At 40.2% G+C, this 72,089-nt stretch overlaps 1 protein-coding gene across 1 annotated transcript; it reads right to left on the bottom strand.

The window, feature by feature from the left end:
* Positions 1-14,670: 14,670 nt before the first annotated feature.
* PARVA (parvin alpha) lies at positions 14,671-71,616 on the bottom strand. The gene is made up of 13 exons (XM_065755369.1): positions 71,421-71,616; positions 35,665-35,754; positions 35,495-35,565; positions 34,776-34,878; positions 32,445-32,585; positions 30,376-30,491; positions 25,118-25,176; positions 24,036-24,055; positions 22,635-22,696; positions 21,920-21,988; positions 20,191-20,292; positions 19,343-19,415; positions 14,671-15,545 (listed from the first exon to the last, which is right to left on the bottom strand). Exons 1-13 carry the CDS (start codon positions 71,554-71,556, stop codon positions 15,469-15,471), a joined length of 1,119 nt encoding a protein of 372 aa, XP_065611441.1. The 5' UTR covers positions 71,557-71,616; the 3' UTR covers positions 14,671-15,468.
* Positions 71,617-72,089: the final 473 nt, after the last annotated feature.

Below are 72,089 nucleotides of genomic sequence, written 5' to 3'. Positions count from 1 at the left end.
TCCTTACATTCCCACTGTCTGCACTTCATTCCCAAAGCAACAAGTGGTCCTAACTGATGAACTTAGCAATCAAATACTTCACAAAACATTTCACTGATAATCATATATCTGGCTTGTTTACTGTTGCACCCAGAAGCAGATCTAAATAGAATAGTAATATGGGAAGTGATGGTACGATATGAATTATAACAGCAATTAAACACAGAATTCCTTTACTTGTGCAGGTTGTCACTCCTCCTGGGCTAACATGCCCACCAAAAACCTTCAGTTTGAAACACATAATTAGCTTAGGGCTAATGTTCTATGCTTATACACGTTTTTGATTACATCAAAGATTCTCCTTAAATCAAAATGTGTTCACACCTGTATGTTCTCTATCCAGCCTGAGAAGCAGGTCCTGTGGGGTCAGGTAAACCACTCAGAGCCACCACATAGCAGAAGAGTTTAACTTTCATCACAGCAAACAGCCAGGCTGTAGGAAAAAGCAATGCCACCATGGTCTATCCTGTACTGCAGAGAGGCCTCATGCGATCTCCACAGACAACAAGTCACCAGGAGCCTCACTCAGGTATCGCATCTGTCCAAAACTCCATCACACTTCTCCAGATCTCTGGGTATATTTAAAAACAATCTCTTACTGCCTCTCCTTCCCTCCTCACCCATCTCCTCTAACTTCATCTCCTTTTGCACATCATGCCCACAGATGACTTATGGGCAGCTTTTACAAAGGAGTCCACTTTTGGTGTTCTGAATCACCACAGAAAGAATATTCCACTCCCCTCCTCACGCAGTAGTGTGCACTCTTATTTTGTAATGCAAAAGCCCCGAGCCAAATCCATCCCTAATGTAAAGCTGCTGAAGTCAATGAAATGATTCCAAGGATTGGTTTGTCCCTTGGTTTTAATATCCAAAAAGTGCCTCATCCAGCATAAAAGTAGAAACTTAGCACACACTTCAGTGCACTAAGGCAGCTCCGTTCTCACAGCACTGCATTTGCTTTTGAGCAGACTTATTAACCATATCTGAGTTATTTCTAAATCTGGATATTGCAAAGGAAAATCTGGGTATGCAAAGAAAATTAGTTTTACTACTTGAGACTGTCTGCTGAGACAGTTGAGTGTCAGCATATGATAACAGGATGCCTGTCCTCATTTAAAGAGATAGTCAAGCCTCTAATAAAATGTTTGTTTTTAAAGATTTCCTCCAGTAAAATCCATGTAACTACCATGTACCATTGCCATCTAGTGGAAAGGTAAGTAAGAACACAGGTTTCCTTCAATTTAATCGCTCAGACTTGCTATCCAAGATGTTTATTAATCATTATTTTAGATAACTTGGAAAACATCTAGAAAGCATAGCGTAACATCCATACATCTCTTAATTCCCTGCTCTCAGAGAAACTGATAGCTTCCCATCCAGTAAAAAGAAGTGTCAGGTTGCTGTTAGCAATCTAACTGATAAGAGTTTTTCTTTGAAAACTTTGAAAACAGAAAAAAAACTTAGCTTGTCTCCTAATCTTTGATTAAATATAACTATCACTAAAACTAAATAGAAAGATAGCATGTTAGTGGAGCATACGGTCATAAACATGTATTTCACTTGCTGTGACAGGGGAGCTGGCAGCACAGCAGAAACAGAAATAGTTCTATAGTAGTACAGCTTCTCCTTGCCTTGTCTAGAAGAATGAAATTAACACAGCTTTTTGCAATTAAATGCATATGCAAGATTTGGGCGTGCTGGCAGATTAAGCATTAAATTGAGGAGCTTCTACACAAAAACTCTGGTCAGGCTAAAAGACTTATTTCTTGTAGCCATTTGTTTAATGAGCTTACATCTGCTGTAACATTCAAAGAAGTCAGTAGAGCTCAAGTGTTTGACAGCTGCTCTTGGGGAAAAAAAAAAAAACAAACAAAAAAAACCCCAAACCAAGGAGGATGCACTTTGCTCGTCTTCCTCGCAGACTTTAGATAAGAATAAGAATGTTCCACAGATTCCCCTGGAAAGCCTCAAAGGCAAAATACACGGTATCTAGTTTTACTAGATTCTTGATCATTTACAGTTCACCCTAAAACTCCCACACATTTGTTTCTTAATGTCCCTCATGCTCCGTTAAACCTCAGTGCAGCAATGTTCCCATAGGAATGTGGCCACTTGCCAGACTCTCTCATGAACATTTCATTAATCTTCTTGGCTCTCATACAAACTACAAAACATTATTTGTTAGCAATTTAACTGTTTTGCTCCCAAATGTGATCTTTGCTATGGTTTCATTGAAGAAAACTTGGACAATTATATAGTAAATTAAATGGCTTTTTTTGTCGTTTTTTTTTTTTTTAATATTTAGCAAGACACAGTGCCAAAAAAGGTAAGCTGATTTTATCTTGTTTCTGGAATTAATTCTCATGCTATCCTAAATATATAAATCATTCTAAAATGTTAAGATCTAACTTACATTTAGCAAAATACATCTGTAGAGTGTTTTATTTTAATACAGTACACTATAATCTCTGAGTTCTTTACTTACCCAGACCACATAATCTAAGCACTTCAGAGGATAATGTAACAGAAAATATAAAATATTTATATTTTCTGGAAGCCTGGCCTGACCCAGCTCCAGTGATGCTACAAAGAGACTATCACTGCCAATGCAATAAATTCGAAGAATCAGCATGTGGAAGTACACAAGTTACTAAAGAGGAGGAAAACATTTACAGAAAGGTAACTTCAGCCCCTGCAGAGCAAGGAGGGCTTCATTCTAAACACACAGATGCACAGATTTTATTTCACAAAAGGGGACACTTCAGTGTGGTGGTATCAGTGTCTAAAGCTGTCCTCAGGTGTGTGTGGCACTAATAGTATAAAAGCAGATTTTATTACTCAATTTCACGTGGGCTTATGAGAAAAAAAATAGTATTATATGGAAAGACATGCACGTGCAACTCAGCTTCATGAAAGAAGTGCAACATCTTCATTTTCCAACTTCACAGCATATGCAAATAATAACCTTAATAAGTGCCAACTCCAACTCTGTGCATTTGGTTTTTTGTTCTTTTGTTTTCTTTCTTTTTTTTTCTTTTTTGCATATAATCTTAAGTGCAGTTAATTCCTTAAATCCAGTTTTCACATTGCAACAACGTGACAGTTTTCAACAATATCTTCCATGGCACTGCATGCAAAGCAGTATGCATCTGCAACTTAGGGCTGAAGGGAAGAGTACGTAAAGACTACAGCAATTTAAAAGGACAGAATCACAAAATTAAAAGGAGGGAAATGAACAGTAGCACATTTAGACATCTTTCTGTTTTCTCTTCCGACTTCTGCAACAAAAGAAACGAAAATGCTTGGGATGTATCTGATCTCAGGTATTTTTGAGATCTTCCTAGCACTTTTATGGCTTAATACTGTTCTGCCAACAGGCAGAGAAATGCTCTCCGTATCGTGCACTCACTACATTGCAGTCTGTGTGAACAGGTACAGATTGACTAGCCATGAATGTAGCAGCAGCCACAGGCAGTTTGCCTGGTAAGAAGTTGTAATTTTTTTGTTTTTACCTTGGAGTAATCTTTAGTGGAGAAGAAAAAGACCTTGTAAATGTATATGGTAGAATGGTGCATGTTCATTCAAGCCTACCTTTTACATTTACAGCAGCGCAAAAGTGGGTCAGTGTTATAAGTGGGTCCACAAAACACGAGGGGCTGATGATAGAAATAAGAAGCTCTGTCAGCTGTCACATGCAGTAAGACAAAGAAATCTTTCGAAGCTTTTAACGTTTGGAGAAAAGTAACAGGGATGATGTGGTGCTTAAGGTCAGTTGGGAAATAGGTATTTGGTGAGACAATGGCACAATCAGTTGCACAATTTGAATGCTTCAGATGCTGGGTCAGTCAACGACATAACCAGGAGACAGAGTGCCCATAAGATGAGGTAGGTCATAAGAAATGGTCAAATAACAGAGAGTTTGGGAGCAGGTCACTTTTGGAGGGTTAAACTTAGGTACAAAAAATGTGGTGGAAAGGCTCATTTAAAACTGTAAGAGTCAGTCAAGGAGGAAATGGCCAATGGAGGGGTAAGGTACCTAGGAACACATCTGCTGTTTCTTAACAGAGATGAGAGTGCTAACGATGAAGCTCTTCTAGTATTGGATAGCACGTACTCATCAGCAACGTTGAAAGGGTTAAACCCAATCCAGAGACAAGCACACACACATGTAATTTGTCATTTGGAATGAGCATTCTCAATTTAGCTTTCAACCAGTGGCAAATCCTAGTCATAGCAGTGAGATGCCAAATATTAATTTAGGCAAAGCTACACTGCTATACAGCCTTAGAAGCTGTACGATTAAAAGATGTCAATGGAGTATAACTGACTTAATTTCTTATTTTCATTTCATAACTAAAAGCAACTTGAGGGAATCCTGAACACAGAGTCTTGCTCAATCTACAACATAATTGGACTGGCTGACTGAACTAACTGGTTGGCTAAAATTATATTCTGATTAAAACGTAAGACCTTTTTTTCCAAATGGCAAAGCTCTCCTCTGCCTAATTCCCGATCCCCATTTGAGAATTGCAGTGCAAAGAGAAAGAGAGTGCATGGTGTCAGACAGCCTCTGTTGTTCCCCCAAAGTTATAAATAAATTAGGATACACACAGTGCTCTGTACCAGAGAAAGCCAAGATCAAGGCCGGGGTCACAGTCCTCCCTGAAAAGAATTGCAGCATGCAATATAATCCTGCATGCTCTAGCAATATGTAGTCTAAATAGAAATGAACAGGATAGCACTGGATTGCAGGTGGTGAAACTGTACCAGACCCTGGAAATTTTATGTTAATTAAGAAATGCTGATTAATAGAGAACGGTAAGTTTTAATAAGCCAGCAATAAAAGAGCAATTGCATTTAAATAACAGGCGTGTCTTGATTCCCTGCAACAAATCTTGTGATTTTTAATAAGGGGAATTCACCTAATGGAAAATTTTTCCTGACCTAAGCCAGCACAACTTTTCTGTTGGTGTTACTGACTGTGGTTTAACTCCCTGTCTTTGAGGTCTGTCTGGGTAACTGGGCCATCGGTAAAGAGGACTAATAAGCAACGGAAGGTATAGTCTCAATACCAAAACCACGGGGTGAGGTTGTGTCATAGTAGAGGACAGAACAGATGACTGCAGAACCTCCTGGCCTTAAGATTTAAGGCACATGGAACAGCAACACAAGATAGTTGAGCTTATTTCCTGGAAGAGCTCAGAAAGATAATTACAGGTCTGTTAGGAAAGGAATACTACAGGGGCTGGGACTGTGCCACCCCAGCAAGATCATTCTTCTCCTCACATCGAGGTACAACTGGACCAAGTTTCTTCCTCCTTCCAGTAGTATAACCACACATATTCTCCCTAACCACAGAGTGATGGAGAGCCTGGGATCTTTTCTGTTATTGAGCACTTGGGATACCCTGAAGGTTGATGGAGGTTTTCTCATAACTATCTCCCCAAAAGGACACAGACCTAACTTGCCCATAATTCTCTTATCCTAACATTGTGCTCTACATTCTGGTGCATCATACAGTACTTTGCAGATTACATGAAGGAGCTCTGTTCAGCGAGGGAACATTGTAATTGTGAAACAAAAATCCAGACAGTTTTGGTAATCCAACCTCAAAAATTACAGGCATAGAAAATATACCATGGCTAATGAAGAATTAAAAGCAAGGTCTTGTTATCAGCAACGGTATTCCAGAAATTAACATCCAAAACTTTCAGCTGAGAAACATTAATGTTTCTGAAAGGCAGCGTAACTGTTCAAAACATCTGTATGTAAGATTTGCTTACTACCAATTTGGTAACTTCCCATGATGACCAGGAAGTGAAGTACATACTGTAGCAAATTCACTGTCAGACTGTTTTTCTTGCATGGGAGGACAATCTCTCTCCAAGACAGAAAAATCTCTGAATCTGGACAAAGAGCTCTAGCTAAATGAAGCTGAGCCTGATACGTGTCTCACATTTCTTTGCTTTGATGCAAGCCCTAATGTCACCACTTAGTCAATGAGAAGACCAGTTAGGGATTTATCAAGACTAACTGTGGCTGGCAGAGTTAAAGGCATATCTTGATTAACTGCTCTAAGAAACTGGAATTAAACTGTGGGACTGCAGAGAATGAGAAATAGTGGTCTACACACAAGTTTGCATTTCAAAGCCCCTTGAACTATGCCCCTTTCAAAAATCTGACCTTTTCCTTCCAGCTCTTCTCTTCATGCTACCAGTAAAGCCATGGAACCTGCCACAGTAGAAAACTAACTTATTAGTCACAGGACAGTTGGTAGCACACAGAGCATACTTCTGATTAATTTATCAGTCTAGGTTATTTTATGGCCAGCTGGCCCACCCTCATTGTGTTACATGAGCATGTTAAAACTACGCAGTGTTCACACAAAGATACATTTCTCTTCCTTCCTGTCACCCTCTGTTTTAATTCTGAGCTTATTTCTTTAGAGATAGATAGTGGTGTTGTGGGAAAGCTCCAAGTATAGCTATATGCCTTCTTCTCGTTTGCATTAAGAGTCCCTAAAGTGACAGGAAGGAAGTTTACTTTTAAGACTCAATCCTTCATTTCTGTGAGGATCAGAGAGGCAAGGGCAGTTACTTGTGTGTTTTAGGCTTGGTATTGCTTCGTTAAGAGAAAGCTCAACTAGGAGAACTGAAAGGGACTCTAATTGGTTAGAGTCAATCTAACATATGAGAAAGAATTCAATCTTCACATGAGAAAGAATAGAAGTTTCTAGATAGCAGAATTATGAAAATAACAAAGGAGAGGCCATCTAATACTGCACATTTTTGTCTCTTCCATTGAAAATGTAACAATAAACACATTTTCCAGCAAACTGAATCAAGACTAAGACTAACCTCACAGTGTGCTCGAATTCTGCATTTCTTCTTTTTTGCTCTCTTGTAGTTTACAAATTAAGCAAATAAACAAGTTTTGTTAGAATACTTCAACAGTCTGTCAAATAAAGCAGTTCTGTTGGTTATTTATCTGGCCAGAGCATTCATGGGTATCTCTTTCTGTGGCATTATCTCATAAAAAGTACACATGTAAGTGTAGTACAAACCATAAAAATGTATTGTAGAATTCAGCTAATCTGGTATCTTTCGTTTGTAAGGAGGATTTGGGTGGAGGCCAAGTTAATTAAAGCCAGAATAGAAGCGTGTTCTATTCACATGAGTCATATACCTCTGACTCACGATAGAGTCAGAGCAGCTAATGGGTTAATTTGTCCTGATAACACAGGAAAAATGAAGCTAGAGGTTATGACACTGTTTGAACTGAGTGCAGGTTTCAGACAGTAGATGTAGAAGGGTTTTATGCAATTAGGAATAAAGGTCTGAACTAATGATGTTCTCTCTATCAATTCAAGTGCCACTGCAAACAGCTCAAAAAGACCAGGAGGTACAGATGGCTTAGAAATCCAGGACTGACACCTTCAGTACTCTTAAACTGTAACAATATACATTTTAAAGCATTTGAGTTAGTACCGTGTAGAGGAAAGTCAAAATGACACATACAGAGCTCATTTCGCTGGCAATTTCCTCCTAGCTGATGGCCCCTGCAGCCTTCCAATGGGCAACATTATTCTTACAGCAATCTAACTAACCCACACGTTCATTTGCTTCAGTGGCTTGACGCAGAGCACCTAGTATCTTTATTAGAGGCAGTGTGGTAATCTTTTAAACTAATAGTCTTTACAACCCCTCTGTTCCCTTTTTCCCTAGGGACTGGCATTCCACACAACCCTCATTAGTAACTTTCTAACTCCCTGTTTTACACCACAACATAAAAGCACAGATAGAATACCTGATTCTAATCCACACCTATCATGTTCTTCTTTGTAAAGTTCATTTACAGCTTTTCTTCTCTTACATTCCTGCAAGAGTGTGAACCTTTCAAGATGAGGACTGTACCATAGCATGCATTCCCAGAACTGCTAGTGCAACAGATCCTGTAGGTATGGATACAAAACAAACAGCACTAAGAAGCACATCTGAGTTATATTTACCTAAAACTTAGTGCCAAGGTTGAAAGCAGACAGCAGAATACTGTTACTTCACAATTGATTTAGGTATCTGATATTTAAGGGCCTCACAAAAGAAGATATACATTATCTTGCTTTTTCAAGCCTCATGCAGGTGAAACTCTTAATGAATACAAGAGTAGACAAGAAGCATGTACATTTTAATAGGTAACTTACAAAGTGGCTATTAGAGATCATTTGAGGAAAGCAGTTGTTACAGCTAATGGTTCTGTGGCTATAATTATATAGGATTATGCTAAGATGTGAAGAGAAAACAGCTCAGACCTCAGTGTAAATGTGACTGGGGCTTCCCACAGTCATATGAATTTTTATCCATTTCCAGGTCAGATAGACTCAAAGAAGCCATGAGGACTTCTTTTCACATACTTAAGGTTAATTCACTATTTTCCTGAATTAGAGCTACAATCCTCATTACCTTGCAAAGTTCAGTGTGCAAAGGAATATATGTACTCCTTTATTACCTAGATATCGTCACCGAGTAAGAAAAAAGTTATGTAAAAAACACACAATATCAAACAAAAAGTCCTGATCGCAGCAATTTCCCCCACCCCACCCCTTGTATGTAATGTAATAGTCCTCAACTGCTCAACTAATATAACAGTTTTAAATTTGGCATGTGATCCAATGGACTAATCACTCAGAGGCAAAACTACAGTCAGCAGCATTCACTCCTCCCAGCACCAAAAGTCCTAAGCAATGAATGGTGCTGATTACAGCTGAAGACTTCAGAGCTCCAACATGCTGGTTTTGTATTAATTTTCACCAAATTAGAACACTGCAAACATCCAGGGGAGGGAGAAATACTTAAAGGGTATTTTCAGGCTTATACTCCATAAAACTAAACCAAACCAAGCAGAAAACAGTCTGTGCACTTCACCACAACATGAAGATCTCAGATGGGTAACAGAAGATGCTCTTCTTCATTTCCTTCCCCAGCCTGCAAGAAGGGCATGGCCCCAGGAAGATTTTCAGCTCTTCACACAGAACAGAGGCACCTAGGTTGCAACCCTGAAAAATCTGTTCAGACACAGCCTTCCCCAAAGGCATCTAAATTTCACCCTTGATTTTCATTTGAAAATTCCCTAGCATTTATGTCTGCACATGTTCAGAGCTGACCCAGCCTCAATGGGACTGAGTAGTTCTATTTTTAATTTGATGGGAATCCAAAAATGAGATGTAGCACTCCACACAATACTTGCACTCAGAGAAGGACCAAGAAATCTCAACTGACTGGACAGACAAAATGCAACAATGTCTGCTAATTTCACTAAGCATGGCTTGGTGAAGAGGTTGCATTCACCTTCCCAGCTGAGCTCACCTAATGGCTAGAGCACGGGTGGAAAGCAGGGGATGAAGCTATCTGCATTGGTGAGGAAATATAAACCTAATTCAGGCCATGAGGCCGTATATGGTAGGAAAACCTTCTCTTGGGGCTTTTTTGCTCAGAAAGTCTTGGGAAAGGCGAGCAAAAGCATGACCAAAGTACAGCAGTAATTTTCCACTGAAACAAGTAATGTTAATTCTAGTCCCTCTTAAAAATGTTTCAGCATTCTAGCATCCTTTGACAGACTAAAATACAGAAGGCCCACTTCTTCCCCTAAATCCTCCCGTTTGAATGTAAGTATCAATTACGCTCCCCCTTCTACACTTTCTCCCTCTTTCAGTTAAGGTAGAATTGATTTATATACAGAGGTGCATCTTGAAAGCAGACAGCGCATGGCCAGCAGGGTGAAAAAATGCTCATTTCCTTAAATTAATGATGAACTCTTCAAAGGAAGAATAGAAATAACTTCAAGTGGTGCAGAAAGGCACTGGACTCCATGTCTTTCACTTTCTGAGTGAATAGCATTGAAGTAATTGAGGTAGCTAGACTATCTCCTTTTTGTTGTACGACAGTGTTTTGCTCTTCAGGGTGAAACCCATGAAATTCAGTACAAAATTTGGGACAAAAGCTGTCAGGGCAGATGGTGGGGCTTAATACTGTGGATTCAAAGCAGATACATTTCTTCCCAGCTCTGAGTAACAGGGCTGGGATTGAGGAATGGCATTAAAACTCACCCTGTCCTTAGTGTTCCCCGTTGATTAGGCAGGTCATTTTGGTAGCTTCAGCTTTATAAGCAGACTAAAGATCAAACACCTGCTTCTGGATTCATTCCAGTAATTCAGTGGCTAAAAATGTTCATCTGTGGCACTTTACATGCCTATATTTTTGTCTGGTTCCAAGTTCTACACTGAAGCTCCCGCATTAAAGGATCACAACAAAAATACATTTATAAAAAATCAATGTGAAAAGCTTCTTAAATGCAGTTATTTTCTGAAATGCACAAGTTAATTTTGACTACTTTAACATTCCACTAACATTTTGTTAAATTTTAAGTCGACAAAATTACCTTGCAAAATACTGCACTGTAACCAGTTGCAAAATCACAACTAAAAGGCTCAACACAGCAACATCAAAGCAAAGGCACACTTTGCTGTTTTGAGTCAAATATGGCATTTTCCTGACCTGCTGTTGTTGATCAGTTCAAGCATATGGTTACACTGCTGCTTTTGCCAACCCACTTTCAGCTGTCACCAGCCTCCGCAGAAAATAATAATAAACACCGAGTACACCCACAGGGATATAACTGAGAATAGGTTGGATGCATAGAGAGGTCTGGAAGCTATAAGAACACAAAACCATACAGCCTTCTGAATTGTTTTTTCATATATATGTCATATACTTCAGCCCCAAAACAACAGTGTTGATTTTCAGGTGATATTTTATTGTGCATGATAACAAAGGTTTCAGAAATAAAGCCACAGGAAATATGAGCAATGGAGTACTGCTTACTTACAGAGTGCATACAACATATTCAGTGAAAGCTACTAAATCCTGCTGAAGACAACACATTAATTTAAACTAAGCATTACTGTGAGATACCTTGCAAAGTGAATTTTGCAAATCTTTTTTCTTGAATTTGCACTTGAAATTTAGAAACTCATATTCAAATGACACTGACATTGTTGCAGAGAGTGTGGCATTATACTATTATATAGGAAAAAAATCTCATTATTACTACAAGAAATAGGCATACAGAAAGTATCATCAAAATACAAAACATTAGCCCTAGAAAATGTCAAATGACTCAAAATCTCTTTGGAAAATCTCTGGATGTTGAGGTATGCGTTAATATTTAGTTTTAGTGTCACTACTCTCATTTTTCCTGTGAAAAAAATAATAAAAAAAACAAAAAAACAACAAAAAAAACCCATACTTTAAACTAATTACAACTTTCTACCAAGGACATATTCTGCCTTTTTATTTTTTTTTGTTTTTGACTGTAAAGAGAAAATCCACACTAATTCTCATAGCAAAATCATAGAACTCTAGTAGGTAACAGTGCAGAAAATCCTGCAAGAGGTCTACAAGGCACTGCTCTCCTTCTGAGTGCTTGACATACATACAGGCCACACATGATAGCTGATTTATAAGACAAGAACAACAGAAACTGGACCTAAAGCTAAAATATAGTGTATTAAATATCATATCTAATTTCATCTAATGAAATAAACTCCGTCCTTTCTAAAAGCCATTCTGATTTATAACACTATAGGCTGTAGAAAGAGGTCTGCAAAATTGAACAGATATAAATTTTAAAACATACTGTATAAAGATGAGTAAGAACAAAGGTCAACCAAGTGGCAGTTAGGTCAATTGATACTGTTTGCCTGAATGTAAACCATTCCCAAATACCATAACCCCTTGTACAAACAGAAGAGACCACATGCTCTGTTACTCTAATGCCACCCATTTATGTGCCATCAAGTTAAGTTGGTCCACTGTCAACATGGAGTAACCCTATCATGAGTCTGATGGTATCAGGTGAAATTACACAAGGATTCCTTTGATACCTTTTTTTTCTGGGACCTCTTCTTGATGGCAACTAAATGCTAGACAGATTAAAAAAAAAAAACCTGGAAGGAGCTGACCATAAAATGGTAGTATTTTATATAATTATTTTAATGAGAACTTTTTTATATAAGATAATCTCCTCTTTAAAAAAAATAAAAAAGCAGTTTTGTGTGGTTGACAGAATCTGCTGACAGGGAGGGAATGCCCACCTCCAGCCACAAAACCAACCTGGCTACCATACTGCTATGATGGCAAATCGATGTATTTCAAGTTTCTTTGTCAGTTTCATGATGCCCCAGCAACAAAAATGTTTACTGCCTATTTTTTTTTTCCTCAAGACAGGCTAACATCTGCTGGTTTTCAGTGGGCTCAGCTACCTGTGGGCCTTCACATGATAAAGCACAACACACAAACACACTGGTTCAGAGGATGGCACCTGGAAACCACCATGAGATCTTACGGCAGTGGTCTGGGTTTAGAAACCCAGCCAAAGTGTGAGACAGCATCCTCAATATGAGAGGCTCCCTCTGGAGTCATCAGTGAAACAGGCCTCTCCAGGCATCTGTTGGTATCTTATATTGGCTAAATCGATATGGATCTATTTAAACAAATTTTCAACTAATTGTAAATAAAAGCAGGACTGATCTAAAACTTCAACAGCTTCTATTCTAACATAAACTGAGGGGAATTCTGTATCCATTTGTACATTGATATACAGTGCTATGTACTGAGAATAAAAGCATCATAAAAAACAGCAGAATATGGCCCAACTAATTTAACATTTTACTTCCCTGCAGGAAGATGCTGGCCTACACCAATTGTTGAAGAGCCAACTATCTACAGTAGTACTCTATATTTCTATAATATTCTGTATCAAAGCAATAAATATTAGATATAATCTGTATATTAGATTTCATATTTATCTGATAGCTATTTAAATCTACACTGTCATATATAAGCAGTGACCCACTCTACTTGGCAGCATACACTATTTGTGTGAACGTGTTAAAATTATCTCATGGGTTTATATTTAGGTAGGACCCTCCTGGTTATATAGCAGTTTAAACATACATAAATTCTTAACATAGGATTGGAATTTGCACAGAGATTGGATATTGTTCAATGTTTGTATGGTTCTGCATAACATCATTTCAGTATGAGAATTTCAAAATCCTATCTAAGTTGTATTACTATTATTATTATTTTTTTGAAGATGGAAAATACAGGTTGAATAGATTTCAAAATCTCCAATAAAGTTATACCAATATAGCATAAGAATATGTATTTTCAAGATTAAGAAAAAACAGTTTCATGGTTCCTAACCTTTTTCCTCTACATATATAAATCTTCTATTTATAGAAAGTGCACTCCTGAAAACAAGGACAATCAAAACATTATGGGACTGCTGAGATGTGAAAGAGTGTTCCAACTGAACAGGATCTGCAGAAAAAATATCATACATTTGTTACTGAACTATTATAAATACTATAATCTAGCTCTGCAAATGGAAAACTTACATGCTAAATAGTTAACTATGCTGAAATTGCTGGTGGTTTATACACGAGAAGCCCCATCTCATTTTCCTCACAAAAAAATGCTTGTTTAATTTCTATTGTTTAGCTTCTCAGAAAGATCAGAAATATTAAAGATACAATGAAAATGTTCATTTTCACAGAGGTAAAAATGTCCAGTTATTTACCTGTGTAAAATCCAAATAACTGTTATTTTCTGTAATTCTAACTTTAGAAACTCAGTTAAAAAACAAAGAGGTAATCAAATATGTTGATGAGTACATTTAGAACACAGTTTCTGAGTCCAAAGAATATCCAGGTACCATCCTTTGAACCAAATACTGACTTTCTTTTGTAAAAGCTGATACTTACTTATTGAGATTTATTTATGTACAGAATAATTTCTGCGGCCCTTCAGCAAAAGACAATATAATCTTGTTATTTAGCATTACTTCACCAAAGGCAGAATGTAACTGTTGTATTCCCTTCAAGCTAATGTTGCACTGGAAAGCATTAATTAAAAAAAGGCCCTGAAAAATGAAAAAAAAAAAAGAAGTTATGCTTTATACAGTAATTAACATACAGCTGTTACTAACTGCAGTTGCTAGTACTGCATTTCTTCAGGTGAACAGCCTCAAGAGCTGACAGATTGCCTGCCCTTTCACCCTACAGCAGTTCTGCCATAACTAAATGACTTTCAAAAGTCTCCTTTCTACACTAAACAAATTTCCAATACTTTTTGCCTCAGGACTTTTTTTTCCTCATTGTGTAAGCCAATATCCCATGTGGTGCATTGGAACACTTTTCTTAAGAAGCTATCTAAAACTGATGTGAAGATGTCTAATATATGATTAGTTTACTTCTCAGCTTATGCCACTGTAGTTTTGATGATTTATACTTGTGTCAGGCAGCCTCTAGAGCTTCTTCATGGAAACATAACTGATGCTTGATAGCAGTCTAAGGAAAGAATCAATCTCATTTCTCTGTTTTTGATAAAACTGAAATCAAACAGATAGCTTACCGTTGGTCACAACTGACCATTTTTGATTATTTTTGATTATTTTTTATGTTGGTCAAAATCCATTCACCATAAAAATCAATCAAAGGGATAGATTCTACATTCTATTTAATAATGAATCTAAACTTATAACCTGGCAATTCTATGTTCCAACTATAAAAATAAGACAACATTCTAATACTATGCTAATAATACAAATGCTACAGGGAAAATATTGTACAGGTGTGCTTTCCTGAAAATGTACTTGGGGAAAAAACACAACAAAAAAAGATCTCATTCATGAACAAAACTAAGTGAAAAAGCTGCAAAGTGTAGTTAGATGGAATGCTCAGTACTACACATTTATAGAAGAGTATCACATTATAATAAGACAGAAGGAAAAGGTAGCTACTTTAGTTTGCACCCATAAAATTCAAGCCTAACTGCACTGAAAATACAAATTAATTAGGTTAAGTAGTTGAGAAAGTCTGTTCTTTTCAGCTCTGATGTGAAGAAGAGTAATTTACTGTTTCTTCATATGCACATTTCTTAGAATTTGAATGCAATCATCTTATCATGGTCAGAAAAGTATTATTCCTCTCTCCAGATTAGAAAGGATATATTTAATAAACACTGAAGTAGATGCTTAGCATAGAAACTTCATATGTTTGGCTTCAACATCTGATTTGAATTAAGGATAACGAATCTTATTTTTAATTGCTGCCCCACCTACTACAAATCTGTAGAAATGAAGTTCTTACTGAGACATGGACTCTCCCAGAAGATGTCCAAATACCTTCCTCCCAACTTTTTTCATAATTTGTATTAGTTTTACGTAGTCTTAGCATTAAACCCACTATGGAAAAAGTTGTGCAAGAGTTTAATTTTAGTTCCTTCTAGGATAACAATGCAGAGGAATACTGGTGAAAAATAGTTATGATGTTTTCTCTGTTAACACTCCCTTATGTTTCCAGTGAGTTCTTCACTCCACATTCCTGTATTTGGTAAACAAGTTATACAGTACTCTCAGTGTAGACTTCAAGTCACAATTTACAATATCTAGAAAAAAAGACAAGGAAAAATTTATTAGCAACTTGGTAAGTCCAAAACATTTTCAGAAAAAAAGTGCTCATTCTTTTATTTCCTTTTCTTTCTTTTTTTTTTTTTTTTTGCTTAGATCCCTATTTGTAAATATTAGAAACACAAAGAAGGTTAAAAAAATAAGACTAGAAATACAAATAAAGCAGGTTTTAAACTATTGACTCAAAGATCATTTCTTCAACCACTTTTAGTTAGGGTTATAAATATCTAAAGTTGCTGATGTAGAAATGCAACCAAATTTTAAAGACTCACAAGACAAAAATTGTACCCAGTTTCACAGACGCTGACAGGACTAAAGCTTCTGTTAGCTGTGGCCAAAATATGTCAATCTTGAAAAAATTACCAAGCAGTAACAAATACAATTTTTCTCTTACATAAGGATTACAGGACACTGGGCTGCAATTTCCATTACCAGGCCTAATTTCTTCTAATAAATTAGAGGCAAGGCTAAAACTTCTAAAGGATCTGAAGAAACTAGGTGTATAAGCACCCCTTGAAGACATTTCAGAAAATGCTCAAGGTAAGCTGATGTACATGGCTGAATCAGCCCTCAGACACTCAACATCTGAAGTAAAAGATTCATGAGGAACAAAAAACTAATGAATACCTGCTGTTTCCAAGGGAAGTTGTTGAGAAAGTCAATATTATTTCACAAGAAATCTATAAAACAAACTGACATGTACCACTGCAGCAGGCTACATCAGCGCTTCAAGGGATATTTAATCTCAAATAGGGGCTTAGGAATTGCCCACCAGAAAGCTCCTTTCTTTCTGCTGACTGTACAGGAACTCAGTCTCCCAACTTTGGTCCTTGGAACTAGCCGTGAAGGTGTAAAGCTGATGGTGTGTGTACTGTCCCTACTTACAAAGCTTCCGGGGAAACCCATTAAACTGCGTATGTAATCACCAGACGACTTTACCAGTTTTGACATTATATTCATCTTCGCTGACATTTCTCACAGATGGTGGAGGGGTTATACTTAGAAGAATGAATCAATCAAAGCTATGTATGTTGTTCCAAACCGTACTGTGAAGGGCTAAAGATACCAGGGCTGCTCTGAAAGTAATGCATCCTATTTTATTACATCAACCCACAATGTCTGAGGCACATGTTGATGGGATGGCAGTATAGGCTGAACCTTTCTGCCAATATTCTCTTACATGTTGTTGCTGTGTGTATGGGAACTGCTGAATCACGGCCTGAACCACTGATTGGTCACCTGAGGTGAGCACCAAGTCAGCCATGGGGGCACAGGTGAAGGTGATATACCTGTGTGATTGGAAGGGGTGGAGCCTGGCTCCACCTCTCCCAAACCCCATTTAAGGGCTGACCACCACCAGGGAAGGATCTCTTCTCAGAGATCCCTCCCATGTGGAGTCCCTGTGAGCCTTGTCATCCTGAAGGTGAGCCATCCTCTCTTCTGTATTATTTGTATACTGTCTGTATAGACCTACTCAAAATATACCATCACCTATACTATTTCTTTGTGAAGTACCATCCTTGGGAGTTATTTACCCCACACTGTGTGACAGATAGCTGCAGAGGGGCACTATGACAAAATGCTGCCTGACAGTGAAGTGGAAAAAACTTCACCTACTGACATTCAACAACACTTGCTGAATGTGTATGGAGAGTAAAGAGTGGAAGTGAGCACATTTCAGCAGCAGTGACACAAGGTCAACCTCCACTGGTGCAGACCTTTACAAGTGCAGCGCACAGGCTTTTGCTTATTGCTGGTAAAAATACACAGCTAATGGTGGTGACAATGTTGAAAAACAGTGTACTGCAGCTGAGAATTTTCTCTGTCAAGTCGTTATTGTGCTTTTTGTAACTGTTGTAGTTTCCATGGAAATAAATAGGAGGCATTACTTTTAGAGCAGCCAATGCATTAGCCACATGGCAAAATGAGGCAAAATGACATCCAAAGATAAAAGTTGAAAACAGACAAACCTACATTTCTTGGTGAGATTATGCACGGCCATGAAATCATGGCCAAAAAGCTTTGTGACTCATAGTTAATCAGATAAAAAAAAAAATGCTTGCTACAAAATGAAGAAAAAATGCCGAGAGCTACAGGAAAGGCATCTTGTCCCACAGCATCATGATATACTTTCTGACTTTCTGATACTGTTTGTATATAGTTTAGAAAGTTTATTCTTTCATGCCAGAAGCAAGCTGCATAACACTTCCATTTCCTAACATAGAACTTCAAACGAATGAAGAGATACATTTACAAGTCTTTGCAAAATTACCAGATGATTCCATCACCAGAACAGAATTCCAGAGATAGGCCCACAGTAATAAGCAAAATGCTCCCAGAGAAAGAAGAGTTATTTCCATTGCTAATTGTGTTTGACTGATGTGTGTAACATTTTACTGGTTACAATTTTCAAAAAGTGGAACTCAGTTTGGCTTTGATTTACGTGTTTCAAGAAGTAATCTGAAAAGCTCAAACTGCAAATGAATTTGTTATAGACTCAGTAGATCAATGTTCTGGTCATTTTTGAAGTAAAAGGTCATGGAAAGCCTTTTAATACTCTTTCAATTATATTGCAAATAAGCCAAATAAACTGTTGACCCCATAAAAATCAGTGGTTTTTATACTCATTTATTTAGCCACCTTCTTTTTTCCACTAAATATGTTTTTCATATTCTGAAGCACTTTTCAGTGTTTTTTTCCTCAGGAACCTCAAAGAAACAGCACAGGAATTTAAAGAGTATTTAGTATACGCATTTGGGGTAAAATTCTTTTCAATGCTCTTTTGCTTGCTGGAAATTGGGCATTGTGCCCAATGTAACAACACATAAAACAGAAGTTTTTCCATTCACACTGGGCAGGAAGTTTCATATTAAGCATTTCAATAATTGCACAAGAAATGTCTTATATATGCTGAAATATCCTTATGGCTTGATTTATACTGGAAAAATTAGCTGTCCCCTGGAGCAATAAATACCCCAAAAATTAAATGCCATAAGAATTTTAAACCTCCATAGGGAACAAAGGAACACAGATATTCTCTGTTTTACTTGGATCTCTATATTTCACTATTTCCCTCTCAGCTCTTTGACTATTCCAAACATAGAAGTTTGTGACGCAGTCACCACGATTGTGAAGCAATCAAAAGAAGTGAAAAAGTAGGCTGGGTAGATGCAGATTAAATGCACAGACAGCACAGGTTTAGTCCTGAGACACAATTCGGTTCACATGCCTGCTGTTGTCAAAATCTGGAGGTCAGGTGGAATGGAAAAAGAGCAGAATATAGCAGAAATTGATTGACTGTGCCAGAATCTCCAGGGACCTTAATATTAGAAGTCTAAGCATCAGTTTCTATCACGCCTGAGGAAATAATGATCCAATACTATGCTAGGAAAAGACTGTGTCTTGAAAACACATACATTAGCTGTTGTGGTAGGTAATCCGTAGCACCCAGCTACCACCATTGGGAAGAGCTGCACATCCAGCTCCTCCATGGCAAGACCAAGAGAAACTGTATGAGTGACTCATACCACAGGGAATCAAGGGTCTTATATACATTCTGAAAAGCTGGATTTAAATCTTGTATTTATATGGGTGAAGAGGAATGGAGTCCTGGTCTTGCTAAGGTCAGCAACAAAACCTTCACCTTCAAAATGTGCCTCAACTTTTTCTCTACTACATTAACATTTTAATCTTTACTTAGTTGTAAAAAAAACATATACAATCTGGATCTAACACAATTTTTTTTAAAGAGGTGCAAAAGAAGTAAAATAGATACCTTCTGGTCTTGGCTTTGGTTTTTCCAGTCCACCATCTTGCATTAGCTCAAATGCGAAGGATACATTGAGGACCTAGTAATATGACATAGGTAGTTATTATCATCTATACACTGTATACTAAAAAAGATCAAAAACAAGATGTATTTAAAGCTGCAGATCTATATGCTGGGAATGAAAAATTTATGCCCCAATATATCAATCCAGACAATCCACTGTCTTGCTTTTTTTTTTCTTTTCCTGGGTGGTGACGGTGTTTCAGAAATACAGAAGTAATGGAAAAATAACATGTGAACTGACATTACTAGTAGAAGAAACAGTCCCTCACATTTATAAATCAGAACACAATGGCTCATATTGTGCACATCTTAGATAGCTGAATTGCTTAGACAGCAACAGACACAAGGGTAATGGTTCAGTCTTGAAATAATACATTGTACATATATATCCTCATGCTTTCAAAATAGATGAAACCTCTGAAATGTCGAACTCTGATCTTGGGCTCAAAAAAAATCAGTCCCATCATCAAATTGTGTATAATTTTTATACACTTTATGAACAGTAAGGCTGGCTTAATGACAGCATCACACAATGGTTGCCACGATCAGTTAATATTTGCTATATACCCTATCATGAATATATTTTTTCCTTTCCTTCTGAATAAGGATTAACACTGAAATTTAGAAAATGCTTGGAAACGATTACTAGTGCAGCCCTGTTCTCTTTGGTTTTCAGCTATCAACAATGAAACCATACAGAAAAGTCAGTATCATCCTTATAACAGTAGGTATCTTTGCTTGGGATTTGTTGTTGTTGTTTTGTGTTTAAGAGAAAAACGATATCTCATTACCTTTTGTTCAAAGCTATCAGGAGTCAAGAAAAAGCTGTGGAGAGGAACAAAATAGCCTTCTAGGAGACCCATTAGCAGGACTAAGTACACACCATCTGCAAACTGTAAAGAAGACATTTCTCAGTATGTTTTCTGAATACACACACACACAATTAAGTTTCTGTAGAAAGCAATGGTCAGTGACTTAGATCTACATCTTTGTTTTCTGTTCTCTAGTTGCTGGAAATCAGAACAACCACCTTTCAAGCTATCAAATAGCACACACTCTCCAAGCAGGCTAAAGCAGAACAAAGGTGCAATCCCATGAGTGTACCGAAATTCAGTATGTTGAAGAATAGATAATATAAATAGATAAACTTAAGAATTACAATTTAAATAGTTCTATCTATCTTAAAAAATAGTTGAATTTGTGAGACTTTGTTAAAGGCATCTCACTCGTAACCCTGCAGCATTAAGTCTACCATAATCAAACTCTGAGATACCTGAAGTAAACTTCTACCCGAAAGATTACAAGAAAGGTGGGTATCAGTCTCTTTCCTCAGGTGACAAGGGATGAGACACAAAGAAATACCGCCAAGTTGTGCTGGGGAGATTTTGATTGGATAAAGGGAAGAACTTTTACACGAAAAAGATGGTCACACATCGAAACAGGCTGCTCAGAGAAGTGGTGCAGTCAGCATCCCTGGAGGTACTTAAGAGGATGTAGTGCTAAGGGACATGGTTTAGTGGTGGCATTTTTTGATCTTAAGGGTTTGTGGTGGGGTCTTTCCCAATGTAATTGATTCTATCATACTATCTTCCTGAGGTAGCTTATCTTGTTTCAACTGACAAATACAATCTCTCACCTTAGGGAGTACTGTCTTGGATATATGCTTAAGGTGTTTCCAGTCACATTTGAATAACACATTTTTTCCTGAAGCTAAACAATGCAATATGCACTCAGAGTAAACTTTTCTGAAAGCCATTACACATCCTTTCCATCTAAAACTCAATTTTACCTTTCAGAAACCTTTACGAGTGTGAAAGGTATTCAAATAAACCAGATTCTTAATAGCACACATCAAGACAATAAATAAAGCCTGTCATGAAGACACTAGTTTTTTTTCTTCTAGTGTGGGTCTGGCCTCCTGCTGTAATTGTTCATATAGGGATTTATTAATACTACAGAATAAAGCTTTTAGCTTCTTCCTAGCCAATTTAGCATCTGAGAACAACAAGACCATGCACCCTGTTATTTCTGTGGCGCAATCGAGCCTGCAGCTCAACTGTACAGCTGCCTGTACACTTGAGCAGCTTCTGTCTCAAGAATGTATCTCACTGAATAGAGTCATTGTAATCCCATGAGATTACTTGCTAGTGTAAAGGTAGGCAGGAAACAACTGTTCATCTTGAAACTGTATCAAACCAAGCAGACAGAGCCCGTCCTGATCAAAACAGGCACAGGTTCTTCTTACAGCACTTTAGGCAGCACCCAAGAGGTAGCATCTGCTAACTAATTTTTATGCTAATTAAAGTACAAAACAGTTGCTGCCCTTATGATTTCTCTGCTTAATTGGTGAGGGTTTTCCTCATACAAACATACTTAAAACTGAAGTGTTTCCCAGTGAAATAACATCTCAGAGCCTGATCAATAACAATTCAGTTACATTTCTGTATAAAGCTGGGGGCACAGTGCATTACACAGCACAAGTGACCTCCCCCCCCTTCAACAAAAGCTGTAAAATCCTACCTGGGTCTCCAGTTCAGTGACCTCCAAATTCAATTTGTTAAGATGCTTGTTCACAAATGTGATGAGAGTCTGAAACATGAAAACAGTTTAGTGAAGGTCTATTCAATAGGGCACCTGTTCCAGACATAGAGTATGTACTCCACTCAGAAGAGAACTTGCAAGAGCAAGGAGACTGTAACACAATTTTTTTTTAAGTTTAAAACTGAATTATGGATTTTTTTTTTAAGAACAATAAAATGACATAAAATGAACACAACATATATAGATAAAAAATCATTACAATACAACAGCTTAAAAAAATAATAAAAAATCTTGTGGCAGATTGTAAAGAAGTGGGTAATTGGACTTCACTCAAATGTGACAGGAGCCCAAATCCTCCAAGTCAGGCTACTGGCAGTTGGAAACTGCATAACCCTTTGGCATCAGAAAACTCGATCAGCCCAGCTAGGTTTTAATCAATATACACTTTGCACTTCTTTTTGATGGAAACTTTGATAACAATCCTTTTTTGTATTTCAAAGTTAATGTTGCTAAATACTATCAAAAAGAAACATTATAATCATGAATTCCTATTTTTGTTTTCAGCATAAAGTTTAATTGTATTTAATGTATGCAAATTATGTCTATTTTATACTATATATGTACACACATACTACATGAACACACACAAGCAGGTAGACACACGTTGCACTTATTAAAATAGAATCCTTCCAACCTTCTTTACTACATTGAGCTTGTCTGGAGCGTGGTCAAATAGCGTGTCAAATGCATCTCTTTCTGGAAAACATTCAGAGATGTTAATATACTTAAAAGCACTTGTCCAAATACAGGACAAATGCTTAACTAAGCACACACTTAAGACAACAGAATCAATAAAATCCTTCAATATAGTCTTTTTTTCTTCCAAGTACTATATATTTTGCATATTTCTCTCTTGCTTCAGGCTGCTTGTACACTTAATCTTTATTATTTAGAGAAAGCACTATTTTCAAGTACAATTTGGAACTATTTAATAACCCTGTTTCTCAAAAATGAGCAAAGAGTAGAATATTTATGCATTTAACTTCAAACAGTCAGATGCAGGGAGCTAGAGTAACCAGCTTATTTCATTCAGAAGAATATGACTTTACATCTGGAGTTACTACAGAGGAAATTTTCCCCAGGGGCCACGATATGCATATGCTGCTCAGCTCACTGTTATACTGTGTTATTAACCACCTCAGGCAAGCTTACAACAACACAGCTGTAAAGAAATCTTTCGTACAGATGCTTTTGGACCATTCTCATACGCTATTTACGACATGTTTAGTAGGACAGGCAACCTGAAGTAGAATGACTACAGCAGTACTGTGGTTACCTTCCAAAGGAGAGAAAAGAAAAAAAGAGCAATTGCCATTTGGACAACCAGTGATAGAGAACGACCCAACACAAAGTTACATTCCTCTTCCTCAATTAATAAAAATGCTAAGAGTACATGCAAAGGCATTTGTAGAAGGCAGACTTCACAGGAAGTAAGGCTGCTCTCAGATATCATGGGAAAACATCATGCCCCCAGTCAGCCCCCTTACACAGCAGTAAGGCAGTGACTGAAACATGTAACAAATAAATGTTGATTTCTTGGTGGGTGTCCATCTAAGCTCCTCAGATGGTTGTGTTGGCCAGGCATTTGGCCAGTATCAATACTAACCACAGACTTACTGCTCACAGAAACGTGTAGAAGAATGACCCCAAGCCATTAAAGTGTTAAGTACATAACGCAAACAAGAATGCCAACATTCACCAGTGAGTTTCCATAAGATATCATTTCATATTATGCTGTGAGCTTATGATCATTAATACGATTTCAGTAATGTTCTGGAAGCTAAACCATAAAGCACCTGCAAACTAGTGTGTGCTGAGAAGTAATGAAATGCGTTTTAAAGACTGTCACACTGATTTTAATGCTTTTCTCCCTCTGCTGACTGTTAGAATGGTCTATGGCAGATAAATTCACATATTTGCCAGGGCAATTAGAAACTCTCTACTTCCTTGCAGATTAATCAAAGTGATCACCCATTGCAGAACTAATATACTCTTTGGATGACTCAAGAAAAAGATAATAACCAAATGAACTTACCATGTCTTCCTGAAAATGCCCTATGGGAAAATAAAACAAAACAAACAAAAAAATTATATATGTAATCCACTTGCAGACTCTGCCGTAAAATAAAACAGCATATGTGGTCAGATTTTTAGCTTGGTGAAAACTGGAGGAAATTCATGGGATTAAGAAAATCCTCATCAAGTTACTCCAGCTGAGACTCTGGATTAGTCCGGAGTAAATCAGCACAGTATCTCCTGGATTCACAAAAGTCTCATAGGAAGGCCAGTTCTCAGATTTCCTACTGCTGAACCACCAAACCAACATACCTTGCCTCAGTAAAGATGATATTTTCATGTTGATTTTGTGAAAAACTTCCTCTTTGCCTTAAATGCATTTATCACAACAGCTGCAATACAATTCCAGCCAGAAAAATGCCTGGACTACATTCTTAGTAACTGCAGCTTTTTGCTCCAGTTGCTCTCTCATGTAAATATTGCACATAAATAAATCTATAAAGTTTAATAAGAAGTCATTAGTCTGAATTCTCTCCACCCTATTAGGAACTGGGATATTCTTCTACTACTTTCTGTTGGTTTGGAATAACTTTTCTGCTATGAATTGCTTGGTGAGGTGACACATAGAGGGACTACCACTATCATTTTTCACATCCCCAAAGTCCAAATGGCTCAAAAAACAGAAGTCATATTGCATTCCAAAGAATCTAGTTTTCCTTCACCAAATAAACTCCAACATCAAAGAATGAGACATATTTTCGTATGTTTGAAGGTCTTATGAATTCAACAGCAAGTAAATACAATGAATATAGAAGTAAATAACAATAAATAGAAAATGCAGAGATTATTAATGTATTCACTCTGTAATCTCTATTATCTTGGTCTCCTGTTTATAGTTCCCCAGCTATGTATTTCTACACCCTTTTATCTTTTCTGATGCACGTTTGCAGCTCTTGATAAGGCTAAAAAATACAACTACTGACTGATGCATCATCTTCCCTGGACCCCAATACCAAAATCTAAATATCAGCAAATGCTTGAATTTCTGAGATGCATCTGTGTTCAATTACTGAACTGCTGGCAAAAGTGGTGTTGACATACTCAGTGTTACCAGTTATTTCCTCTTGGATTTGTCGAGACTGGAGGATTCCTTCTCGTTTCTGGAAGAAATAAAGAAGGACACCATAATGCTTAGGATACAGTAAAAATGTATTCGTGACCTACAAGCATCATCAGGTAAGAAATCAACAAAATAAGAACTGTTTTTTTTTAATTTTTTTTATTTTTCATTTTTAAGCAAAACTTCCAGTAATATATTATTTCACCTTGGAAGTATTTCAGAAAACCCTCTAGTACAGTAACAAGAAACTTGGAACTCCACCTGTAGAAGGAAGTATTTCTTTTCTTCATTGTTCTTAACTCACTTTTCTTTAGAAGGTCCCAATTCACCAAGATATTTGAAACACTGAAATGCATATGTAAGTACTTTAGTAGATGTATATCTTAGTGAGTTGAATTAAACCTTGTATTTCAATGAATACCTTGGCAAAATCTTGCCAAGCATGGCGCCCATGCTTCAACTTTGGCAAAATCTTGCTCTTAAGCTACCATCTCTTTCTGCCCTGCTCATGCACTTCCTTTATTTTCCAGCTCTGTGTTTTCATTTCCTGACTTCTCTGCACACAAAGGGCTCTATTCGCTTGTGATGGAAAACCAAAATGGAGGATAATCCATTTGCAGCATGCTCCAGACCCATTAACACCATGATGTTAGTATATGACTTAACGCCAATACTCTTCTGATGCAAGAAGCCTTTCATATGTGGTGTTCAGAACCCTGCCTCTAGAAGCTGTGCGCAAAATGGCAGAAGCCAACTCAAATGGTAGCAATTTGAGTCAGTTGGAAAATGAAGTAGTTGAAAAAATTTGACACTGTTTCCAGGATGCTGACTACAGTCATCTGGTAGTGGCATACATACCACACATATGTTTTGCCTCTCTTTGTGTTCTTTCTGTTAATTCTATTCACTGGAATTAGCAAAATTTTGCAATACAGAAAGAAAAGCCAGGCAATTGCTGACGACTGCATGTTAAGTCTAGACATTAGGCAATTATTCATGATTCTTCACTCCTTGCCATACAAGGAAATGAGAAAAATAAATTTATGCTGGTCCCAGACTTGTCTTCTACGTGGAAAAAAGGAGAAAAACAATTTGGAAAAATCCTTCATGTCACTGAAGGGAAAAAAAAAAAAAAGCTACTGCTATTCCCTGCTTTGGAAAAGATAATACATGTCCCAACCAGAGGCAGCCCTGGGTGAATGATGTGCCGAGGATTTGGCAAGGCTTGCAAGAAAGCCACACACAGCACCCTCTCAGTCACTTCAGACTGGTGCTTGGAATAACCTCAATTGCCCTTCTAGATAGGTGGTATAGTTTCACGGGGTTTCCTTCATATTTTTTAAAGCTCTGTTGCTATATCTCCTTCATATGGAGAAAGCACTTCTAAGGAGGAACTTTAAACATAAAATAAAAAGTATTACAGTGTATTACAGACTGAAAGAGGAGGCACAGATCAGCTGCTGAGATCCCTTCCATCACATATCTTGAAAGTCTGAAGGAAAACAGCATCATTTAGGGCTACATTCACCTCTAGGTTGTGCAGACAATAAGTGTTTGAATTCGAAGTTACAATCTAGCTCAAATTAGAATTACACTGGTTTGTGGGGTTTTTTGGTTTTTTTTTTTCCCTTTACTGCAGAGCGAAAAGAAATCTTTTATTTCTTCCTGATGCTGATTTTGATGTGCCAATGATGCATTTCGGAGCAAAAGCCCTATCATTCTTCTCTCCTGTCATTGAATACCAGAACAACAGTAACTGTACTTCTCAGTCCCCAGTCTGTTATACAGGGAAGAAAACGGCTTCTAATACTTTGCCTTCCCTCAGAAAACATGCAACATAACTTAAAATTTTCTTTAATATTAATAGAAAACATATTTTGCATTTTGATAACTACTGTTAATATGAATAGGAATTCCACATTTTAATTCTATTGGTGGCCAATAAAGAAATAAATAAATAACATTAATGGAATTTCCAGGTTGCACAAATATGAGATGCATTTGTTGGACACTTGCTTGACCTGCACGCGTCAAGATATACTTTCCTATACTGATGATTTAGTTAGGTATGTCCCTATTATTCACAGGGGAGTTGGAAGAGATGACCTTTGAGGGTCCCTTCCAGCTCTAAGGGTTCTGAGATGCTATGATAGTTTTTATTTGTATGAAGACTTGTGAAAAAACTCCAGCTATCACAAATAGAATCCATCTCAGATACATTAGTCTAAGTAGATTCCCTGTGCAGGCTGCTGCCCATATTTCTATTGCACTTTAAAAACTCTCCACCTCAAAACCGACCCTAACACTGATGTTACTTGTCAAGTCTGTTTTAAACTAGTCAGAGCAGGACACAGTATTCCCCTAAACATAACTGAGTACTTGTGAAGAGTGAAAGACTGTCCAATACTGTTCCTTAAAAGTGGCTAGAACTGGAATAACAGATGGTAAAAATGAACACCTACTATTAGAAAATTACTGAGAAATGTACAATGAATTAAAAGATTCTTCAGTAAAAGGAAAACCTGGACACAGATTCCAGTGACCATAGAAAACTTCATTTGGATAGACTCCACTAAAAGCCAAGCTCTTCCTACTTACGTATCATTTAAATTTGGTACCTGAACGTAGAGCAAACAAAGAAAAAACACCTGGAAAGCTAGGTAGGATGTCTAGAAATGGAAAGGGGCTCTTCACATCTCTTTGCAACAGTTGTACATTATCAGCTTCCTGGAAGCAAGGGCTAGCTGCTTTGTTGCCCCTGACTGCTCTGCAAACGCATTCTTACACCCTCTGACATACATAATCTGTCATTTAACCATTCAAGGATGCCATAACTGATTAACTAAAACCAAGTAAAAATGACAGCAAGATCCAGCTCTCCACAAATTCTCTCAGTTGTTTCAGTAGAAATGATCCAACAAAGCCTGGGCTGTGTTCAAAGTCATTCATTCTAGCAGTCTAGAAGGAACGGAAAGCAATATAACAAAACAGCCACAGAAGATCCAAGTACCAATTTCTCACAAATCAGCACACATATTTCATAGCATTCTCACTGCTAACAGTTTTTTTTTTTTTAAAGAACAGACAAAGGAAACAGAATCTTCCGTAAGATCTGTGCAGATCACCTGTTGGACACAAACAGATCTTTTGTTTCAGAAATATCTTTTTATTTCAGTAAAGCTACATCCAGCCAACACAACTCTCATCTCAGATTTGGTGCACTTCTAAACCTAACAAAATAATAACTGAATTAAGGTAGTCTTCCTTAAAGACTTCCTCAAAATGCTTTGTTCTTTTTCTTTTTTTCCTCCTATTCCCTTTATCATTGTAATACAATAGAATTTAAAACTAGTTACCAGAGTCTGCTGAGCTTCCCTAGGCATAACCTTACTCAACAGAATGTACAAGGGTTTAAAACTTCAGGCATACAAGTCCAAACATCAGATTATGCTTTACATTCTGCTGATTGCTGATTAAAATTTTCATTGTGTTCAAAGGGTACATAGAATCACAGAATCACCAAGGTTGGAAAAGACCTACAGGCTCATCCAGTCCAACTGTCCACCTATCACCAATAGTTCTCTCTAAACCATATTCCACAGTACAACACCATGATGATGATCAATACAGAAGCACTCCCACAGGATATGAAAGATGGATTTAAAAAATAAGAAACAAAAAAAACCCCTCCATAAAATAGAAATGAAAAACGTCTCAAACAGTTACAGTATGAATACTGTACAGAGGCCCCCACCCTCTGTTAATAAGAATCAACATGGCCTTGCCACTGATTGGCTTTCATCAAGGACCGGGTCCTCAGGGTGAAATCTTCAGCAATATAACATGGAAGTTATTTTGGTGCAACTGCTCTCTCCACGATCTGCTGGCGCCTAAGCTACAGCTGTGTAGCTAAGAGGCAAAGCACTCAGCCAGATTCTCCCACTACTTATTGTTTTTAAATTGGTTTATCTCTACTGACTTCAGTGGATTTGCTGTTGAACTACATTAGCCTATTAAACAAGAGGAGAATTATGTCCACTGATTTCAATGGGAATTTGGTCTGGACATACAGAGTGACAGCAGAATGCAAAATAATGGTTATTTAAGGACTACAGTGTTTTTCTTTTTTAGCCTCTTATCCCAAAGATGCCCTGGCTGCTATACCTTTGCTTTCTTAAGTTGTTTTCAGTAGAACTCTGTGATAAACCAGGATGAGAAATATATTTATAATATTTAAAGGAAAATGCTTGAGAACTATGTTCCTCTGAAGCCTTAGATGCATAACTGTGTATTTCCCAGGCTTCTCTGTCATCCATTGAGGAGAAAACCACCAAGGAGAATCAGACAAGTTACTGAATGCATCACTGATGCATCTACCAGAAATTCTCCTTCAGATTCCCCCCACAAATTACAAAATCTGTCTGACATGAATCCTGGAAAAAGAGTAGTTACTTTCTCAAATCTGACACTTATTTTCAGAAAGCAATACTTGAGAAGTAGCACACTGCAGCTGATAGTTCGCTACAACAGTTAAAACACAAACAGTGACAGTTACACTGTAAAAAGTAAAGACAAATTTAGCTGGAGGAGAAGAAAAGCAAATAAAATGGGAAGAGGCCAAATAAGATAGAGCAAGCGCAAGCCCAACTGAAACCAAAATGGTAAACAGAATGAGGAGTTTGGATGGATGTGGCTCTAATAAGGAGACTGACTGACACAAAAGATTTAGTTGATGGGGTTTTTTTGCATGCTTATGAGAAAGACAACACTGTAATCAGACTAAATTAGTATGCACAATGCTGAAAAAGAATATTTAGTCACCTCACATGAATCTAAATGTAATAAACAATGACTATTCATCATTCAGTGCCAAGAATGATTTGAATCTCTACACAACTGAGAATACTGTCAAAAATGGGAAAAACAGTAATTCAGGAGATCATATTGGGTGATAAGTAAATGCATCTGACAATAACAGTGCTTCATGTATTTTTAATGTCAGAGCCTGGACGCTTCACAATCAAAACAGGACATTCTGAGCCACAATTCAATCTGGGAAAGCACTTCTGCCTTTCTGTGGTTGAAGCAATGTCAGCAGGGAAGATACATGTATGATTGTTGTCAGCCAAAGAGACAAACATATGCATGACCAAACAGAAACTCTAGATGTCTTTTTTGAAAGAAAAACCCCTCGCTCAATTTCCCAGTGCTGCCAGGAGCTGTTTAATACCTCTCTTACCTGCACAACAACAACCTGAATGGACACATGATCTGGAAGTCTGATTGGTGCTCGAAAGTATTGTGACAATGCAACCAGAAGATGAAGTATTGCTACGAGACTTTTAGCATGAACAGCTGAAATAAATATTAAAAGCACAAGTTATAAACTGCAGCGTTACTACATCATGCATCTTTACTCTTTAGGATACAGAGACTATGGGATTCACTTCCTCTTCCATCCAGAGTCTCGGGCACTTTTTAGGAACCTCACCTTTATTTTTCTGCTGCTCAAAGTTATGTGAATGCAACCCAGTCAGTAACATTTGTCAGCACCAAAGCATTAGTTTTTGCAACACGTCTGGATGCCATAGACTAGTGTAGATGGAAATCTAAAGCTAACCCAAAAGCCAGATTTCATGTATGACAGCTTCAGTGATGTCTATGCATTCTCCTTGCTTTTCCTTCTATTCCCTTTCCTTCAATAAGGATTTATGGACTATCAGAAAGGTATTTGGGTATTCATAACATGCACTTATTCATTTTTAAGTGTCACATAGTCTGCAGGATAATAAATGAGCCTGTTTTGGCAGAAGCCCTAAGCAATAACTTACTAAACTCAATGACTCAAACATTCCTCATGAAGTTGTTACAGTTCTTGTTATAGAAGTTTTTTCACGGCAGGTTTCATATGGGTAGTTAACACTAACATGACTTACAAGATATCAAAAGTTGTACTGTAGGAAATTTTTAATCAAGTATCAAACCACTGACAACAAAATTTATCTTAATTCTAATGCTTATTACCCTTTCACACTTTTTTTTTTTGCACTTACAGTCTTCCCCAGAGACGTGTTCCAAAACAACCTTTGATAGCTACAGTAAAGTGAACTCAACTATTTTATGTATGAACTAACCAATAACTACTAACTTACTGCACTGTAAGGCAAGATCAGATTCACTTGCATATTCTTCATTATCTTCTAGCGCAAGCTGCAGCTATGCAGCAGATATTTACCACCTACCATACATATAAAATGTGATATCACTGTCAAATTCTGCTGGGGTGCCAGTGGTAGGGGATGAAGTGCTTTAGCAGAATGCTGCAAGACGTCTGCTTGCCTAGCATCAATGTGTGCTACAGCTGGCTACAGCTGCTGCAGTCTATCTTCAGCTCTAAAACACATGTAAAACATTAGTTTAAAACTAGAAGTTAAATCATTGGGCTGTTCCAAACACCCTGTATCCAGCTGTATAACAGAAAACGTAAAAAAAAAAAATCCAAAAAAATAGCCCAAAAACAAAGGGAAAGGCTGGAGAGGAAAGGGGTCAGGAAACTCAGTGGGAACACACCATTGGGAAAGTCAGTGATGTCGAATGTTCACTCTTCCTCCCTGGAGCCATTTCTCTCTCTCTCATAGAGTGGTTATGACTAGAACACGTGACACAGAACAGTTCAGCTCAAGACAGGTATAGGAAACAGGCAAATATGCTGCTCTAGGTATTCTCTAGGGTAAAAACTAGGGTGAAAAAAAGATTAAGGGGCTTAATTTTCCAACACTGTTGATTACCTGCTTTCTGAAACACAGATCCATTGTGTTGATCATTTCTATGTAGATACTCCTAAGTTCATTTAAAATACAAAAGAACGGGAAGGGTACAGCACTAATCTTGAAGAAAGTTTTGTAACCAAAATCTGTAGCTCAGATTTTGTCCAAAACAGCCAAAAATATTAATATCTAAGCTGTACATCTTTTACAAATGCAGTGTCTGGATCTACCTCTTCCTCAGCACTTATGCACATACCTGCCCCTTTCAAGAAACCAATTTAATAACAGAAAACTTAGGGTGGTATGCAGATGGACTTAAGAGCAGAAATACGATCATTTTCCTGAAAAGAAAGTTTAAATTGGAGGCTGAGCAGAAGGAAAGATAGCAGAGTGTACTGCATGTATTCTCCCTTTCCATTCTCCTACCATAAATACCAGGTTTCAGCTTTCCCTCAGCCTTAGGTATTTAAGAATTCCAGATAGCAACTATAAACTCTCAGCTGTCAACTAATGGGAACAGCATAGAAAACAAACAACTTACAGTCAACATTCCACTTAATGCTTCTTGGCGGGAGTTTAAGCGTTTCATTGATCTTCTCAAGCACTGTCTGCAGCTTCTGTTTCTGAGCAATTTCAGACTGGGTAACTTCAGCAACATTCAGCTTCTCACTTTCAAGTTTCTCTAAAGTGAAAAAAAAAGCCAGCGAACTCCATGAGGAACACAAAAACATCGCATGCAGACAGATGAATGTTCAACAGGTATCAGACTTTCTAACTTGAGAATTATTTGCTTTTGAGTACAGAACCACTCTCCCCTGCCTTTCTGAGCTTCTACAGATAGCCACGCTACATGCTAAGAAGTTGTTGCAAAACCCACCAGATTGACAGGTAAGACCTATTACTTCAATTGCTACTGGATTGAGAGTATTCTGCATGTAACTGGCTTTACAGCAGATCTTCACACCTAGGAGAGAGAGAGACCAACTTGAAGGTTTGTTTCATCAGTCCAAGCCTCACAGCTTCTCCCTCAGATTCAGGACACTTGAAAATTTTCCTGGGCCATATGAAATAGAAGTGAAGTAGCACCATATTCACAGTGGTGGAAGATGTACCCAACAAATGTGAGCAAGTATTTTTGGAGACATGAAAGCAATTAAAACACCGGGCAATTTATTTCTGTGAAGTCACAGCCCTCTTGAATACAAACTTTGCAGTAGATTTTAAATAATTTGACCACTTGGTTTGTAAATAATCAGTACAGATTGCTTGGCTTATATCAACTCAGTCTAGCTTGCTTTAAGAAGATTCAAGTAAGATCGGTTTAAGCCTGCATAAAAGTCTGGTATGAACTGGATCTACAGAGTAGTGTGTAATGGCTTAGGCGGATCAAATGAAAAGTACTAGCTCTGTTAAACTACAGAAAGTGTGAGCACTAAATTAACTGAAGACAGATGTGCAACAAGGAAATGCATAACTCATTTATACACAGAGAAGAAAAAATGTACGTGATGTTTGCCCTGTCTCAGGAGGACCAGCACACTGCTCCATGGATTTAGCAGAGACATAGGAAGAGAAACAACCTCCATTATTATTGCTATAAAAGATAACGCTAATGTTCTGTAAAACTGCCAGGAACCTCACGACCATTAATTATGAAGTGAAGAAAATTTAGCAATAAAGGCAACCTTATAACAAAATCAGAGACAACATGCTTGATTACCTATCAATTTTCTTCTACAGAAGAATATATTATCAAGTTTGGTAAAAGTTGATCTTGCTCTCAGCTGAAGTCGATTGCATCCCTTCCCAAATACAGGGAGTCTGGGCTACCAGCCTATGAATTCTGCCTGAAAAGCTGCTATCTCCATGAGTTTCTCATGCCTTCACAGAAATCAGTCTGTGCATTGTCTCACAAGGTCAGAGTCTTAGTTAGCACAGACCTGATCCACAAGCAACCAAGGATAATGGAAGAGATTCCACTGAAATCAATAAATACCGGATCACTGTACACATATTTAGATTCAGGCTGTATCTGATTTGTGTTTTTTGGGATCTGGGTGAAGTTACTGGAGGCCTGCCCATAAGAATCAAATTGCTCAATCTGGGTCATACCCATTCCATCACAATATACTCAATAGCTTAACCATTCAAAGAAGGGAATAGTCTGTGTAGTCTTTATTAGAAGTGCTCACATAATGTTTCAAGATTCATTTAAGATACTGAAAAGAAATTTACTGGAGACTTTATGAGCTGTAATAAGTAAGAAAGTGGCTTCCAAGCCAACAGTTAAAAAAGCACATGCCAGCTCTGCATTAGCAGTTTCTTTTCTCTATCTGTTTCTCAGCTGAAGTTCAGTTTGCAGTCCATCGGGTATCATTACCTCAGTAATGTTAAGAGCCAGACATCAAATCAGAAAGAAATTCCAGCTTTCCAGAGGAACTGCAAGATGTGACTAAACTACAGTATGGATCCAGCCCAGATTAAAAACATCCACCACTGCACTGAAAATACCCTTGCTTTTAAACTTACTTTCCACTTCTAACACTGTTAAGTTTGTACAGCACAGATGCAGATAATAAATTCAACTGGAGTGAATTCTGCTGCCAAGACACGAAACCCAGCACCCTCTAGCACCCCAGGTAGACTTTATGCTGTTCTCATCAACTACAGAGCACCATACATTGCACTATACATTGCACTGAAGCTCTGAGGACTGCGCATACAGCCTACTGCTCAAGGGTCTCATAACATAATGCTATTTTTATATCACTTAGTGGCATAAATGTAAGATGACACCAAGGCTCCTAAGTAGGAACAAGTGAACCACTTACTGACAAAGTGACCCAACACGTGCACATAAATTTTTTCTTACCAAATAATTTCTGCAGTACTTGTCCATCATACAGGTCTTCAGCCAAGTCTTTCACAATAATCCTCTCTCCGACCAACACATCATTAATCCAGTCAATTAATACCTGTACGGGAAACACAAATTTGGCAGAATTATACACTATTCACTCGCAATTTAAAACACATGTCATTTTGTAAAACACTGAAAATACCGAGCAGAAAGAAAAATGAAGCTGCAATGCTTGAATTTCAAGTACAATCAGTCTGAAATACTGTCAGAAGAGAACAGGGAGGACTCAGGAAGGACATGCCAAATTGATGCACCACAAGGTCTAGACAAACAGACAACTGACACATTGCTTTCTGAAGTGAAATCTGTTGTTTGATTTCAGTAGTGTCTTAACATTTTTATAACGAATTAAAAGGTGTTGAAGTTGATTCTAACAAAGCCCCCTGCTGAAATTCTTATCACAAGAATCACAAAGACTATGAGGGAAGTCGGTATGATTTTATACTCAGAGGGTGGGATAGGACCAAGGACTCAGAATTTTAATCCAAATTGTTAGCGTCCTTGTGCCACACCTATAGCAAATGCTAACCTATCTGGTTCACTGGGATGTATGCACCACCTGGTTTCATTTAATTAACGTATAAATAGAGAACCTAAGCTTTCAAAAAGAGGCAGGGATAGCATTAAAAATAGTTTCACTTTCTTGAAAGTGTTTACGTGCTTTTCATTACCTTCATTAGTTCTTGTAATTTTGGGTCATTTCTTGAATTTGGATCGACCATTGTTCGGACTTCATTTTCCTCTGGAGGGTTTAAAAGGAAGACATCAGAAACAATTACAGGCATGACACTTTATTTTGCATCGAGCTTTTATGTTGAGATGTAAAATCATTGTGAATTACCTAGCATAGTGTCCTCAGGGTCTAGTTCGAATGGAATCGGACTGAGAGGTAAGTTAATGGCATTCATTCCTTCTTCCTGTAATTCAGATACTAGGAAACAAAAAAAGAAGAGCTTGGTCAAATTCAATTCAATTTTACTTGCTATTTCACTCTTGCTAAAAGTAGTATTAATTGTATTAATTTCCTTACAAGAACATGAGTCTATTAGATAAGCCACTGGGTGTAATTACAGCAATAAAGTAGAGCTAACAAAAATGGGAAGCCCAGCCAACAAATCTTCCCTTGTTCGAGCAGCACAGCTAATGGTAGTGGAATCAATGTAATTTCCTCAAAGCTTTTTCAGGATAAGGCCTGTTGTCCTCAAATTGTAAGAGGCTCACTCACATTTTAATGATCCCAGCATTTTAAAACAAATGAATCATTTTACCAGAGGGAAACAATTACTGCTGTCAGCTACGTCACTCTTGCTCTGGAGATGTTTCAAGTTTAGCTCCTTAAGAAGAGTCAGGTCTGGCCATATATCCACGCAGGAGCTGCCAGACCAACTCTCTATCTAGGACTGAAGGTACACTGACAGCACGGTGCTCCAGGACACAGCTCCCTGCATCACTCAGGTCAGAGACCAGCTGGAACAGGCTGCAGGATGCTTCTGGCCTGTGTCCTTGAGCTTTGTTTTGCAGAAACCACAGCAGCAGGACACGGGGAAGATAATGAACCCTCAATAGAATTACCTCGGTGCAGAGTCCAGACATCGGTTGAAAATGAAGCTGGACGTAGTGATGAGAAAGTAAATCAAAACTCTTATTTTGGACAACCCCATAACTGTCAGAAATTATGAATAAGTTTATACTTAGCCAAAGTTGCCTAATGCTGCAGAAATCAATACTTTTGTGATGCATGCTCTGAAGATACTAGGATGGAGATCCAGAGAAGTAATCACACAATCCTGCCACTAGTTCTTCACTGTACACATTCTGGATATGGTAAAGTATGGAGTAACCACATTCATGCCTCTGGGTGACCCAGAGTCTAATGGGATGCAAAGATAAAACCATTTCTTTGCTGTGGAAGCAAGCATACCTTCAGAAGAGAATAAATGCAGACAAGGCAGTACATTAACCGTACAGCTGTAGAAGTATACGCAGCATCGTACAAGGACGGTGCCCACTTTGGTGACTGGACAAGTTTTCATCTACTTTGCAATCAAGGACTCAGTGCAATTTGATTTACCAAACCAGGAAAGAGGCTCGCTGTCTTCTCAATGACATGTAAGTCATGTCCCTTTGAACATTCATTTTCCAGTATACTGCTACTCAATAGAAATGGTTGCTAGCCCAGCTGTTCCAAACTGAGGTTAAACTCCAGTAAATTTATCATCCTACACGAGTACTAGAGAGTCAAGTGGCTGTAGCACACCATCTGATACGAAACAAAACAAGACTAATGTGCAGTTGCATGTTCATCATCTAACTTTTACCACCTGAAGCTGACAAGCTTTTCTCCATTTATTTTGAAAATAAGGCGAAAAGAAAAAAAAAGGTTTAGAGAAAATAGAGAAGTAGAAAGCAACAACAGACATCCTATGTTCTGTTTGTGGCCTAAATGCTGCCCCACACACTAGCTTTTGTGAAATGCATTCACCTCTCTACCATAACATCTTATGTGCCATAAGTACAGCTATTTCACATGAACACTGTGATAGCTAGTTGGTGCGATAACACGACTTAAAACTTCCCAAATGTTTTCTAAGCTTTGTGAAATGCTTTGTGCTCTGCCAGATGAAATGCCTATGCACATTTCAAGTGTCCGCGTAGCTACATTCAGGCAACTCTGTCAGATTGATGGCAGGAATGGCTATTTGGATGTTTATTACTTGGAATAGTACAAAAAATAACTTGGAAAAATTAGCTACTTTCAATATTGAAATAGTAACTTCACACACTCACCCTGCTAGGCACCTCTAAATTACTAACACTAAGCAGCTCTAAAGAGTAATAAAACCATGTTGACAATAACAGTCCCCTAGATGGTTATACAGTCTCTAAAACTGCAGGCTGAGAGCAATGGACCAAATTTATCCCTTGTGTAACTCCACATAGTTCTGAGCAGTTGTAGCAAGGATGAATTTGGGCTAGTAGGTTCAATCTCAGGAACTGTTTACACTTACTGGCAATTTTTCGAACCGCGAGCACTCCTTGGAGAAAATCTCTGTTGCTTTTATTAACGTCTTTTTTTTTTTCTCCTCCATTTTGGTTCAAAATTGTTACAGACATAAAAACATCAGTGCACAGAAAGTTGAAATCTTTCTGTTCTGAAATATTCAGTTCACAAAGGACTTCCACACAAAGGTTCCCAGGCAGAAAGCCTTTTTTCCCCACATTGAGCCCAACAGTGAGTACAGTAAATACAAGTCCTCCCAAGCCAGCTGGCTCCACGTTCCTGCCTCCTGTTCCCTATAAGCAGAAAATACATGGAAGAACCCCTTGCTCTGAGAGCACCTTTTTCATTTCCTTCCCAGTACTGAAAAGATTTAGCACAGATGAAGAGCACTACTAAAAGGAGGATGTAAGAACACATGCACTATATCAAGTTGTATGTAATGGGAGAGAAAATGCATTATGTAACACAACCACGCTTTCTAAGAATTTCCATCAAAAAAATTCCATGACAAACCACTATTGCACACTTAGGTGCTTACAGAGGAACCACAAAAATGTGACTGAGGTTACTAGTTTGCATACCACAGTTTCAGCAGAGGAGCCTACTTTTCTGCTGCCTTTCATTAATTTGTTTTAATTACTCTTCCTGAAAACCACTTAATTCGGTATTTTAATACAAAGCACACAGGCTTGGGATGACTTTTGCAGCAGCTGATATTAATGTCAAATCATTTTCCGTGATACTTTGAGGGGTGACTTAAGAGTACAGCAAGATCGCTCTGAGCCTTGCAGCATCAAGGCCCAGAAGGGAGCAGGGATGCCAAGTGGAACTGAGGGGCGAATATTCATTTAAAGCAAGGGATTATGCAAGGCCCAGAGAAATGTCTGTGGAATAGCAGCATGGAAGTCTCCAATTTACCTCTGGGTAAGGAATGCATGCTTTTCTCCTCAGACTTCTCATGAGGTTCCACGTGCCAAATTTGTTGTGATGTAATCAAGCACACTGCTATCAGCTGTCAACAGACTTCCTCGTGTCACACCAGCACCAAACTTGGCCCTACAGCCAGGGAGCCCATGAGCTTTTATCAACAGCAACTAAGGCAGCTATTTTAAGCTGGATAGAGTTCTTACTGTTTTAGATGCTCTAGGATTACAAGGTCATAAACCTATGCTATCAAATCCAGTGTGGGTGCTCTGAGCCAGACACTGCCCTTTGATGCATGCTTCCAACTGCCACTGAAACCCTTGGAAGCTGAGCACATCTGAAAGTGGAGTACTGCCCATACGGTTTAAATTGGCTTAATTCCTCTAGTACATGCAGTCTGTTGCTCCACGTTGTGTTTATTAAGAGTTTCATTTGGGTTTTTTTTTCTCGTTTATTTTGTGTGCTGAAGGCTTTTTGCTGCCCTGCTTACTACTCACAGATTAATGTTATCCTGATTTGAATAAAACACATCTTATTTATCTGAGCTCCAAAATACCACATTGCCCAATGCGTGCTGTGGTTTACATGTACTTTAGCATATCTGCCCAAGGAGTCATAAAATAAATACAGCAAGATGTAGTGTTAAATGGCCTCTCCTACGAGTGCTTTAGCCATGTCTTTCCAGATAACTGATTCAATACTTGTAAACCTAAGTTACTCCTGGGCTCCAACAGTAAGCGAATGATTCTGGAAGTTTGTGATTACTGAGAACTGAACGCTAATGCTTCAGGAGCACAGTGACATAATACTTCTAAATTCAAGCTTAAAAAAAAAAAAGGAGGGGGGAACTGCATAACTATAAAAGTATTTATATATATTTATTGACACACACTCAGTCTTTTGCCGGTTTTCAATTGCTTTTTTTTTTTAATCACGGAAGTTTTCCATTCAACATTTTCAGCTTTTTTTTTTTTTTTTTGGAAGCTGAGGCTTGTTGACACTTGTATGTCTCCAGGAGTATAGGCTTCAAATAACAAGTCAAACTACCTCATATTGTGAACTACTATGGCAGACATGCATATATGTGCAGCATCACTATCTTCAGCTACTTCTTCCTGGAGCAGGCACCACGTGGAAGGCCAGCCACAGACATCACATTGCCAGAGTACCACTGGATATCTGGATATATACCCATGTTCAAATACACACGCACATGCTACATACGGTTATGCAGCCAGAACTTACCATCCATTTGGAAACATGCTGATTTCTAATAGGAAATGCTTTTGCGGCTCTCATACAGACAGAGATATCTGCTCAGTAATAGCTGAGCCAAATTTAGATGAATAGGGTTTGGTTTCATATTCTCTTTCCTGGGTGCAAGTTTCTGATGAAGTCTCGTGACCTTGATGCCTTGTTTTCATACCCACTTATGCACAACAGGCAGCATTACCTCTACTGGCTTGAGAGCCTGTGACATAGACCTGCACGGGTTGATGCTGTTTCTACTCACTCACTGGCTCAGCATGCTTCCTATTCTCTCTCAACATACTCCACTTCTCTCCCCTGATACAATTCCAGCAGAGTAATTCTAAGTTTGTATTGGCAAATGTGAGAAGACATCCAAATTACCTAAGATGGTCAGAGAGAGAAAAACAGACAGTGAAGCTCTTTTCAGAAACTCCAAGTTTAAGCTCTTACAGAATGATTCTGTTTATTCAAGCAAACTTATGCAATTGCTTTCTGGGGCATCCAAAGTTATTTTCTAACGCTCGTGTGTGTGCATCTCGTAAGTCCACAAAGGGAAAAGAAAATATTAATCTAAAATGGTACTGCCTAATTTTCTTGCAAACATAATTCATCCAATATGGATTTTGGCAGCTTAGCTTTAACTCCAGAACAAAAGAAATCCACACAAAAGACAATAAATCTGCATTACACATGGTACTAAAATGATCCAATGGATTTATAGATGTTTACAAGTTTGCAGAGTGTGACACAGCGTCCACCAGAAATTCAATATTCACAGCACAAAACATCATAAACATATGTCTATAACTACAAAGAGGTCTTTTTATGTTGGGATCATTGTTAAAATTGTCTTCAGAACATAAACCTTAAGTTGTAAATGCTACTCCCCATTTATTGTGCAAGACATAACAAATGAGGAAAGAAAAGCAGAGATATGTTTGTAATTGAAAATCTTTCTCAGGAAATGATCTGTACAGGAACATCATTCTCATTCCATTAACTGCTGACTCCAAGCCAACCATTTGTAAAAGTAAATAAATATGCAAACTGGCTGACAACAATGTGCCTGCCTTTAATGTTATTGCATTAGTACCCAGCCTCCAAAAACGAATACATTTTCTTTTCTCATTTCTCCATTAAACCAAACACGGCATATAGACAAAAGGAACAGCAGAAAAGCTGTTCACAAAAAAAATAATCATGAGAGAAACACTATAATTTAACTTTCATGTATGCAATACTGCCTCAGTCCGTACTTGTCTCTGCTTTTCTTTGTTCCAAAAACACCTTCTATAGATCTACAGGCCTCTGCTGTAAAGGAGTAAAAAACAGCTGACTAGGGAGCAAATGCAACCACCTATAAAACACACGCCATTTTCTGCACCATGCTTCAAGGCTCTGTGAAGCCTTACATGCTTCTGTGCTTCATTTGGGATAAAAGTTCTTTGGATTTTCCTGTCTTTTCTAAGTTACAAGTGGTGTGGTATCGAGCTGAAGCAGATGCTGGTCATTCCATTCATTCCTTCAGCACATTCTCTCAATATTGCTTTTAAAATATATAAGCAGCGTCTGCAGATGTTGCATAGAGCCTCTTACCCTACGAAAGTGTTTTACATAGGGCTGAAGAAAACCTACACAACTGCTCTGCAAATGAAGGAAGACAGGCGTTCAAATGACTCTATTTTTCCCCCACGGAAGAACAAAGCACGAATAAGAAATACAGTGACTGTTACAAGACCTTAACAGAGTGCTGTGCTCAATCTGATCCCTGCCTGAAAACTGCAGAAACCTATCTCAGAAAAACTGGTAGAGGCCTTGATTCCTGCAGGATGTTAATTGGTCTGCACCTGGTAACCCTAAGGACAAGATATTTCATTGAAACAAGTCCTTTGACACCTACAGCTACCAATTAATTGAGATATTGCACATCTCAAAACTATTTGACGTGCTTGGGGCTATAGGGAGACAGGAGGAAGAGCATCTGTCTTCCCCTCACCAAGGGCAGAAGTCAATACTCCTTGAGTTGTATAAAATTTGCAGCTAGCAACATCCAGAAGAAAGTCAGAGATGCCTCAGAACCAAGGAGAGGCAATTGTTCATTTGAATAATCCAACAGCATGATGCAGATATCATCAAAATATTGTGGAGAATCTGACTTTAAAGGAGTGACTTTTGCCTCATGTTCTCTCAATTACCAACCAGTTAACAGTAACTCTTCCAACATCAACAAGCAGCACTCATGCAGAAAAGACAAAACCAAAGATCTGTTCCAAGAAGTCTTTCCCAGCTCAACAAGTTCCATCTATTCCTAAGAGAAAACCCCAAAATAGTTCTTAGGAATGTAAGGGCACACTAGTAACAAGCTGAGGACTTCCTGAATTTCTTGCTCTTCTCTTCTTGTGTAGATAAGCCTTGTTTTTTAAGGAGAAAAGAAGTGTCAGAACCATTGCATCCCAGCAACAAGGACTGAGAATTGGTTTACACATCACACATGACCACAATTTCCAAGCTGCAGCTCCTAGAGCTGGCCAAGAATTCACCCAAACTGCATTTTAGGAGACTACCAACCAGTTGTGGTGTGGTCACTAGAACAGTTGTGGTGTTCTCTTAAAAGGTAGTTGCACAGAACTGCAAGATGATGATGAAAGGCAGGATTTGGAACAAACTGGAAACTGTATTTGGCTTAAGAAAGCAGAGAAACTTCTCTATTTGCACAGAAAATCAAACAACTCTTTCCAATGTAGGTTTAAGACCATATGGGACAATTAATTGATTTAATTTCTCACCAACAAAAGAAAATAACATAATTCTCATTGTATAGAGTAGAAAGCAATGTAATTCTAGATTGAGGGATGCATGTTTCCTTTCAAAAGACATAAACTCCACTTCAAGAATGGAAGCCAGGCACTTAGAAACACAGCCTTAAAACCCATCTGCAGCATTACAGAACGGACAGTAACAGCTGTACCTCCTGATTCCCAAAGTCATGCTGTAAGCAGTGAGGTCATCCTACCTTTCATCAAAGAAGTTGCAGTGATTTTCATCCAGCCCTGTGCCTTGCCCTTGAAGGGCGCTTCCTGGTACCTTCCTGCACGTTCTTCATCTTGCTCAGTTCTCCACAGAACTCCAAAAGCTGCTCTTAAGTCTGAACGCACCATTTCCAAAAACTACCTTACTGAGCTGCCCATCTGATGATGGCATTCAGAGGTTTCTTTTCAGGAAACAAATTGCAAATAACGTAAGCACCAGCACTGTAAGGGTAAACCCACAGCTCTTAAGTTCACATGCACTGAATCACCTCCTTGCTGTCAAGCACCATTAGACGCAGGAAACACCTCTGGTATAACACTCTTGCCTGTGAAATGCACTCCACAGGTCCCTGGCACAACCAGTTTATCAATTTCAGCATGCAAAATGTTCATACAGTAACACAAACACGTGAAAAAAGGCAATCCAAGCACCCAAATAACCTTAAATTTATTTCCTTTTACTGCACTAACACATTTGGAATTCCCTACAGCTTTCAGCAGTCAATGCCATAAGTGCTTTTATGGTACTACTATACTACTGGGCACTTAGTAGTACCAAATTTTCATTTTATTAAGCACAAATATTAAACTTGCCTAGTGCATGTACAGCCCATCTCACTCACGCTTTGGACTACAAAGGACAATTTTCCCTGGGTGGATATTCAGCTGATAAAAATGACTATTTTCACACTGGACCCAGTACTACTTAAGAACTGAATTTGCACCAAACTGAACTCAGTAGAAACATATACCTACATGAAATACCACTTTTTTTTTAATAAAAACTCATACACATTGCAGAAATATTTTCAGGGAATAGCATACAGAAGGAACAAACTACTGTATTTTCTTTTTGTATCTCCCTGGAAAGTGAAGCGTGACAAGAGCAGGGAGAAAATCAACTCCCAGTCTTCTCATCAAAATATTACGTAACAAAAATAACTACCACTGTCAAAAATAAAATGTCAGAAAGTAATATTCCTAAGCTACCACAGAAACAAAGACAAATAATTGAATGAGGCAGGTCTAATCTCCTACCTTTAGGGCAAAACGCTCCACAGCCCATTGTAGGTTTGCCAGGCCACCCTCATAGTGCATCCGAGGGAGAGCTGGAGCCTTGCAGGTGTTGGAAGCCCCCTGTTCTGCAGGCCCCTTCGCTGCTGCTCTTCAGAGCTGTGTAGTTAGAGCCTGGTTTTCAGCAGAATGGTCCAAGCACATCGCAACTCTCAGCTCAGAGCATCGCTTCAGAACAAGTGGCTGACTGCCTATATAATTTAATATGATGCCACATGAGACTTGTAGACCATCTGCAAAAGAAGCTAAATCTGCTTTTTGCAGCTTGGTGAGTTGCAATCTGAATGTCGGGTTGCAGCTTTGACTCTGCTTTTGTTATCTGCCACATAATTGAACAAAATACTCAAATAGCACGTCTAAAGCACGTTTTTACTCATTACATAGTCAGTTCCTACTGCACATAACTTGTTATTTACAACTCCTCTTAAAGCATAGGGAAGGTCTGGGCAAAGACATGGCAGTAGTGGAAGAGGCTTTTTTCTGTTTTGTTTGTTGTTTTTTTTTCCTGAGAAAACAGGTCTGGCTGAAGGCTAAAGTCAACAAGAGCTACAGCATCCTTGAATCCTGTTGTCAGAACTGAGATACAAGCATGAGGTGAGCAAATCCAGCCCCTGTATCTCAGTACTCTTTTTTTCTATAAGTACTTCCCTACTAAATAGCAAATGGATAGGAAAACTCAGATGAAAGGAAATAAAGTTCTAAAACTGGAAAAGCATATATAATCTACGGAGTGGAGGAAAGAACAAGCGTGAACTCTCAAAAGAATAATAAACTACTGGTAAGATATCAACTAGCTTTCCATTGGCTATGGGTCCTTCCAAGGAAGAGACAGTCAAGATAATCTAGAGCAATTACTTAGGATGAAAATCAAATTGCTGTGAAGTGCTCTACAAAGCAGAGGAGGGAGGCAAAGGGACGAGGTCAGACTTTTCAGCGGTGTGTGGTGATAGGATGAAGGGATATGGCCACAAACTGAAGAGAGCTGGTGAAGTCTCCTTCTCTGGAGACATTCAAGACCCGCCTGGACGCCTACTTGTGCCACCTGGTCTAGGGAGCTGCTTTGGCAGGGGGTTGGACTAGATGATCTCTAGAGGTCCCTTCCAGACCCTACAGTTCTGTGATTCTGTATAATTACAACTTTCCAGAAGCTGAGAAGTGTCTAAGTGTTTGTACAATTTAGAATAAGGGTGAGGAAAGTGACACATGCCTGGCTCACTTTTAAGCAGCAGAAAGAGCTTACATTTCTAGTTTCCAACTGAACTCCATTTATCATACCAAGGGCAGGTATGGAGAACCAAGAGCAATTTCTCATTCAGAGTTATTCAGCTGTGTTACACAACAATCCTCTCTCATGTTTCATTTCAGACAGGATCACTTGAAAAAATAAAAATAAAAAAATGAGACACTGAGCTCCCATCAGAGTCCTGAAGTCACACTTTTCACCAGCTCTGGGGAGCCTCTGACACACACCAGTTTGCAGTTACTGGGTCATTCCCACAAGCAGCTCTCCTTGCCAACCATCCTATTTGCTGCTGCACTACTCACAAGTTGTAATGGGGCTCCCCACTTTGAGTCCCATTGCTTTCTGGCACTGGGAACTGGACTGCTGAACAACAGCATTCAATTACAGGACAATACTGAGCTGGCAGTTCCTTACCAAGCTTTTCTTTTCTAAATCTCTGAATAGAATCCTAAGTGTCCTACATACCTCCCATGCAGGATCTCCATCATAAAGTAAACACAGCTCAGAAAAATTAAGTTCCACTTGAACCATCAAGAAGGATGTTGAAGATATTTCTATGTGCTAAAAAAAAAAAAGTCCAAAGCATCAGCAATCTGCATCATCTATTAAATCTAATTCATAAGTGACTAATTATAAAGTGACACTTTATAATTTTTTTTTTTTTGCATCCACAAAAAATAGCTGTTTTTACAAAAGCAGTAAGTGAAAATGGTCTTTTTTTAGGATGAGCTTTTGTACCTAAAAGCTAAAAGATGGCATCCACGTGAGCTGCTTTGACAGGTACAGCAGGATAAGGAAGCTCAGAATTGGCTCAAGCAAAGCTGCTCTCTCAAAGGGCATAACCTGGTGAGAAATTGACAGCAGTGGCTCTGAAATGCACTGTTTGGGGACAGGAACACCACGGAGAGGAATTTGTAATTATACTCCCATTTTCACTTACCACAAACACAAACTCAACCAGGACTTAATTTCTAACTCCCGTAATCTAACAGCAGCAGCAGCAACGAATTGATCACCAGGCAGCGTGCACCTCCCCGCTCCCTCAGCAGCCATCACTGACAGGAAAAGGCAGCACATGGATAGGGTGCTCTGCGTCGACTGCTTTCCTCATCTGCTCCCGAGGGTTCACTTTTGGCCCCACCATTTTCGCCTCTGTAATAACGAAAGTGTAGCCAGGGACAACTGAAGTCTTTTTCAAGCGGCTTCAGCCATCAATACAGGAAACAATTCAAAGGCAACATGACACTGATAGCTTAATTTGTGAAAATGGATAAATACCATATCTGCCACATAGCACATTAACCCATGTAACCAATAAATACAGAAATAGCACTGCAATGCTTGGTTAAAAGGTTTTGGTTCACAGAGGAGGAAATTTAATTAAAGCATGTAATGTCAATTACTGTCATTTGTAATTTTATTTTGCTTCCCTAGAAACAATACAGATGCAGGATTCTAAAGCTACCTGCATGTTTGATGCAAATGGGATAAAATTATCTAGGTTCTGAGAAAATCCAGATAGTAGGAAAAAAAAAAAAGGCATTTTTATCTAACTTCATTCATGCATCTTCTTCAAAGCGTTGATTGTATGAGGACTGCCTTGCCTTCAAATTGAACATACAGGCCAACAACTCAGACGTGAGACTTTTACGTTTAAAAAATTGTGTTAGGTCATCAGAAAGGCTGGGAAGGAAGCAGCAGCCTCATAGTCAGCTCCTGTAAATGGGCACAGCCTTACTGAAGCCAACAGAAGAGCATGGATTGATACCAGAAGAGAATACGGCTTACTGTTGTTACTGATTGATTTTAATAGGAAAATTATAAGACCAGTTCCTTAATGCTTCTGCCCTCTCACACTCTGCTATATGCAGAAGTGACAGAGACCTAGGAGTGATATAGAAGACTCCCAGTATCTCACCACTGCAGTAATAAACATTGTCAAATCTCCCCAGACCTTTTCTCCCCTGCTACAGGCAATGCATCGCAGTGTCAGCATCCACTTCTGGTTTCGTACAAACCACTTTCCATCAGTAAAGCTCAGTGCAGCACAGCAGTGCGGTGCCCATATCATATTCTCTTGAGACCAGGACAGGATGAATGAAACCTGCTGCCAGTGAAACATGTCAGGTTTATTTCTACTTTCCAAACTGTGATCTCATCTGCCACAAGGACAAAATCTGCTGTAAAGACCACCAAGCCTTCTTTCTCTAAGTATGACCACTTCCAAATACAGCAACCATACCACCTTTTGAAATCACGCTTTCCTCAATAGTGTAATACTACAGTAAAACAGTGATTAGAATTACAGGAAAGAGCTAAGAAAAGAACGAGGAAAGCAATCAGATATTTTGTTACATCTCTAAATGACACATGCAAATAGTGCGCATCAGGTTCCCCCAGGCTATTTCAGGAGCATGCAGAACACAGAATGAGGCACATTCATTACAAAAAATCTGAATCTAATCTCTCTGAATTTAAAATGCCAGGAATCACGTACATGGAGAATGAGAATGCAGAACTCATATTATACATAAGCAGAACACAGAGTCATACAAACAGGGAATCACATAAAATGCTCAGTTACCCAGAAATTACAGGCTGGATCTCTGGCAGTGCCAAACGCCGTCACTGCGTAACCACAGTCAGGGAAAAGCCGCCTCTAGACAGGCTGCCTACCTTCCCTACTCCTCACAGAGATGATGTGAGGCTGACATCTGGGACTTCAAGGGTGGCTCAGGGTATGAATGACACTACTTTGTCACTGAAGGCCTCAGGGGTGTGCTACACTTTCTGAAATCCAATGTCAAACTCTCTGAAAAGTTCTTAGCTTTCCACAGTCTATATAAGTGAGGGAATGTATGACGTGAAGCTTTCACATCTTAGGTCAAGATTTCAGTGTGCTGAGGGAATTCTCAGCTGTTCCAGCAGCCCCAGTTTAAGGCCCTGCCACATCGCTTTCACAACCAGAATGAAGCCCTGTGAAGCAATGCCAAGATGCTGCTCCAGCAGTGTATAGTAATATACAGTATTATATAGTGAATAGTAATTAGCAAAACTGAATTGTGATTTTCCAAAGTGCCTGCTATTGGCTAGAGCTCGCCTTCCTGGACACTGTGATTTTAATCATTATGCAGACATCAATGCTGACATAAATGTAACCTCCCCTCCCTTCCTCATTTACTAGGGCTGAAGTACAGAAGTGAATCACTCTCAAAGAGACCATTTAATGAAAGGAGGGGGGATGAACATCACAGATATATTTATACATGTGCAAATTATCCAACTGCATCCCTCCCAAATAACATAGGTGAAGGTTGTCATTCAGAAGGGGCAATTCCAGCTAGACCTTACTGGCAACTGCAAAAAATAAGTTGACAAAAATAAAATCCCATCAGTGCAACACAATTTGCCTACATTGTGATGACAGGTGGCTTAAAACATGATGAGAAGATGTTGGTAAGGTCCCTCAGTACGTTACAGCTATTTGCAGCACACCTTCAAGGTGACAGTGTTACCGAATGCAGGCAGGCAGCTTTTCTCCTAAATGCACAGAATAGCTTAAAATATATACACTTCTTTACAACTTATATCACAAACAATACCTTTAGAACAAACTTAGGTGCAAACAAAGTCAGACCACTTGAAGGGAAGCCTCTAATAAGAGCCATTCCTTGCCATCAAACCAGGCTTTACTCGGGTGTGAAACCTTCACCAGGAGCCTGGCCCATTGTTATATGCTGACATTTCAGACATAATGCTGGAATTACTCTCCTCTTATTTTCTGTGTAAATAACGGATTGAAATCTAAACTCAACAATGCTTCCAAAACAGCGACAAGACTCGAAAAATCAGTGAAAGATCAGCGACATAAAACCAGTTTGCAGATCAGACCTCAATCGTAACTCCTGCTGATCTCACAGTACAAAAATATTGCTCAGCGACAGTAAAAGCAGCACAATCAGTTACTGAATAGTTTAGCTCAGTGTTATGATATTGTTTCCCAAGTGACAAAACGGCAGCGTAGTGATTTACAAGAGGGTCCAAAACTGGCTAACAGTTTGTGCCAGTGTAAGGAAAAAATCCTTGATTTATAGACCTGCACACGAACAAAACCCCTCATTCGTACTCTCCCTCAGTTAGTCTTCACATTACTCGAGTAGGATTTCCTTTAGATCTAGGTCCTATTCACTAAACTGCATGAATACACCAATTCTTTCTTGCCATCTCCTCTGCTAGAACGTTGCCAAGCTGGCAAGACGGTTCCTGCCAGACTACTTTCCCTGATGTGCAGCAAGCTATTTACTGACATGCTGCCGTTCCCAAGCCGTTGTGCACCTAGGCAGTGAACTGGATTGAAGTTCCATATGTTGGAGCTGCTACACTTCTCTGGAAAATTGTATTACTTTGGGTAAATAAAATACTAGGAGCAGCTGCATAAAAATGCAGCCGAATTTGTTTCATCCTGCCTCCATCAGCAAATTTGGTCTATGACCTCCACATATGAGTCATGCAAGCACTTTGGAACTTGCAGTGATTTATATTTTAAGGATAGGAAGTTCAAGGCTTACATTTCTATTCCCCAACCATACATTATTTTTCTCCAAACACAATTTCTTGATAATTATCTATGAACTAAAATGCATAGGCATATTTTTTTTGCCTCATTTGTGGTGCATATTAACCAAAAACATTCATCTCAATAACCAGTCCCTGTGTTCTTGGCAGAACATAGCTGATGCGTAGGTTATTCCTGGAACCAGACAAGGCAGATGCTCTCATCATAGTTTTAGTCACGGAAACAGGCTTCTACCAGGCATTGTTTGTGAAAAAGGAAATTCCCAGCATTTCTGTCTGAAACAAGGGGTAGTAGTTATATAGGTTAACGCTTATAAAAGTATCCGATCTTTAAGCAGCGCTCATAATTTTTTATGCAGCCCTTAGTACGTTCAACAAATCGAGAAATGCTTGTTTGAGCTCAGGGCTTGTGTCCCACCACAAAGTTTTTTGTAATCACAGCTCCACTCCTCCAGCCTTACATGCACAAACAGAAGAGCAACAATGCAAGCACATGCAGAACAAAGATCTTCTCGTCCATCACACGCACGCAGACTATTCCATTCCACTTTCAAGTGTTCTAACTTTCCAGTTTTTCAAGACCATTATACATTGTTTGGTGCTGTCCTTTCACTTGTCAGCACTGCTGACTAAGCTGACGAGGTGATCCCAAATCAAGCAGGACTGTTTCCGAACTGCTGCAGGCCATTACAGAACAGCATGCAAACATCTGTGGGCTGGACACACTGCCTCCAAGAGTTTACAGCACTTCCTTACATGGGCACACTCTGGAAAAGTGAGATAAAAGGTAACTCTAGCTCACCGTGCAACCCTGGTACTGATTCTAAATCCCCCAAATCTGAATTTTAATCCAAGATACGTTGGTGTCAGTGTTCCAAATGAACAGTCCATTCAAGGAGCTCTCTGATGGTCAGTACCTAGGTGACCTAACGTGGTCTCACAGGACTACCGCCTGGATTCATTGCTTTGATGAGAGCTAGCAGAAGCTTTTCAGTTTCTCTGTACATTATTTGTTAGGATGTTGGCTCCACAATGAGCTATTTGACAAAACACATATCACATCACATGAAAGACAAGTTTAAGAGCTGTTTTAAGAGCTGTTTAACAGCTGGCTTTAAAGAGATCATTTGTTTCCTTTCTGTTGCAGGCCTGTACAGAGCCACAGTAAAGGTATAAAAATCAAGCTACTATTAATGTTTGTGTCAGGTTGACTTCTACCTCTTCTCTTAGATTACCCTCTAGGGACCAAATTAGAAATTACTGTAGTGGTTAACTATAACTGATTAAGCACTCTTTGCCTTCTTTCTGCAAAATTTAACAAATAATTCCTTAAGTGAGTAGAACCATGAAAAGAAATCTTCCTTACAGCCAAATCCTATAGGGGCTACAAGTTGTCAGCACACGCCTCTAGGATAGTTTGTAACAGCAAAATGAAAACTATCTAGCACATAGGAATCCTGACTGTGTGGGGTGGCACCACTCTTCTGTCCTCTATTCAAATGGCCCTGACCAAACAATGTGAACTGTTTCTATCCGACTTTCTAGAGTACTGGCAGTAACCAGTATTTCTGCCTTATCCAATGGGCAATCTTCGGGCTATTGCAAATCTTATGTTGGCAGCTTAATCTAGATGAAAATCTGCATTAATTCTTAGAAAGCCATGATGTTATGATGTGGAATACCAATAAAAGACATCATAGAACCATGACACCTTGCTTTAAAACTCTATTCTGAAATACAGACTTTAAGTTGTCTGAGTATTTATTTTTAGTCTGAATGAGATAAAGGTAGATGAGAATTCCCTGCTGAACTGTGCTTCGAGCTGTGAGTTCAGCTCAAGCACAAAACCTGATCTCTCAGATCTTTTAGAAGATCTGCAGCTTTTAGAACTCTGCTTATAAAATGTTACATTTATGAACAAATTAATCCTAGTTTTCCTGTTAGCTCTCCAGACGTAACCACGGATCTGAAAGTTCCTGCTTTTCTTCATTACAGCCATTTTCATTAGTACTAAAGTGCAGGTCAGGCAAATGCTGTTCTTAGTCACTTGTGCAGCCCAATTGCTATTAACATGTCTGTTGTGGCAGTCAGGACAGTGTTCAACCCCTTTTTCTATAGTTATGGTTGCTCTCTGGAATTAACAGCAACAAAGTAAATCCTTCCACTGGTCCCTGAGGTAAGCATCTGCTGACTCGGCACAAATGAGACAACAAATCCCTGCTGTTGGAGAACTACAGTGGCACTGTAATCCTCACCATATCACTCTGGTGCAGATAACAATCATTATTGTTGTTTTATGGAAAACAGACAAAAATGAGAATTTGCCTACAGCCTCAGAAGAGAACCAGGGCCAGTACTCAGGGGTTACCAGCTCCTAGATACAAGCTGCAGTCTGTCCTCTAGAGTAGAGTAAGTTTCACCAACATACCAGGGCATCACCGCCCACTCAGCCCTTCATTCTGAAGCAAGCAGGTCACCTCCTGAACACACCTGTCACCTCGTACATCTGTTTGTTGCCCCCTTGAATTTGTCATCCTTGCACCCTCCCACCTCACTGCTGCTGCTAGCACTTCCTCCCCACCTGCACTTCTGTGGCTTCACCCTTCTCCACTCTACAGCCCGAAGCACAGAGACAGAGGTGGTATGTCCAGCAGATCTTTTCCATGTCCATCGAGGAGCTGAAACAGAAGTTAAACACTGAAAAACAGCACCCGTGCAGCCAATCCAATTCACTATACTTCGAATGCAAGTATTAAGAAATACAAGAAGGGCCATTAGCTCACACAACCCACTTAAATTGACTGAATGTTCTCAATGAAGCCTCAAAAGTCTGTTTGCTCCTCAGATGGAAGAAGTGTTGACAGTTGGCTTTGCAACAGTAATGTCCATGGTTGTGTAGCCCTCAGCAGGATCTTGAACCTCTCATGAGCTCTGTAAAAATTTTTTCTGACAATTCTTTAAAGACATATTTTAAAAATATTACAAAAAAGAATCCACTGAGTCTACACTTCCAGAAACTGGTGCTGTCAGAATTAAGTTCAAAAGTACCACACAGGCAAGAAAAAATAACTCCTAGTTGAACCAAGGCTTCAATGGAAGCTTAGCACCGTAAAGTGAAGATGTTGCCTTCAACAACAAAAGCAATCTACTACTTTGTTAGAGCACCAGCCAGCCAACTCACTCTGATGAACAAACAGGAGATATCCAGGTTCTGGGCGCTTACACAGTAAACCTGTTGGTTTGTAATTACAGCTCTCTTTGCTTTGCCAGAGCAGGAGAAAAGGGCAGGCGTGGGGCTGAGCGCTGCCCCAGCAGCACCTGCATGCAAATGCAGCGCTATCAGCTTAGGGGCTCCGGAGGGAACCACTTGCCATAAGTAAATGCAGTTTGACAGCAGCTCCTAATAAGAGGAAGGAAATGAGGGAGAGAAAGAAAAGTGATAGGAGACAAAAGGACTTTATAAAACTGGGCTTTATTGCTTTCATTTGTAGAATTTTCTTTTTGTTCTGTTTAAGCACTGAGCCTTCCAATTCCAGATACCACACAAAACAAGTACCTGTCTAAAAAAAGTTTATTTCATTCTGGAACTGTCTTGCAAGATGCCTCACAAACTCCGCACTCCATTATTAGGAGGAACAATGAACTACCTCTAATTAATTTGGCACAGCCTTTGCTTCTGATACCAATCAAATCAATATTAATGGGGAGTTTGTGCTCTCATTGCAGCACAAAACGGGTACCAATCTTCTCATGAAGATTTCTGGACCATACATTGTGTCTGAGGTCAGGGTAGCTGGCTTCTCCTGCACCCCCCACTCCCCCATTCTTTAAAAAAAAAAAAAAAAAAACAGGATGGAAAAAAATACAATGATGTGCTATTTAGTACCTGGATACAGATCTACATTCAGGCTGCCTACACTGAAAGACTGAAACCAACTCAATAGGAAGAAATCACAGTCTAAGAAAAAGATTTTAGTAGCTCACAGAGCTCAAATTAAACACTTAAATAGGTAACACTAGATATTTCTCATGCTGCCTCCCATTTCTCTATTTATTTTTATCTGCAGGATCAGGCGCGTTAGAGGAGGAGGCCTGGTAAGAATTGCCTCAGCCATCATTCTTGGTTACTTACATCTGTGGTCAATTTTCCACACTTTCTTCCATAAAAGGTAAACGAGGCACTGTACTTGCAACAGGATAATCTAAACAGTATGAACAATGTTACTGTTAAAGACCATCTGGCTCATCAAGCGCAGCTCCAGACTTTTAACTCCTTGAATAAAGTGTGGAACCCCACAGCGGATTTTTTAATCCAAAAGTCATTTTTAAAACACTGCAAGTAGAACTCCTGGAGGTACGTGAGGTCTGGAGCGTACAGAAGTTGGTTTTCTTATTATATCCCTCTCATGCTCTACCTCTGTCACAACCCAGGTTGGAGACAAACACTCAGGCATTTTTTTCTACAGAAAACCCTCCAAAACGCTCTGCAAGAAGTTGTGCGCCAGCTGTGTATGCAGGGCCGCGTTTCCGAGGGGAGATGGAAGGGTTAAGTATTTTGCAACTGCAGTTCAACCTAACGCCCAATCCCGCCACTTCTTAGAAGGTAACAGAAGTCAAAGAAGGGTCACCAGAACGACAGGAAAAAATGTGGGAGGGGTAAGAATGAACGCGACCAAAGAAGGCTTTTAATTGCGCGCAACTGCTTATCCAATAGATAAATTAACAAGCGGCCGGTCCCTGGGAGAAAAACACGTTGGAGCAAGGCTAGAATGAAATTCAATGCAAGAAAGCAAGCTGGAAGGGTGAACAGCAAGCCCTCGGGAAAGGCTGAAGCACACAGCAGGGCCGTAGCAGCGGTGGGCTGGCCATGCCCTGCTCCAGGAAGCCGCGCAGCAGCACCATGCCTCAGCTTCCCCACCCGCAGGGCAGCGACCCACCGAGCGTGCTGCCAGCGGGTTTGCTTCCTCTCCTGGAGCCTGTGTAGCACAGCAGCTCTGTGGACACAGAGGAGTTAAATATCCTCATGTATTTAAAGACCTATAGACTCCAAAAGGCGCTTTTTCAAACTGAGCAACAGCTGGAATTAAGTATTGTCATCAAGGGTCAGTCTTGTCGCAGCTACAACTCCATGAGTGCTGTGCACAGAGGGGGTTAACAGCTCCGTCTGGTTGGGATGTAACACAGGGCAGGGCTTTGGTCCTCCACAGGTCTTTTTCTTCTCTCCAAAGTAGTTTTAATGGCATTATTAACAAACAACAACAACAAAAACCCCACAACTGTTTTCTTGAAATACTTAAATGTTTTTTATTTAACTTCTAAAAATATTTTTTTGGAAAGCAAAGCAAAGCAGGTGAATTAGTGTGTAGTTAGAGCTTTTCTTGTAAACAACACAAGAATTAATTTTCACAATCACTGGTTCCTTGCTTTAAATCCTACATCTTGCTTTAACCAGAAACATCACCCGATGTGGTTTCTAGGTAAAGTGCCTACACGAGTGAACCCTCTCCTCCAGCAAAAGTTCTCCAGCCACTCCCCAAAACACGTGTTTAATTTGGACCTAGTCCTCATTTCAGCTACTCTATTCTATGCCCCCTGCATCGTATGCTGACATACATGCTGACGCTCGATTCTTAGCTTAGAAAACGTTTCTAAGATGCAATCATGGCACTTTTTCATTTTTAAAGAAACCTAATTTAAAATACGCTCGTGACTCATCATTAAAAAGGAGCTCTGTTACAGTAAACAAGATAGGTCAGGCAATTTTATGATTAATAGGGTAAAAAAGCTAGAATTCACATTTAAATCTTTAGTTGAACCAGTTAACCCTATCTAGTTAGCTCCAACTGCTCACTAGCCAAAAACATAACATTTCTCAGAGAAGGAACATCAAACGGCAAAACAGAAACTCCACTGCCTTCCCATGTGTGCTCTTCCCCAAGAACTTAAAAAAACAAAAAAAAAAGAATAATTCTTTCTGAATTTTAGTTTTATTGCACATAACTTTTCCAAAACCAACCTGGCTTGTACACAACATGTTAGAGCATGGCATGGAAACCAGACGTACCCCAATGGCTGTTTTACTGCCAAAGCATCCTGCTCTTCAGCGTACCATGCTGAGAACCTTTCATCATGTTCACCCTTAGCATTTTTCATCTAAAAAGCTCTTCGAAAAGGAATTCTCATCATCACTCCATTTCACACGGCTAGAAACTGAGGCTCACAAGTATCCAAATCTAATGCAGGAACCTGTGCCGCTATTTGACCACTGCTTTCATCACGCCTTGTTCCTAAACCTGTTGCTCATTCTCACTCCTACATGATCATCCATCACCTCTTGCACAAGCATTCATAGGGTCCTTATGGCAAATTACATCAGGGAAGAGCCTCAGATAAAGGTAACTAATCACCACCAAAGGTTAGTGCTAACCTACATCAGTTCTGAGCCCAGACGTTCTACAATCACAGAAACACTTAGGATAGCATAACACCACAGGAATTACGATGAGAGCAGGACTCTGTCCCTCACTCTGCTGGTAGGGCTAGCAGAACTTCGCAATAGTGCTCAAACTGAAGATAAAGGTTGCCCTGCTTTCTAATGTCTCGCTGCACATGTGAAATCGTACATCCTCAGGACCACATGATCATTCAGTAGAGGAGGTGACCAGGGAATTCACATTCAAAAAGCAGTATTCCAATAAATAAATAAACAAACAAATATTATTAAGGGATAGATCTCCAAAAAGCTCATGGCAAAACTGAGAAACTCCTCATGCAGCCCACTGAAGGCACCAACAACTTCATGCAGTTAACTCCCAGATGGGAGAATTCACCCAAGGAAAGTATTTGGAGAAAGTGTGGTAGATGCACATGCAAGGACTTGCCAAACACAAACTGTTGGAGGCTGGCAAAGCACTCCAAAGAGACATCATGTGTGTTCACCCTCTTCTCAAACTCCTCAACAGCTGCACATTTCTGGTGTGTAAGTGCCATACTGCTCCGGCCTGTGCTAACCCATTTTTATGTTAAACAGTGAGACAGTTGCTACTTAAAAATAAGCTAATTAAGTGAAATATTAAATTAACATAATCCAGATCTAACATTTCTATTTAGGTGGCAGACATCAGAAAAGTGCCAGATAACTATACCCATGAGAAACCGTGAATGAATGGAGAGACATCAACTACCTTTGGTTCTCAATGAACCTAAGGGCCCACAGCGACTCTCCAGCTCAGAAATGCTCACACAGTGCCACTACTGATACCAGCTGCAGAACCAGACTCTTTCTTCAAGAGCAAAGAACTGAGCAAAGGATTCACCTGAAGGTCATTCGTGTCTTCAGCCACTCTCTATGGGCGTAGACTTCAAGTACAATAGCTCATGTTAAAGAAATCTATACCACATCCAATTCATTTCTTCTTGAACTCCTACAAACAGATTTATTTAGTACCAGGGCACAACATGAAAGTCAAAACTGGTAGTAGCATAAGTATGCTATAAGCAGACCATTTGTCAAAACTAAATTATTTCTTTTTCTCTTTCCTCCTAATGTTTGTTTCATTAAATATATCAAAATCTTTGTATATGCCAGGAAGTAAACAACCCATCTGCTTTGAGAAAAGAGAATGAAGCTAACAGAGATCATTTCCGAATAAAGAAGCAATCTTCTCCTTTTCTGGAAAATGAAGTTACAAAAAAAAAAAAAAAAAAAAAAGAGAAGTAGTAGTATTCTGCAGATGAAATCCCTGACAGCAGAATCTGCGCATTCTGACCCACATTCTGTAGTAACTGCCAAGAACTAAAAAATAAAAACACTTGAGGTGCTGCTTCTTCTGCAAAGGTTTCAGTGATGGCAACAAGAATGCACACAAATGCTTCTGAAGCCTGGAAAACTATAAGGGGAACACTGCTAAACATAGACTCCACTACAGTGCCCGGCTGAGGCAACTGAAGAAAACTGCTGCAGCTGATTGTGCTGTCTCTGGGTCTTGGCATTCATTATTTAAATTCAGTGGAAACTGTTCAGCCTTGAAGTAGACTGACTCATCCACTTTAAATTTCAATTTCCTGCAAACGATCCATTAGTTTTTTGGCAAGTTTCATATTGCACAGTAATTCCATGAAAAGATCAGCTCCCAAACTTTGTTTTCTACCATGCTTTTTGCAGCAGAATTTTATTAAAAGGCAGAATTTGGAGTTACTCATGTCACTAAAAAAAGTGGAATGTGATTCTCACCTGACAATTTCCAACACATGGTTATCAAGGGTAAACAGTCTTGTTCCTAAACGTTCTCTTCCAATGCACTTGTTGAGACAAATGCTAAAGGGCTGTGCTATACTCTCCAACAGCAGCAGGCATTTGAGCAGCATCTGAGAACAGAAGCTGCTGTTAAGACGTGTAGGGTTAAGTTTCATCTGACCAGAAAAATACACAAATTTTTGCACAAAACCCACAGTTCTCCAAAAAAAAAATACACTGTGCGCTCCTACACTACTTTGGGTTTTTCAAAGGCTGAAGGGAGCCACACGGTAAGTAAATGCTACTTCCACCATTCGCAACTGCAATTGTTTTTAAATTTACTATTTCCCTTCAAGTATTTTGTCACCAAGCACTATCTGAAATATGTCAGTAACACAAAATGGAAAATAACTGTGGTGAATCCAATGCCACTATTCAGTAACTGTAGATGGATATGGTCTAGTAAATGGTGATTAGTAAAATTCTTTGTCTTATGTCCCCAGGATACAATTATTTAAAAATGAAAAATAGAGAAAATCATTAACACACATATATGTGAAAACAGCTTTTAAAGTACTTCATAGGACTCCAAATCCAAACATGCCTCAGCTCAGCTGATATAGTAGAAAGGCTTTTTGCCATAAAACTGTTTTATTGAATTCATGCACCTTGCAGAGCACAGGGCCATGTTTATCCATGCTCTACGAATGCTACAGCAAACAACAGCAGATTTCCGCACCTTGAGCACATCCTACATTGATCCACATGTGGCAATTGCAAACAGGCTGCAGCTTTCACATTCTTGCAGTTCCCTAGTTTTCTCTCCTGGGACTGTCAGCAAGCACAGATAATTAATTGAGATTTGTGAGATACTCCAACTCTTCACAAGAACTGTCCTGATCTCATCCACATAATTTTACTTAAGTGATGCAGCCTTCAAATGGTAATGGATTTTTTGGCTGCTATGGGAAAGTTCAGATGTGACAATCTAGGCAAGATGGTCTAGTAGCAAAAAAAGTGTTACACAACATAAGAAATCTCCTCAAAGTTTTGCAAGGCTTGTTTTATGTGTTTTAAAATATCTTGCATTAGACTAAGAAATACTTGTGGGAACTTACGTATCTTTTTAGGTATCTGGATATCGTATGTATCTGGGTGTTGAAAAGACAGTTATCAGCCCTACAGGTGCCTGAATCCCAGCTGCTGAAGTCCACTAGATATCTAATTCTCTAGTGCTGGAAGTGAAAACAGCTGCTCAAATTCAGACAGGCACAAACCTGATTCAGAAGACAGGTGCTTATTTGCTGCCCTTCTATCCCACGCTAGACTTTGCATAAGTATATCCCTTGTAAGCAAGATATGCAAAGATGACATATCAAAGTTAAATACTACCTACTGCAGACTCTCCTTACTTTCTGCACAAGCAAGGTGGCATTTGATGTTTTAGAGCAACGCTTGTTTTCTTTCTTTTTCTACTACAGAAGTTACTTCAGATCAGAAAGAAGTCTCTACTACCTTGCTGAAACCACAGGTACGCACTCCCGAAGACTGGTTAAACACTCGAGCAACTAGCACAACCTAACCCCTTCTTTCTTAGTTTTTGGTTTTCTTTTTTTGACCAAATTTAATTACCATATTTTGAAGAGGTGTCATTTCTTGCAGCTACACTTAAAGTTCAGCATATCTGACAAAGCAACTTAATTCACTCTTCTACATTTTCAAGCCCTGTAATAGTTTGCACAGGACACAATCCTTAAGATCAGGGCACTCAGGCTTGATCCATATCTGCAACTCCTTAAGCACATGAATGGTTTCTTTGACTCCTCTACTTGACTTGTCTGTTTGCATGCTTATTGTTAAGCAAGGAATTAAGCAGTTTGTCAGACTGAACCCAAGTGCTTAGCAGCTGAACAGCATGATTTTTTACTCGGTTGAAAGAGAAAACTGTTCCCAAAACTTCGTCTCTACCTGTGCTAGCTACCTACAGAGAGACCTACTTTCCTGATGGAAGAAATAAATATGAGCATTCTTATCCCTCTGGGATTTATTCCTGAAACTGGAGGCCAGCAGTTTGCACTGGGGCACTGAATGAAGCAGAGCTGCCTACTAGTCCTCTAGGGGTTAAGCTAATTTGTTGGCACCCTTGCTACTTCTTGCCATCAGCCACCCTGCATCCACTCTTTAAATTCTGAAAAGAACGCTGACCTTTAATCTGTGGTATTAATTCCTTTGACAAAATGGAAGATTATGTTTTTTTCCCACAAGCCTTCATGCGAAGCTTAGCTAGCTTCCATCTGGTCTGGCTAATTAAATGTAAGTTAACATTAAGTTAAGAGCCAGCCCACAGACCTATTCTGTGACTGCAGATTTATTAATTGGAATAAAATTCTCGGATAGTTTGGCCAATTTTTGATTACTTATTTTCCTTGCTCTCTCATGAAAACTGGGAAATAATTTCAGCTCAGAAACACAAAACATGAAGATGCACTAATAGGATTCTGAGCAGCCATAATGCCACCAGTTTTTTTTCCTTCTGTATTTGATGTGTTAATAAAGGATCATCATAACAGAGTGAAGGATCTGCCTATTATGCACAAGATGCAAGCTCACTGGAGCTGGATGCTTCTAAGCTGGCTGTGACCCACAATCCGGCCCTATATGTACTAGGACTAGGGCTAGTTGCTGCATTCCTTATTCAGGCAAAGCTTTCTTTGACCTTAAGGGGTGTTGGTCTGAATGAAGAACAAGGGGATTTAGATCTGGGGAGTTACTAATTGTACTCCTGCCCACAGCTAACTTCTGACAAAATCAGTTGGGAAAACTGGAAACATGAGTACCTAGTAATCTGACGTGGTGCTTTGTGCTGTCTTATTTTTAACATCAATCGCAGGTAGTAGCAGTAAATCTAGCTCATCTATTTTGTTCTATTTAACACCAGAGGGGAAAACCATGTACCTTTAGACTTAAAATAAATAATGTGGCAGATTTTGATTTCTAAATTCAATAGTAATCTTTCTTGAAAAAAATATGAGGTGTTAAGTAAAACAGCTTACACCTCTTAATCAAATCCTCCTCCTTTTCAATACAGGTGAGGAGATAATTATGAAACCACATTTCTTGAGATATCCAGCGTAATGTCTGCTGCAGCAGTGTGTAAAGCAAATAAAAAAGTAAAACCTACAAATCTTCTGCCTAATTCACACACACACACAAAATAAATACCAAGTGAGCTGGTTTTTATATGAATACTTATAGTTCAGGCTTATAGCAAAATCTAAACCCTAAAAAGGTGAACAGAGAACTTAAAAACAAGCTCTAAAAAAGCAAGGAACTAGAATTAAAGGCAAATTAGGAAATGGAAGCACTGCTCTGTTTCCACCTTGTAACCTTCAGATTGGCACATGACCAAACCAAGTCAATGAATCTTTCCTGCCTCAGTTTCTCCACAGAGACAGGAGGAATAAAGCAAGGATTTGCTACTTCCTGACATCCTGCAAACATTCCCCGATGCTTAGGTGCGGATGAAGGCATGCTGCTGAGGACAGGCTGTCAGCAATGACTACGATGTTGGAAATAGAAGTGGCAAAATAAGCCACTTTTAAGAGTCTCTGAAAACCAAAACGCTGTTGTTGCAGACTGCAAGGCTGGCAAAGAACAAGGTATCCGTAAGTTTGGCCCTACAATCAGCTTATTCTGCTTCTCCCTCACCCATCAGGCTCTCAGCATTTTTCTCATGAAGCTCTGACTCCACAGCCACACACCGCAGCTCTCCCTCCTCTACGGCTCAACCCAGGGACGAGGTCTCGACGTGGAGCCGTTACCCTGGACTCAGACAAAGCAACATAGCTCACAACGTCTGACAAAATCCCCCGGGAGAAGCAGTTCAAGAACGAAACAGAAGCACAGGGCGGCCGGGGCTCCCGCGGCGCCGGCTTCCCCCGGCAGCTGGAGCCACCTTGTGCCCCGCGGAGCACCTGCACCCTGCCGCCGGGGAAGCGGGGCGGCCCGGGCAGCGCGGCAGCCTGCCCCCAAAACATCTCCAGAGCTCCAGCGTACCGCTGGAGAGAACCGGACACCTCCAACTGCTCTGCCGCACCTTGGACTTGACAGCAGAATCTCAGCCCTCAGCTATATCCTTTACAACAAAAACTGCTCTGGCCTTTTCGCATTCTTCGCCTTCACACGCTCTGACAACATTAGGCGTTATCATCTTTTGGATCCAGTGCTGTGATACATTATGCTGCATTTACTCCGAGTGCCCTGACATTATCATTATCTTCCTTTGTGCCCTACAGCAACTGCGGCTCCTATAATGACATTACTGTAATTAAGAACAATCTGAACCATTGACAGCATTGCCTCATTTGCTCTAGAATTCCCAGTGCATTAGTGTTCTTCTAAACCAATAACTCACAAAAACAGTTTGCTGTTTTAGAACTGCCTATGGTTATTAGAAAAAAAAAGTTACTAGGCCTCAGCCTGACTCGATGCTTGAAGGAGAAATTTGTTAAAAAAAATAAATGGGAGGCTGGACGCTGGCGAGCTGTTACGCTTTTCTTTACAGACATTGAAAATGGATTCACACCCTGCCAACCTATTCAGGCCGTTACCCAGGTGAGGAGGCTTATTTTGGCTTGCTTCAAAAGGGCCACCTGTACAGATACAAAAGAAAACATCTCTCTCTCTTCCCCCAGTAAATGCACCCGAAGTACTTCTCCGCCTAAACTCTCCCTTTCATTAATCCAGCTCACAGTAGGATAAGTAGGGCATAGCAATTTAGACATTCTTGCCTGGGAAACTCTGACCTTAACACCCACATTCGCTGCACACGCGGTCTCACAGCTGTCTATAGTCTTGTCCATATACTTGTGAAGAACGACACCTGCTTGTTTGCTGAGCCACAACGTGGCCTGCAATACTCCTACCACTTCTTAGCACCCAAGTCTCAGCCTGCCCATGACTCCAGGAGAACAGGCCTTCCTGAGCTCTCATGTTCTGTAGTTCCTGCATCCTCTCTCAATTCCTCCCTCAGTTCCCACGGGTTTCACTACAAGTGAAGGTTAAAGTCACCCGGCGCTAGCTCAGTGCCATGGACTGCTTGCTCTGCCAGCACGTGCAATAGGAAGGGCACCATCAGCTCTGTGTGAAGCACAATCAGAGAAGCCAAAAGGACTTGACAGTGACTCCGGCTACCAAGAGTGACCCGCAGAAATATTCCTGGAATTTTCTTTTGCAAAAATAATCAAGAAAAACAAGAGCCACAAGATATTCAATAACAAGTTACTCAATAATGGTAAACTACACGCTGGTTAATACGCACATGAATCAGACATCACGAGGAAAAATGAAAAGTCTAAAAACAACAGCAGTATTGCTAGTTCATGACCAGCATGCTATCTTCAATTCTGTATTGAATTCACATATGTAAGAATGTCTTACAGCACCACGTGCAATTATTTCACACAGACTTACTACACAACAAGAAGGAAAGCAGAACATTCGGGAGACTGCAGAGTCTCATTACTTAACCCTGCAATACTAAGTAAGACCATCACTTGGTTGAACAGTGGCATAGTGCAGAGCCACGTGCAGGATTAGTCACATTCCTGTTTTTCCTTTTTTAATCTTTTTTTTTTTCCTCTTTCTCCTGGTCCTTGGTTTTCTCTGGCCTGAGCACAGGTTGCCAAGGGATAGCTGCATAGAAGGCTGCTGCTTTGATTTTGCTTCTGGTCCAAGACATTTTGTTTGTATTTCAGTCTGGTCACCAAAATGAATTAATTCACTGGCTTACTCTGCACACAAGCACGCACACACACACAATCCCATGAGGGCCAAGCATATTAAAACCAAGTAATGTTATCTATTAATAAGTATTAGCACACCAAGCATAAGCTGTGTGACAACACAAATACAGAGCAAGGTTCCAAGCATCCTTTCATCAAGCAGCACAGTGAGGAGCAACAGCTTAAAAAGCTTCTACTCCCTTGTACCCAAAGAAGCACCAGATCTGCCAGCAGCTGGAGAAAGAAGGCAGAACACGCACAGCACATGAAGCCTCTGTCCCACCCCTTTCTACACTGGAAAAACCCCTTGTGAAACTGCAAAGTACTACAAAGTATCCTGCTTTCCAGCTCCTCCTCTAACGCTGCTTGCAGCGCAGCACTGACTGCACCCAGCATGGGGTCAGCTGCGCTGTCAATAGGCATCTATTTCTGGTTTTGCTCGCATTTTAGTTAAGAAAAAAGCCTATCATGAGTAATACAAGTCAACATCACCATGCGAGGAACTGGCATGAGGAAGAGAACAGAAGCAGTAGATAGGAAAGCACCAATATTTGAGCTATGCCTCAAGTACTGCTTTTGTAGAACTTCACTTCATAAAGAACTGTGTTTCTGCAACTAATGACTTCACCTTCAACATCAGCATTTTGCTAAAGAAAACTGTAGAACTATGGATTAAGTTAATAAGAAGCATCTGATTGCAGTTACTGCAAAGTAACAACAGAACCAACTGTCTTGGCAGTGAGAAAGGCAAAAGGCCCCATGTCCATTCTCTGTGGGACATGGCTTATTGGTTGCAGAAGACACAACAAGGGGAAAAGAAAAAAGATATATCCCAGATACCCATTTCAAGGGACACTAGTCACTTGACAATGCTCACTTTACTGAGGATGAAAGTGAGAACAGCTTTATGTTTTTCTACAGCTTCACTTTGTTACAGTCATCTTTCAAAATGAACATTTTTGTGTGTGCCTGGTATTGGGAATAATATGTTTTAAATCTGGAGATGTAAACAAAAAATCAACATGGAGATCAAGGCACATCAAGCTGGGATGGTATTTAGCTAGCTCTCTTCTCTCCATGGTTCTGTCCCATCACTTGGAAGCACTGTAAGCTCTTCACCTGGTTGTTGAAAGTTGATTTTACTTCACCACTTCAGTTTTCTTTACCTTTCATCCAGATAACTGGCATGCATCTAGTCAATGACAGCAGAGACCAAAAAGAACTGACAGATGCTGCCACTGCACCTTCACCACACCTGGACAGCCAGAGACACCAGGTTGCTGAACAGGACCACTCCACCTTGAGATGATCTCCAAAGGTCCCCTTTGAACATGCACTGTTCAGTGAACCTACAGCCCAAGCTTGCCAGTCTCTATGACAGCACAGTCCAACTGGCAGCTTGTGGCCCACCTCCCTCCCTTAAACTGTTGAGTACAGATTTAGTTTTATCCTCTGTGAAGGCTACAGAATTGCAGAGAATTAAGAAACTATTGAAATGGGGAAAGTAAAGGAAACATAAGGCCTGCTTTTGTAGCAGCTATCTTAGCCACATCATTTAAGTCAAATGCAAATACAGTGGCTCGATGCCTACCTGCAGGCATTCAGAGGTCAGCTGAATTACTGTCCATCCTGGGTCAGCACAGCCTGGCCCCCAGCACCTGCCAGAAATGGATTCTGAACACCAAAACAAAAAGAGGCAAAATTCTTCTCCTGGCATACCTTCTTGACATTCAGAGATTTCATGACTGAAAATCTAGTCAAAACAATGACATTTTTTAGAATTTTGTGACTTCTGAAATTCAGAAAAGCAGTCAGAGGCTAGACTTTCACATCTTTGAAATTCCTGAAGCATATGAAGACAAACAAAAAGACCCCACAAAAGCTGAGTTTCTTGAATCCAAAACCAAAGAGAGAGTGCATTAGATAAAAGTTCAAATGAAATTATGACAAGTTCTAGCAAAACTGAAATGTCAGAAATAAACTGCATATAATAGGAAGAAAAAAGCTACAGCAATATGCTGGACATACAGATGAAGAAGTCTAGGTCATAAATTACTACACACAGGGGCCATTACCACAGTTTGTGAAAGTAGAGTGCCTGAAATAATACCCAGCCCATGACCTGGTGTCTGAGCAGTAACACCTAACAGCAAACTGCATCTTAGAGCGCTGCTCAGTTGCTGCTGGTTGCAGGGCACAAGTGCACTGTGAAGGAGGCAGGCAGGCAGGAGGGCAGGATGGAGGCAGACCCAAAAGCCACAGCAGTTGCTCCAGCACCTCTGCACAGCCAGACAGGGCTGGCAACAACAGCTTCCAGCGTGCCAGTGCTGCCACTTAACCTCCAGGCCCAAGAGCTGTGTTGGGAGGGCTACTGCCATCACAACATAAGGAACAGCTGGGTTTTCTATCTACACAGACTGAAGCGTTTCTGAGGCTATTATCTGTCTTTCTACCCAGCAATCCTTTCAACCCTCAAGAGCAGAGGCCCCTGTCCAGATAACCTGAGATCTGGTTTCAAAGGATTGAAACAAAAACCACTGCTCTCTTCCTGAGTAGTCTCCTCCTTACTTTCCTTTCCTATGCCCTGCCCCTGTGCTTAGAAAGGCTCAGAGGCGGAATGACGATAAAGAAGCAGATGAGCCTTCCCTCTACTTTTCTTTCCACTTTCTCCATTTCTCCCACTCAGCAGAAGTATTCCATCTGCTTTCTGGGACTGGCACCAAGGCAGTACCCCTCCAGAGGTAGGAGGGCAGGTTGTGCCCAGCACCAGCTGCACAGCTGGCTGTGATACCCTGCCAGTACACTGGGGACACGGGAACGTGGAACGCAGCAGAAGGGGAAAGAAGATGATGTGCACATTTCAGATGCTATGCACTAAGGCTGGAGGTAAAATGCATTATGACAGATATCAAAGCAGCAGCTATCCTGATGCCACAGGAAAGCCTAGTGCTGATGAGCTGATACACTGCAGTACAAACAGAAAGCAGATAGAAGAGTGCCGATAAAGCTTTTCTCATGACATTTCCTCCTCAAAGGAAATACAACGCATGCCTCCAAGGCATCAGGACAAAACAAGCACAGGGAAGCTCATTTCTGTTTGTGTTACACTTTACCTACGATATTAGCAAGTATGACAGTAGGAGTTGACAGTTCTTCCAATCCACATATTAGGTACAGTATCAAGTGACAGCCGCAGTAAAGAATACACCTACAAAGTATGTGAGCTGATCTAGAATCTCTCACACAAGAAACAAGCGGGTGAGCAAAACATGCCTACTAACAGATTTTTTACAGAATCACAGAATTGTAGGGGTTGGGAGGGACCTTTAGAAATGCCCCTGCCAAAGCAGCTCCCTAGCCCAGGTTGCACAGGTAGGCGTCCAGGTGGGTCCTGAACATCTCCAGAGGAGACTCCACCACCTCTCTGTGCAGCTGTGCCAGTGCTCCGTCACTGCACTGTGAAGAAGTTCCCGTGCACATTTGTGCAGAACTTCCTATGCTTCAGTTTGTGGCCATTTGCCCTCATCCTATCACCACACACCACTGAGAAGAGTCCAGCCTCATCTCTTTGCCTCCCGCTCTTTAGATATTGATAGACGTGGATCAGATCCCCTCTGAGTTTTCTTCTTTCAAGGCTGAACAGACCCAGGTCTCTCAGCCTTTCCTCACAAGAGAGATGCTCCAGGCCCTTTACTATCTTAGTTGCCCCCTGCTGGACTCTTTCCAGGACATCCCTGACTTTGTACCTGGGAGCCCAGAACTGGACACACTACTCCAGGTAAGGCCACCAATACCCCGGGCGAAGGGGAGGATCACCCCCCTTGACATGCTGGCCAAGCTCTTTTTAACGCACCCCAGGATGCCACTGGCCTTCTCGGTCACCAGGGCACACTGCAGGCTCATGGTCAGCCTGTCACCCACCAGGACACCCAGGTCACTCTTTGCAGAGCTCTCCCCAGCAGCTCATCCCCTAACCTGTATCAGTGCATGCTGTCATTCCTTCCTAGGTGCAAGACTCCACTCTTGCTTTTGTTAAACCTCATCTGGTTCCTCTATGCCCAACAAATTCTTCAATAATGTTTCTAGCTGTTCTACTCAAACAGCAGTCACGATCCAAAGAAAAGAAGCCAAATATCTCAGCTAACATAGGATACTTTTGTACTAGAAAACACATTTCCTTGGTAAACACCTAAAGCCAGGTCAAGGTGTGATCTCTGCACAACAAAGCACTTTAGTCGCGGATTCCAGAAAAACACAGATTTTACTTCAAGTACCTTAAACACTCCAATCACCCTATGCTTACGCTTCACCTGTAGGTTCTCCTTTGTTCTAGACTTACGTCTTTTTTAAAAATGCATGACTGGAACATAGTGAAGATTAAGAAACTGGATGATATTTTCAAGAATTAGCAAAGTCTACAAGATGTTTAAGCTGTTAACATCCTTGCCCCTTGGACACGCAGAAAAGCACTACTGTGACCTCAAACTCCCAAATGAAATCAAAACAGAATATGACAAAGAAGAACTATCATAACCAGAAGCTGAAAGAATACTTGTTCCTTCTCCCGCCCATCAACAGCAAATATACTAGGAAGAAGAGCAGTCAAATTACTGAAATTGATGTCATATCAATTGGAAAAATGACTGAGCCTGCACCATAAGCAGTAATTGCTCTCTACCCAATTCATGGGCCCAAGCTGTCCGTTACCCATCTGCTCCTGCGCAATTTAAGCAATTGTGATCTTTGCTCTCCATTCCTGAATGTATCACAGACTTAAAAGAGAGTCGGGGCCAATTCTTTACAATCTCTACTAAGGTAAGCTATTACGAAGAGTGAAAATTCTGTGTCTGTAATTGCCAAGCCAGGCAAATTCAAGGAGGACAATCATACATGACCTTCCTGAACCCGCCATGTAAAATTCATAAGATAACAGAACACGCACCTCCACATCTAGAAAATGAGGTTGTTATGTTTTCTCCTTGCGCTTGTATGAAGACAGGCTTCACACACAATACAGACTGATACCAAAAACGTGTGGTTGCTTTTGAGGAACACAGCGAGGCCCACAGAATGCCTCACACTCCTGTTCAGTATGCCCTGGGCTCCTTACTGGTACATGAGAGGTGGCTGAGTCCCAGAATGGTTTTCAGGAACAAAAAAGAGAGAATCTCATCAAAAAACACAAAATCCTGAGGTACAACAGTTCAGCTGTAAACAGGTCATCAAATATACCAAAGGTATCTCAGCATTTTTTTCGTAAGATAAAAAGCTACTAATTTCAAAGACAGTTAATCATTTGTGAGTTTTATTACTTAAAATTTTTTATGCTCTCGCTGAACAACAGTGTTCTCAATCTTGCATGACAGGAGATGAAGTACTGTAAAAGAAAACCAACACCCTACACAAGAGAAAATAACATAAGGAAACCTTTGCTCCAAATTTTAGATTTTATGAAGTATTCTATAAAATTCATTGTAATTAAATATTATCTTTTAACGTATGACTAATCCCTACTGATGCCACCTGTGGTATCTCTTAACTGTACCTTAGGTTACTGTTTTGGGGAACAACTGGTACTGTGGGATATCAGAAAACTCATGTCACTTCTACAGAATATTCACATTCCTAACACGGGCAAAATAACCCCACCAAGAACTTTTAAGTTCACAAGGAAAGGCTTGCTACACGTGAAAATAAATACATGGTACTACAGAAAAGCCATTATATACAGTATTCCTAGCTATGTTTGCAACTCTGCAGACCTTACTCTCCATAAACCATCATTACTCTTCACCATAGAATCACTTCAAGTCTTAATGGATTTCAATTTTGGCACTGGTTCTGCTGTTGCAATAGATAAAAGCATCACTTTGACAGTGATCAAAATTCTGCTGATAGCACAGACACAAAAACTATATACAGACAATCACATGTCATCTACAATAATTAACTATGCATACAGAACAGGTAGTGCTAAAACATAATTGGTATAAACCATACAACAGATATACGGTGCGTCCAACCTCACTAACACATCTGCTTCCACTGGAGATATGACACAATTAAATACATGTGGAAATATATATGATGTTATGGAGAATTTCTTGACATACTTTACTTCTATCAGCAAATAAATTCCCCATCAAGTTGCAAAATAATTCTCCTAACCACTGCTAAGTGAAAGCTAGAGAATCGGGAAATGCAAAGGACGACATGTTCCAACACAACAAAAGGGCAAATATTAACATGATGAGATAATGAAATGACATACAGGTCTTAGCTGATGACTTTAACACAGACACGGAACTCCTAAGAAGAAATACAACTTCACAGAATACACCCTTTTATTTTTTCGTGTAAAATTACAAGATTGCAGATAGGAGTAACTGCGCTGTCTCTCAGTTTCCTGGAGAGTTGCGATGCAGTGCTATTCGTCTTTAAGGAAAAGAGACTTATTTATATGAATTCTGCATATATGAAATTAACTACAAATAGGTTAAAGATCTCTGAACATACCTACAATGCAGCCTCATCACAGATATTTTTCTTTTTTAGTCCAGCACCCACTAATGTTCATCAATACTCCCCCAGGATAACATAAGGAGGAGAATGACCAATGTATTTTGCCACTGTTTACCATTTCACCAGTTTGTGAGTCATTCACAATGACCAGAAAAAGACAAATAACAAGTGCAGTTGTGCAATGTGCATTTCTATTGAAAGCAAGGCACACCTCAGAAAGAAGACACGACAGGCACAGAGTAAGGGGCTGCCCTGCCCAAAGCAGCATCACCCCCATTTGCAACGTACGGTGCCACTGTGCAACACCGTGCTGCTGTCACTGCGCAGCTATGTAGCTCAAAAGCATGGAGTGCTGGGCGGAACGCCCTTCTCACTAGCAAGCACAGAACTACCAAACTTGTGTAACAGTTCTGAAATGACTGCTACTTCGGTACTGTCTTTAACATCAACTGCCAAACCGACGGGCAAGCCTCGTAGCGCAACCGCAAGCAGTGTGCGTGAGCCCGCCTTCCCAGAGCGCCGTGCCCGCATCAGGCTGCCCGGCAGGCTGCACACCGACGCGAACCAACGCCCGGTGACTCCTGGTCGCCGATTCCTCGCCCCACAGCCGCGCGCAGAGCGGCGGGCCCCGCCCCGCCCGCCATCCGGGACAGCCCCGGGCCGAAACGTCCCGCTCCTCGGCCGGGCCCTCCTCAGCCGACGGGCCGAGCCGAGCAGCCCCGCGTTCCCTCGGCCGATCCTCGCGGCCCGGCCCGGCCCCGTGGCCGCTCGGCCCGGCTGTGCCCAGGCCCGCTGCTCGCCATCCCGGCCCCAGCGGCGCCCCGGGCCCACACGGCGCTCCTCCCTTCGCCACCTGCCCACCCCACCCGCGCCCGCTCCCCGGGGCCTCTCCTCTCCCCGTGTCTCCTCCCACCCCCTCCCCGTTCTGAGGTAACTCCCAGGAAACCCGCGGTTTTTACCTTCTTTGGCTTTTTTCCTCCTCGCCAGCGTGCCGCCGAGCTTGCCCAGGAACGAGTCGTCCTTTTTCCTGGACGGGGGCGATTTCGGGGTGGGAGATTTGGGGGACGAAGGAGACTTCTGCGGGGAAGATGCCATGGCGGCCCGGCCGGCGCTTGGGGACGGAGGAGAAGGCAGCGAGGCCGCGGAGCCGTGGGAGGCCGCTCCCGGCTCTGAACGGAAGCGGAATTATCCCAGGCATTTGAGGCAGCTCCCGCGCCGCTCTCCCGCTCGCGCGCTGCCTCGCGCCCTGCCTCCCGCCCGCCCTTCGCCGCGCGCCTCCGCCCTCACCTGTCCCGGCCCCGGGCGGCCCGCCCGCCTTCGCCCCTCTGCGCCTTCCTACGGGCCGGCTCCGCAGACGGAAAGCCTCGCCTCGCCTCAGCTCGCCGGCGGGGCCCGGCGCCCATCAGTGCCCGCTCGCAGGTGTTTCTGCACGCTGTGAGCAGCTGATGGAGTCACGGTGCCGCCGGGTGCGTTCCGGCGGAGCGCGTTTTGCAAAGCGGCCCGCGTGTTCCCGCCATCGCCACGTCCATTTCTACAGAATAAAATAAGCACTGCGGAAAAGGGTGGGAAAGGAAGGAGACTTAGCGCGATGCACGGCCCGTGCTAATCCCCCTTTGGTTTGCAGACGG

Source organism: Cyrtonyx montezumae, unplaced genomic scaffold (assembly GCF_038088225.1).
Source record: "Cyrtonyx montezumae isolate F1298 unplaced genomic scaffold, pur_monq_1.0 scaffold_10, whole genome shotgun sequence".
NCBI classification, from domain to species: domain Eukaryota; kingdom Metazoa; phylum Chordata; class Aves; order Galliformes; family Odontophoridae; genus Cyrtonyx; species Cyrtonyx montezumae.
The sequence above is the reverse complement of the archived record's forward strand: the minus strand, read 5'-3'. Positions and strand labels throughout refer to the sequence as shown.

What these genes read in the sequence shown, in the direction of transcription:
- PARVA (XM_065755369.1), bottom strand. Translation starts at nt 71,556, where the DNA reads ATGGCATCTTCCCCGCAGAAGTCTCCTTCGTCCCCCAAATCTCCCACC. An exon ending in AATTACAAGAACTAATGAAG is followed by an intron (nt 34,879 to 35,494) that starts GTAATGAAAAGC and finishes TTTCCCGTACAG; the next exon opens with GTATTAATTGACTGGATTAA. An exon ending in GAAATAACTGGTAACACTGA is followed by an intron (nt 24,056 to 25,117) that starts GTATGTCAACAC and finishes ATTTTCCCATAG; the next exon opens with GGCATTTTCAGGAAGACATG.